The 60,948-nt window shown below is 40.8% G+C and overlaps 2 protein-coding genes across 4 annotated transcripts; both read right to left on the reverse strand.

The window, feature by feature from the left end:
- Positions 1-36,005: 36,005 nt before the first annotated feature.
- LOC139986531 (uncharacterized) lies at positions 36,006-51,468 on the reverse strand. 2 transcript variants are annotated; one of them, XM_072001945.1, is made up of 4 exons: positions 50,863-51,468; positions 44,794-45,290; positions 39,485-39,562; positions 36,006-38,323 (listed from the first exon to the last, which is right to left on the reverse strand). In XM_072001945.1, exons 2-4 carry the CDS (start codon positions 44,950-44,952, stop codon positions 37,289-37,291), a joined length of 1,272 nt encoding a protein of 423 aa, XP_071858046.1. In that variant the 5' UTR covers positions 44,953-45,290; positions 50,863-51,468; the 3' UTR covers positions 36,006-37,288. The 2 variants fall into 2 exon arrangements, with proteins under 2 accessions (XP_071858046.1, XP_071858047.1); XM_072001946.1 differs by having other exon boundaries at positions 50,786-50,866.
- Positions 51,469-56,129: 4,661 nt separating this feature from the next.
- On the reverse strand, positions 56,130-58,791 carry LOC139986533 (uncharacterized). Of its 2 annotated transcripts, none has more exons than XM_072001949.1 (4): positions 58,526-58,791; positions 57,622-57,844; positions 56,809-57,152; positions 56,130-56,412 (listed from the first exon to the last, which is right to left on the reverse strand). In XM_072001949.1, exons 1-4 carry the CDS (start codon positions 58,584-58,586, stop codon positions 56,228-56,230), a joined length of 813 nt encoding a protein of 270 aa, XP_071858050.1. In that variant the 5' UTR covers positions 58,587-58,791; the 3' UTR covers positions 56,130-56,227. The 2 variants fall into 2 exon arrangements, with proteins under 2 accessions (XP_071858050.1, XP_071858049.1); XM_072001948.1 differs by having other exon boundaries at positions 57,622-57,865; positions 58,526-58,785.
- Positions 58,792-60,948: the final 2,157 nt, after the last annotated feature.

The following is a 60,948-nucleotide window of genomic DNA, read 5'->3' on the forward strand; positions in this document are numbered from 1 at the left end:
ATCCATCGTCTAATCTTAAGAACCAGAACTGGGAAAAACGGCTCGATCGTAAGTACCTTCGTACTATTTATTTTTGCAAGTGCCAAAACACGCGGAAGCTCTTGGCAAAATGAATGTAAATTTCACGAAGGTGGAAGCATAGTTGTAGCAAAGAGCTACTACCAAAGAAGCTTCGTCCCGGAAGCATCGATGTCTCCGGATGCACCGTTGTCTCCATGGATCTTTTGTAACTTCCTGAATCTCGATTCTCGACGACACAGGTGGCGATTGTGGGGTGGTCAAGGGTTAGCGGGAGGGACGCATTGCTTGGCGACACACGGTGCGCAGAGATTCTGGAAAGGAATGGAAAGGCAAGGAAAGGAATGGAAAGGTAAGGAAAGGTAAGAATAAACTAGGCGCGGTGGGAGTGGGTCGAGGATGGCCTCCATTCTCGTCACTGGCTGCGAAGAGGACGGCGCCGACCAATCGGCAAACGCCGCCTCCGGCCTCACCTCCCCTTGTCCTCCAGCGGTTCCACGGATATCTCTGGAGGAGCGCGTGTGTATACACGGGAACGGGGAGAAACGATCGTTTGAAAAATCGCGGCTCACCTGTGTCCCGCGGGTCGGAGGTCAGCCTCTGGGTGCCCGTTCAAGGCGATACATACCTGACGGTCAGGCCCATACGAGCGCATACTGTTCGCCGGTGTGACCAACGACGGCCAACTACGGCCAAAACGACGATCGAAGACGAGGAAGCCAGCGTATAACTCACCTGCCTTGAGCATCCGCTCGATGGAAACAGGTACACGCCTCGACGAGACCGCGTGTGAATAGTTTGCCTGCTGTCGCCTTGACGAGACACCTTAGGGGAAAAATATACGAGTGACGAGCTTTCGATCTGTTCCGTCGTGCAGTTTTATGGAGAGGGACGGTAAGCCTGACTGAGAAGCTGCCGGCTTCCTGGAATATACAATAAGATATTTTTTGAGGTTCAGAGAGCAATGATATACATTTTTAAGATTATTTTTTCCATACTTTTAACGACGGCTGAATTACCCAACTTTGGAATCTTTTTGTCACGTTCGAGCAAATTCCTTCAACGACTAGAAACGAAGACCCGTTGTTCTAGCCTAATTACCGAAGTACTTTGGGAGAATTTCTTAATACGTTTCTAATTTTTAAATAACGATATATTTTCAAATGTTAAAGCAAAGGCTTAACCAACTCGATCTGAAATTTAAAACACAGTTGCTTTGGTAAATACACGGTTTATATGTACGTACAGTGATTTACGAAAGTATTCGAACAGTTATCATAACGCACGTGATATGTTCGTAAAAGGAATATTTTCGCGAGCAACTAAGTCGAGTCGCTACTGGAAATACGTGATTCGGTTAAATTCGAAGATTTATGGATATAGAGAAATTGGAAGATGAGAAGAATTTGCTTGGTAGATGGAATTATGTATAATGGATATAATGTTTCTTCTAAAATAATCCTACTTCGGTGTAATAATACGTATTTGAAATAATAGTAGTTTTGAAATTGAAAGATTGTTTGAATTAAACGTGAAAGCTTAATCGCTGAAACCGGTACGATTATCCAGGGACCAATGAAGTTGGAGACTGGTACCATAAACTAGCGGTACGTGATAGGTTGACAATCATTTAAATGTTATTATAGAAACGTATAAAGACTTAATATTAACTTGAAAACATATAAAAGACTTAATGAAATATATATTGCGAGTATTTCTACGCTTGGCAGTCGTTTAAATGTTACAGAAACTTACATTTAAATGTTGCAGAAATTACATATTTGAAGCAAAGAATTTTATAATAGAAGCGTCTAGCTAGAGATTGGTCAAAGCTTAAGGAAACTTTTGTCAAGAGATCGATACGGTTGTTAGATTTAATTTTGTGAAATTCGAGTGGAAATTTGCATTTCGATTCCCAAGAGATCGGCCGGCAGACGGAGGGCGAACATTCTTGCGGGGTTATGACGAAGCACCCGTAAAATTCCTGGATAAAGCCACGTTTTACTCATTACGTTATCCTGTAACATCATCTATAATATATTTCTACTTGGACTATCATTAGTCGTCCGTCTCACTCGCACAAATTGCGATGGAACTCTTGAGATGTTGTCGTTGGAGAGAGATGGAAACAGAGGAATCTCTTCGATCGTAATGATATTCCATCGGCAACATTGATGCGCCTCGGTGATCTCAGATTAAGGACGCCACGATTATTTCGTAACCTGCCGGATCACGACCGCATAAAACAAGATGCCGGACGTTAACGAGGTTGCCTTTGATCTCTCTCCATTTTAACTTTTCGTTTCTTCGATTGTTCTTTCATTGGAACCGTAGGAATATTTACTACGTATAGTATTTCTGGAAAATTGAAAAAATAAGGAAAAATAACAGCAAGACAATTCGATCATGCGATAGATCCACCTTAATACTCGACTTTCGTTTATTTTCAGGATTTTTCCATTTTTTATTTCAATCATAGACAGTCGATTCTTTCGCGCTTTTATCGCTTGAAACTCAGTCGCTAGGATCACTATTACAGAATCTATATAAACATACACGTGGTCTTGCACGTATAACGATTACGACAAGTTGTTGAGTAATTAGGAAGTTAGGAAAACAACGCGGATTCTAAGAATCTGAAACACGATACCAAGAATCTCTTCCATACCTCTCCTCTGAACTTCACCTTCGTCCAAATGATACACGTACTTCACACCTCTGGAACACGTTCCCTCGTCGTTCATCGCCTCGATTTCGCGATCGATGCCCGTCGAATACTGTCGATTGCATCCCGACAGGAGGAAAAGCGGAGTTGCCCAGCCGCGAAGCCTGCAATTTGCGAAACGTACGGAAGGGTTGAAGCACGATAATATCACGTAGTCACGATGATACCTTCACCAATCTCCGCACACGTATCTCACGTTGACCGCTATACACCTTTGATGCCTCTTTGTCCCTGTTATACGAAGCTAATTAATTTTCGTTCGATAAATCAAGTTTATCAACGGCCATGAATATTCCGATCGAAGTTAAACTCGTGTTTTAAGTAATTAGGGGAAACTTTCTCCGAAGAAAACGTTTTATACTTAGAGCAGAGATTATGCCCTTTTTTTTATCTCGGGATTATTTTAAGATCTTTCTTCGAACGATCCGAGGAGCAGATCGCGATGAAAACGTTGCAACGTAAGAAAAGCGGAAAATGGTAACTTCGAACTGCGCAGCATCGAGTCGATTACAACAGAGTTGGCTACAGTGTCGTGGCTTAAATGTCAGCTCCGCGACGTCTATTACCCCATCCACAATGCGAGCATCGCTAATTTATCTGTCGTTGCCGTGCCGAGTAAGTGTCCCGCAGGTTAGGTGTTGGTTAATCCCTGTGCCACCATTACCCTGTCAGATACGTGACGAAGGAAATGTGATGGCGGCCGCCTCCGATAGATTCTGACTTTCTATCGGGCCGCTAAAAAATCAGCCAGCCGGCTGATGAATCATTTCGCGGTGAATTATTTGCGCGACTTTCGCGAGCTCGCAATTAAGTCCGCCGGTAACAATGAGCCGTGGATAAATAGACAGCTGATCGCTAATTGAATCCTTTCTTTTTCGTCTCATAGAAATTTTCATCGCGGTTCGTTCCTTGGGTTTGAAGCATCGTTGTTCGGTGAGAATCAATTTGTAACGCGTTATGCTTATTAATAACAATAATAATGCTCATTATATGGATGATTTGAAGCTTTAGAAAATTTATTGCATTACGGTTTTCCGTTATTTTTATAACTCGATAGCATTTGTTTCTATAAACGAAAAGATTCTTCTTCCATGCAAATTCATTAAATCGAAACGATAAAATCCCCAGAAGCAAAACCAAAGTGATTGTATTCTTACTTATACTCGCGGCAGTGATCGTTCACTCTAATTACCACTTCATCCTAAGCAATCCTACAGTGCCCATTAAGAGCTCCCCTCGTCTTAGAGAGTCGATAATTAAACGCTAAAACCCAGACCACTACCGACCCACGATTTAACATGGAAGAAGGAGGTTCACGACATCGCGTCGTATCGAAAGGAATCTTAGCAGAGAATCGCAGCGAAAATCTTGATTATTCAGGCATGGTCCCCCTCTGACGCGATCCCTCGGTGACAGAAGCTTCTTGTTTTTCCCTTTTCCTCTTAGAACTGCTGTGATCTCTAGGAAAGGGTCGCGGAAACCCCCGTGGCGATCATTTTCGTTTCTTCTCACTCTTCTCTTTCCTCATCCACGTCCTTTTCTCTGCCCGTCTGTTTCCCTATGCAGATTAATGGAGGGTATAAGACTTTAATTGCCGACATCATCGAGGGAAGCCGGCTGCGAGGAATCATCGTAACGAGCCGGTCGAGTATCGGAATTTCACCCACCATTCGTATCCTCTCGTAACCGTGTACAAGACTGGAGGACAAGGTATAAAACGTTTTTCCCGGCTAATTAATTACCACACACCGGCCATCTTAGACAAGACTCTTAGAGAAAAGTCGCGTCAAACGTGAACGATCAACGTGACTAAGCGAAACTCTGCTCCTCCAACCAACTATCGAACTATAATACATTATTGTGTTGCGTCCGATCGAGTACTACGTTGAATACTTTTCTCGTGTATACGTATACATTACGAGTCTGCATTCGCGATACGCGTGAAGTAACATCAGAGAAATGTTATGGTTTAAAACGAGTCGATAATCGGGAACGACAAAATTGCGTTGGAGGATTCATCTTTCAGAAAGTCGAGTATAAAAATTTATCGACTGTATGCACGTGAATAGGGGCGAACAACTAGCGCGACTGTAAGCGAAAAAAAAAATCCAAAATATAGAAAATACAATTTTTTTCGCCTAAAATCTCGTTTTCGAAAGGATCTACTTGGGAAAATTATTAAATACGTGCGTAGCAGGCTAATTCTTGACCAATCGTGTCCAAATTCCGTTTTTCCCAAAACATTGCTTTCGTAAAATTTGTCTAAAAGTTGACGCGTATTGCGTCTAATATTCTAAATAATATTCAAATATTGTAGAATTCTTGTAATAATCAGTAAATAGTTTCAGAACGTTTAAGAATCCTCGTTCCGTTCTCTTTATCCGCCAAGACGCCACGCGTTCTTTTATACCTTCAACAGCACACGTATCAAAGATCAGATCGTAGGATCGCCCTGACACTAGGTCCAAGGTTACGCTGGAGATATCCAGACGCGATATCTAAATTGGTCATCGATACGGACCGATCCACCGGGTCACCACCGTTCTTTTCACAGCTCTACCTTTTCATCGCGCTGCTTTTATTAAATTAGCGATGGCTATCGTCTACTCGTCACGGTCCAATGAATCGTCCTTTCGACCCGTTATCCCTCCTGAACATCTCGCGTGTGCAGCCACGTTTAATTGTTTTTAACGAAAGATCCGAAGCGATCGGCTCAAGATCCTCGAGGTTTCCTCCACCGATCGCCGGCTTCTCTTGTATTTGATCCGCGCGTCGCGTCGTGTCGCGGAATCTGAAAGAGAAGGCTCGATGGCATCCCTGGCATCTCAGACACGCGTGGCATGCCGATAATTACCGATCGTAACCGCGGACACTGTTGTCAACGCGATCGAAGAACCGACACTATATCGTTTTTACAAGAACCGCGTGTTCGTGAAGTTTGTATGATAAAAGGGAAAAATAGTCGTTAGCGAAGAAATATCAGAGATACGAGAATGAACTGGGAACAAAAACTTGAAATCATTTTCTAACTGGTACTTATATATAAGTGGTATATAGAAATTCTTAATTCCAATTTCGTGAATTTATGTCATTTATGTCAAGTAACAAAAGTTATCAACAGGTTCGATATCCCAGGCTAAAGAAACGTATCACGTAGAAAAGATTCTCGGTATTCCTGCGGCTGATACGGGCGGGAGAATGCACGCAACTTCCCTTTCTAATTACGACATTATCGTCTTTAAATGCGCTGGCCTTAGAAAAAAAAGATCAATTTAACTCGAATCCAAGACTATTATTATACAACGGAATATTAATACAATAGCCAACAGCACGGGATTTCTTTAGCAACCATGCATCGATATCTAATTTATTCTATCCATCCACCCTCGACTAGAACGTTGAGCTTGTTGATTCGGAAAAATCAATCGTGAGTGAAATAAAATTAATAATGATAATAGGTATCGATTATCCTGTAATATAATGAATGTATTCTTAGAAAACAGGTCGATATAACTTCGGTATACGATAGAATATTAATACAATAGTCAATAGGAATTTCTTCTCCTATTCAGCATCTAGAAATTGACTCTAAATACGCTACTCATAGAAAAAAGATCGACATAATTTCGATTCAAAATTATCAATGTATAGAATAACGTACAATGAAACATCCATATAACACAAAATCTCTTTTTTTATCAAATATCCATCGATCGATTTTTCGAACGTATCGATCGTGAATGGGACGAACTTCGTAGCCTGCGGATTAATGCCAAATTACTGCTCCTCGAGAAAAGATCGATTTAAGAGTATTTTCGTTCTACTGTATACGATACAATAATAGCCAACAGCGTGGAATCTTTCGCCTATCCGATAGTCATCCATCGATTTTCAATTTATACTATCCATCCACCCTCGTCGAGAAACGCGCGAACAAATCGACCGTGAATGGGACAAAATTCACGGCGTCGATTAACGCGTAAATTAATGAATAGCCGGTTGCCGTAGACACGAGAATGGCGGGTACGGATATTTCTTTTCAATAGCTGAGAATTCCATGACGTATCTGGCGAAGCACATCCGCCGTCGAAAGGGATAGAAAAAGATGAAGAAGGTGGAGGCTCGATTCTACTTCAAATACGAACCACGCCCATCCACCTCTACCCCTTTTTCTTTCTCTTACACAGGGTACCCGACCTCTGACCTCCAAGGGTAACTCGTGCTGTACGCGCTCACGCGTTCAAGATGCACGCAAGCGGTGGTACCACGCCGTTTCTCGGCGTGCAAAGAAGGAGAAAGAAGAAGATAGAATAAAGGAAGTAGGAAGAGAACGAAGGACAGAGAAGGAGAACGAATGCACGACGAGGAGAACCGTGGAAGAAAAGAGTTATAGGAGAGGAAGAAGAGCGAAGAAGGGATGTAAGAGGAAAACGAAGAGAACGAGAAAGGGACGGAACGATAAAACCGCGGGAACATAGAGTATACAGAAAGGAGAAGAGAGGTAATTGAAGAATAGCGGATTTGAGCGTATATTATAGGCGGACGGGGGAGCCTCGATTTTTTTTGTCATCGTAAATAAGTTACGCAGGAATCCCATAAGCCGTTAATGCGAGTGAACGTCCTCCCGGTGAAACTCATACGCCGTTCCAGGATGAACGTACGATGGCCGTTGTTGATGCGTGCGGAATAGGATGGTGTTGGACGTGGTGCAAATTCATTAGCGTTCATCCTGATCGAATTAATATCCTAGCAACGAGATTTAATATCTTATCGATAGACACAGAATCGCGAAAGCTCTTGAACGTTCAAGCGTAGAAATCATTTATGGTTGTGATACGTCTGTTGGATGAAAGATTTTGAAATTCCACCATTAGCATTAGCATTATGATATCATCATGATCATATTGGTAAAGTTTAAAACAAATTTCATAATGTATATAGAAATTATAAGATATGTAAAAAATTAATATGAATAGCCATCTGAAGCCTGTTAAGGATGGAACATGAATTAACTCGTCGCTCGATTGTCAGTTTGTTAAACACATCAATCGTTTCATGTTGCAACTCAAATCTACGATATCTATATACGTAAGAATTAAATTCATCCTAACTGAAATTGATTTATCTTTCTCAATTTCTAATTTCATGATTAGATAGAAGCTTTCGGTCTAGGAAACAGCTCGGTTAACGAGTTAACGCAAATGAAATTCCATCGTAAATGAAATCTTATCTCCAAACGGGGATAGGACTTCAAGAATTTGATCTTTAAGAGATTTCTCCGCATCCGTACGAAACATAGAAGAGGAGAGGTGGTCTGGGTGAGAGATCCCGTTTGCTATATGAGCTGTGACATTATTTAACCTTCTCTGATCGTATTTGACAATAGAAGCTAGCCGTGTCAGAGATAATAAGAGACTGAAAAGCATATAAAGCTGCGGGTCGAAGTCCTTTCACATTTCGCAATGATTGAAAACTGGCGTAGGATAGGTCGCGCAAGGCGGCATTATTATGAATTTCCTTCGTGTCCGATAAAGCCAGGAAACCCTATCGATCTTTCTAGCTCGACTGGGACGGCGAGTTTTGTAACGAGATAAATGTCCTGGCCGCTACGATTGGGTGAGGATCGAACGGATCTCCCTACGGGAAATCAGCGTGACCCCGCGGGGTCAATCTGTGCGTTCAGAGATGAGACGCCGTGAAAGAAACGTACACGTGCTTACATCGTAACAGGAAATGCGAGAAATTTCGTACCGAAACACTTCTTCCATTTGATAGACATCTTCGATTCCAAGTACTAAAGTTACAAATAGAAATTTCAATAACCCGTCATTGATACTTTCACCCCTCCTATTTTTCGATGAAAAATCTCGATGAGCTCGTTTAAGAACCTTTCACATTCCTTCGACTCTGCAAAATTAGGAAATCAATGGTTAGGTGTAACACGAAGGATTCAGTATGGAGATAAGTACGCGCGATAGAATCTTGGTTATTAGAAATCATGGCGCAAACTGTTTAGGTAATTCGATCAAATTTTCATGCGAAAGAAGGTCATTTACAAAAGCTTTCGAATAAAAATGTATTTATTTTTCGATCTTCCTTACAAGGGATCATCCTTGAATATTCCACCGATCGATGTTCCGAACAATTAATAAGTAACAAATCTTTAAAATTTTGACTGCTTCTGATTCAACTTCAATGGCTACTTTCTTATCAGTTTTTACATTTCATTTTCATAGTCGTATTAAAGTAGATACTACTAAACGACACAAAGTTTCATATACCTGAACCTAATTAATTAGTATGAAAATTCTATGATAAATACAGTGAAGCGCGCGATACGTATCTACGTATCAAAAACGCCTGTACTAGAACGATATATAGAAAGTATTGATAACGAAAAAATCCAATATCGAGACTTTGATCTACGCAAATCAAATCGAAGAAAAGGACCTAAGGGATCACGAAAGAATAAACGCGTCGGTGAAGAGTGACAGAGTTTCGCAGAAAAAGATACGAGGGGAGTACGAATCTCGGTGTAAGAAGCGTGGCTACGTTTATTACGGGTAAATCGTCGAGACCCTCGGAAGTACAGCCGTTAATCTCGGCACGTCCGACGTGGCCGTCGATGGGCCATAGTCCGTGCACCATCTTGTCCCTTTCTTTCTCTCTCTGCCCGCGTCCAACGCCTTCCACTTCGCTGTGGACGCTCTTTCCCTCCTCGCGCGGTTTGCGTGGCGCTCGAGCACAGCGAAAATTAGCTTATTAAAATAACAATTATGGAGTCCCGTCCAGCCATTGTAGCCTGTGTCAGGGGTTAAGCGCCAGTCGTTGTAACTTAACGGGGAGGCGCGAGATGCAGATACCTGGACGGATAGGCTGTTCTACTCGATGGTTTCGTTACGAGTGCTCTTCGTGGATATCTCGAACGTTTGGCGAATCTCGTTAGAACCTAGAAAATTCGTTCGTAGAAATTTTAATTTTAAGAAATTTAGTCTTCTTCTTAATCTTATTTTAGCGTATAATCGTTTAGACTTTTTAATTTGTTGCGAATGTAATTCTAGCTATAATAACAATATTGGAAACGGCAATGTATTGGAGCAAACATGGAAATTAATCCCTTTCAAAAAAGAAAAGAACGATCTTAGTCTTTGTCGACTAGGAATATCGATTTCATCGGTAGTTAATCATCCGTGAAATGGTACGACCAACAAACGTATGTTAGATAATTATAGAATCTGTAAAGTATCAATCATTGTTATGTTTATTTGCAATCATAGCGGTAACACGTCGTCGATTAGTTAAATATCTTTATGAATGTTAAAAGATTTTCTAGGGACATCCACGCGAATATAATACATTCTGTGCTTCGAGATAAATAAATGTATTAATAGAACGTTAAATATGTACAGATATGTTGATGAATATTCTCAAGCCGCTAATGAAAATTTTCTGTTGACTATTGTAAGCTAACAGACGCCCACGAGGCACGATGTGTTAACAATTCGTTACAATAGCTTTCATTGAACGATATACCGAACACTAGTGATTACTAATTGAAGAGGATATATCTGAGATAGTTCTTGGCTCGTGAAAGACAGGGTTGAGAAATCGGAGAAGAATTCTATTAGAAGTGGTTAGATGTGAAACGATGAAATATGCAGGCAACACGGTGGTTCTACAAAGGCTCGATCAATCACTGGTTGTCAATCGGAGAAATGAATGTTTGCTCGTACCCTCTGGTAATCATTCGGAGAGACACTGTTTCTTCGATTATTAATTGTCACATCGGACGAAGAAAGAATCGCTGGGTATTAGGAAAGAGACCTCTTGTAAAGAAGTTATTAAGTTAATCTCCTGGTACAAGCTTTTAGCGATCGCGGTTCATCGAAAGGTCAGAGAACGCTATTTAACTCTGTCAGCGGTAATGTTGAGCCTAGGATATACCCCCTCGAAATGTGTCGACCACGAACCTAACCACGTCGACCACGTTTACTTAATGAGTACAAAAACGTAACTGGGATATCGTTAGACATCGCGTTGCGTTAATGGACTTTCTCGAGAACCGACCTAAGGTATTTAGAACAATAATGTCAAAATCAATTATTAGAATTGATAATTAACCTATTGACCGAGTCTGCTTCGTGTCTACTATGAAAGAAATTTTTCGCATCTTCGGGGAAATACGGTTTATGATTGCAAAGACGTCTGTGAATGTGCATCCCCGTTCGTAAGTATTGGAGTACCTGTTAGTCCCATGCAAAACGTAAGAGAAGCGATTAATCGGTCCAACTTTGTATTCGTACAAGATAGCGATTTAAAAATTGCCAAAAATTTCATCAATGATGGAATGGGAAAAATACACTGGATTAGGTAAACTGTAACTGTCTTCTAATTAATAAGACTCTTAAATATTTGAAATTATTAAATTTTTAAACTTGAAACGAAATAATGATCTCAAGGGTTGTCACATGTTCCTAATGTTTCTTTAGATTTATCCGATTTTGCATAAATTTTCTAACAGGTACTTAGGTACCTGTGAACGATAATACAAATGACAAATTTGTAGATGTAAAAAAAAAAACATGCCATATTTTTAAAATTATGCTTCTATTATGCTACAAAGCAATCAGACCAGCGTTTCTTCCGCTGGTCTTCCTTTTAGTTACGAACAGTAAGGTCTAGGTAAAACCTATAACGCCAACGCAGCGTTCGACATCCCAGAGACATGAATGCCCGCACAGAAACGACACGAGCGTTCCCATCTTTAGCACGTCGACCAAGCAAACGTGTTTCCGTGGTTAAAGAGGAATTTTCGCGCGGTGTATTATTCAAAGATGGTTTCGCGAGGAGGCACTCTTTAAAGGAGGTCGAAAGGTGTTAAAGGACGCTAAGGAGGGCGTGTCACCGTCCATTAAAAAAACTTGGAGAATGCATCGGCTGGTGTTAAGCGGCAACGTAGCCATTCAACGGCGTAACCCTTGCTAATTTTCCAGCATAAAGCTACCGGCGCGAAGGTTTAACATTGGAATAAATAAGTATATCCTGACAGTGGTGACCGTTTACGCGGAGGTGCGAAGTGGGGCTGGAATAACGTACGCCGCGCGACGACGCAAACTAACACGCGACCGACAACGCGCGCATATATAAATGATAATTCATTTTACGCCCGTTAGCGCCTGGATGTATGAGCACCCTGTTCTCATCACGCGAAACCAACCCCTGAATCGCTACCGATCGTTCTTCCTGCATCGGTCAAATAGAAGACGTTAAGCGCGATTCTCGAAGCGATTATATCTTGTTCGTTGAGTTAAAAAGGATTTGTTTGAAGAAGTAGTTTTCAGATTGTACACAGAGTGAAGTAATTCGTTACTATGCGTAGCTTCTAATACCCAAAATATATATATCAAAAAATGTAGTTTTTAACCCTTAATTATTGAACTGTGAAATATATAGCATCAAATCAATTAATTTTTCTAAGAAGTACTTGTCGTATAAATTTCGCTGAAAATCTACGTTTTCATTTATATACTTTGAACAAGAATCCTGAAAGAGTTTCTCTCCTCCGTGTTCCTTAAGTCTTATTTTTGACACGAGCACACCGTACCTCGGGGTTTGCTGTTCGATTTCATGCACAAGAGCCCGAGAAGGCCCACCGTATAAATTTCATTCATTTTTTCGTACGTCGCGAGCGATTCGGGCTCATTAAGTCGCGCACGCGACCGAGAATAAACGTCCGAGCGGGCGTGAAGCGAATGAATATAAATACGCGAGCGTAATTGGACCATCACATCCGGGCTATTTATCGGTGGACCGGCCTGTAATTTAAAAAGTCCCTTTTTACCGGCGATTACGCGGTTCGCTCGCGTTTGCTCGATTTCCAACCGATCGAAAAAACATCCCTCCAGCAATTTCATTAAACACGACATTCATCGATACTTAAAAGGGAAAGTAAAACGGAGAATTATGTAAAATATTTTTTATTACGTCCGAGAAAGGGAATTCGTTATAAAAAAAAAAATGCGAAAATCAAGGATTATCGAAGATTGCATAATTTTTAACCGATCAAGAATTAAAATAACCACCTCTAAAGAATTTTATTAATTTCTGGATTCGCTAACATTTAAAAGGGACGCTATTATTCTGTGGAAGATTAAACTGGAAAATTATGTATAATAATTTTGCGCTAGATTCGCGAAAGCGAATTGATCGTGAAAAAGTTAAGGACGCGAATAATAATCGAAGATTTTTTTCCTTAATGCAGTAATTTCTTGTTTTCGTGTTAATCTCGTTAATAAGTGGTATGAAAGAATTTACCTACGTGACATTTTCGAGGCTCTGTAGACCAGGGACGTTTAAACGTCATAAAGAAATTCACAAATAAGAATCGCGAAACGTCGTTGCAGCTCTTACCACGACAGTTTTCTCGTCGATGATGTTCCATAAACAATGTCGCGACGGAGGATGATACACCCTGATTTACTCCGCTGTTGCTTCTGTTATTACGTACATATAAGAGATAACTGTCCGCGAGCACGTGCATATTTCACGCAAAAAATCTATTAAATTGCATCCTGGAGTACCGACTGGTGATATAAAAACTTGCTTCGTGAGACATCATTAAGAGAAAGATCAGCTATAAAGATAATAAATATTTCTACCCTTAACGAAATTCATCCGATATTTAACACGTTTGTCACTTTCTTACGATCTTAAATGCATTCTCATTATAATATTACGGGCTACAATATTACGAGAGTAAGAGCTCTCATCGAAAATTATAAATAAACCAAAATATAAGCGTAATTTCGAAAATGAAAGCAAAAATCGTGTAGTTTCGCGATATAAACTGTACGACTCTAAAAGATCAAAATTAATTAACGAACGTGCAAAGGATCGAATTTCAATTACCTCTGGATATAAAATAGACGATGGGAAAAACCAAACATTGGACATGTTCTGATATTTTCCCTTTTTTAAAAGATTGTATCTCTGACTTGGAATTTTCACGAATAACTTGCAGCATATAGCAATGAAACGCAACATGTAATCTGAAACACTTCGAGTCGCTCCGAATATGTACTTACTTGTGATTGAACAGATACTCAACTTGCACCTTTAAAAGACATTCAAAACCTATCAAATCTCTCCGAAGGTCTAAATTTTCAAGATTTATCGTAACTTTAAAGATTGAAAATTCATCGAGAATCAAGATTTAAGAGCCGCCAAAAATTTTTAAGAATTTTAAGTGTGAAGTCGTGTTCGAAGTATATAATTCGAATTTTTACGATATTGGAAATTTCGAATCGCTTCGTAATTGAACTTGGAATGCCCACGTCTATTGACAACATGCGTAAACCAACGTACTGCATCTTCACAAAGAAAAGCCGTTATTAAACGGATATTAAAATTTCCTGTATCTAAGTCGTTCTTCCCTCGACGTGCCGGTTTAAGCAATGCTCTGGAAAGGAGTGTGAACTCGTGGTACACACGAAGAGAGTCAGAGAGTTGTGTATGGTGGACCGGGCGGCACTCTGCCAGCCACTTCCAGATATGATCGTCGTAAAATAAATTGCCGGCGTGTAAGGGCCGCGTGGGAGTAAATTACGAGAATAAATAAGGCGTAAACGACCACGGAGGGAACTTTGAACCTCTTTAAGCCTAGGAACCCGAGTGTGGGCGCCGAGGACTTTTAGATCCGAACGGACGGGGCATAGGTGTCACGGAGACAGGGCCGTAGCGAACACAACGTCGTCGACAGGTGAACTGGCTTTTCTCTTGCACCATTGAAAGCTTACACGTGTTCGTACATGACGGCGTTCGAAAGAAACTTGATAGATATTGATGAATAGACTAACACCATTTGGAGTATCTTTCGAATAGGCTGTTAATTTTATACTTTCACGAGCGTAAGTAAAATTGTTTCAACTTCTGGATAGTATAGCGAGTAGTTTATTTTGAATATTCTACAACACATAAACGGCCGCAGACTATTCCTGAATTTCTAGGTTTACAGATAGGTTAAGGGAAGGTAGTTTTCGCTTATCCTTACTCCCTGATATCGCTCTACCATTTAAAGACCAAGATTATACAGTAACATATCTGGACTTGTTTAAAAATTGCTTTTTCTTCGATCTTCTAAATGACGTACACTAAAAAAAATTGCAATTCCATGCAAAAAGACTGCCAAAAGATCTAGCAACGTACTGACTTCTCCTGGGCAAGGCATAATGAACGCGATGCGCCGTAAAAGTTTATGTAATTGGGCAAGCTGCGATACCATAGATAGAATTAATCGTTCTAGCAACGCGATTCTTGAACCGTTATCATTCGTGTGTAATAACAATGTGAAATAAATAAAACACATTGCACCATGTATGTACCATTAAACTCGAACTATGAAAAATAAGAAAAATCGAAAGCAGAAAAGTGTATCTGTGAGTAACATAAGAATAAAATTCGTGGAAGGGTCTAAGCCGCTAATCTACGGTCCACGTCTAATCTACACCCCGTATAAACGATCGAGGCCGCTCCAAAAATTTCCTTTCATTTTGCCGCCACGAGAAAACAACGATCTAAAACTCCAGAGCAATCGTAACCGCTGATATTCTCCCTACTCTCTCGTCGAAACAGTTACTATCCGAACAGGTTTCTAACGATTCCATATTTCCATGTGATACAACAAATCTGGTTCCGAAACGATCTTCCCTCCCCTTTCTTCGATCTGAATCCAAAAAAAAAAAGAACCACCGAAATTCCCTCTCTGAAACGAAATTCGATTCGATCGTCAGAAAGCGATCTTTACAATAAGAGAAAAGAGAGAACTGTTTCGAAATGAACGAAAATATCTATCGAACGCGAGTGAATAGGCTGTTGGTCGAGAAAGGGGTTCGTCGGGGTCGAGCAGCCCGGCCCTGTCCCACCGATAAAACCTCGCTGATCCGCCGTTGATACTCGTTGCCCGTAATCTGAAGATCCTTCGCCGGGTACGCGAGAGGGAACGTCTGGAATCGGAATCGTGGCTCCATGAAAGCGGCATGGAGAGTAAGAGAGCGAGAGAGAGCGCGCGCGCGAATGAGAGAGAGAGAGAGAGAGAGAAAGAGGGAAAGAGAAAAGGAGGGCGGCGATAAGAGGACGAAGCGAGAAAGGGAGTAGTAGGGGATCCTCCTTGGAGAGTCGTCCTCCGAGGTGTCGGCAAACAGGGCCGTTCGACGAGTGGTTCGACGCCGGTGGTCCAGCACGGTAATGCCTTAGTTTCCATGCAAACTGGCCGTACGCCTCCATACCTTACGCATAACCGGATATTAACATGGGAAGTGGCCGATGAGACTCTCCCTTGGCTCGTCGTTGTCCTCCTCTCTTGCCAGTCGCCACTTGCTCCTTCTCCCTCTCTCTTCCTCTTGCTTTCTTCGTTTCACCTTCGCGGATCTCACCACGGATCCTTTCTCTGCTCGTTCTCGAGCGAGTGAGTAGGGTAGGAAGGTGGGAAAAATATATGGGAGATCGTGATCTCGATCGAGCCTATAAAACGTGTCCCCGCCGATCGCAAAACTATCCACAGGATCGAGCAGCGGCCCTGGCGATCGCAGCAGCCTCAGATCTATTCTAAAGATAACGGCGATTATTCGTTCGATCGCGATTTAATCGATGGTTAGCCCGCGATCACTGCGGCGATCGATTAAAGCGGTCGGCTGACGCGCGAACGATCCTGCAAAACGGTTCAAAGACGTTCCTAGTTGCGTGAACAGGGCGTTTTTCTCGTAGCGTTCACGAAGTTCATGGCGTTCTCACGTGCCACAAATTCGAGTTACACTCGCGTTCCCTCGACGCGATAATCCGACGAAGGGGAATCTGGATTGCCACGTTGGTAGCCTCGAGTGGTGAACTCTGATATAAAAGCACCTACATCGCGGTGTGTGTAACGAGCGCGTGACTCGCCACGGATGCATCGTCGTTGCCTCGATTTCTTTCGCAAATTGCAGGCATATTGGATCGATACGTCGATCGAATCATCATTGAACTCAATTTGTTGGCAAGTTACGGCCTGCCCATCGGCTCGATCTCGATCCAGATACACGTTAGCGTTGCATCTCCTCGTCTTTACTTTGTTGTTGCATGCATTTCGACGCGTACGTGCAGGGAACACGGCTCGTTCTCAGTCGAGTATCAGAGACAAACGACGATCACGTAACAGCATCGCGTCATGGTTTTCGAGGGAACGCGGTAGTTAGCGTTGATTACACCTCCGAACGATCCTGCCGCCCCGATGATGCACGAGCCCGGTGCTCGTCGCGGATGAACGCGAAGGGCGAGAAACGTTGTCGATATACTAAAACGATCCTGCGGTAACGGATAAGTGTATTAGCTTTTTACGCCAGTCAGACTGATTTACGTTGTTGCTCGTAGTAACTGTCCGTTCCATTTTTTAAATAGCAGATGATAGATATATATTTGTCATAACTCGAATACACGATTTTTAAATTGTTAAAATGTAGGAGATCACGAATGAACGTTACACAGAAATAATTATGATATATATAGTTCTTAATTTGTTAAAATAACTATAATATACAATTCTGAAATTGTTTCCAGCGCAGAATATCGAGAATCGATATTAATTGGAAGAAACAAGGTCAAAATACTTTCCAATCTAATATTATCAATTTTCGTTAGATCAATTTCTTTTATCTGTAATTTGAAGTAAGTAAATTGATTAGATTTTCGTATCGTATCGTTTACCATTTCGAGAAAATGACCATCCTCTTACAAACGTGTCGAACAATGTAAAGAATATTGTCAGAAATCTTACGATCATCCTGAAAGAGTAACGACCACGTCTGGATTAACATTCTACTAATAACTTGCTCGCAACCAAGAAATCACGATAAGCAAAAAATGCAGTCGACTGTAAAACGCTTGTTCGTAGAAGGGCATTTCCAACGAGCCATGCGAGGGATAAAGAAGCGAGTAACGATGATTGTCGAAGCTGTGTAGGTTTGCTTAGAGTATCTCGCGGTATTTTGCCCGCGAAATCCCGCGGCGATCGCGTGCATCGCGATGGAGTATATAACGCCGTGCAATAAAAACTTCAAGCGCTCCGGGTAATTAAACGTGCACACAAACCTTTCGGTCACGCCAGTTCTTACGCTCGGACCTTTATCCACCGATAATTCATCGATAAGTTCACCACTAAACAAAATGTTGTTTACGAGCATGCAAGTGGATCTATTGCGCATCCCATCCCTGTTCGTACTGGTCGTTCCTCGAACGATTTCTAATCCGTAGGTGGAAGGATGCCTAATGAAAACGTTGCCGGAGAAGCTTGTTTTCTAACGATCCGCTCAAACCGGTAGCGATACGCCACTCACGGAATTACCAGGGAGACGACATTTTACACGGCGATAGTCCTACTCTTCCACAGATCAACCCACGTCATGGAAGGACAGATTCTCATGGACTAGGGCTATTCGCCTTTCGAGAATCAACCATCTGGGATTCCATGATCTGTAACTAATGGCCACAGTAAACAGCTCTAGTTGCTTTACATAAACCTTTATGAAAGTCGCGTTGCTTACTAATTAAACACACGTAATTGAAAGATGAAAAGGGTATTAGTATCTCGAGCGTCGTTTATGCATTTAAATATGTACACTACGGACCAAAAATTTAGACTCACTTTCGTGATTATATCTATATTACATTTTCTATGAATTTCATTATTTACTGGAAATTAATATTATAACCGTCAATAGCGATTTCGTTTGTTTCGATGGATTTTTGCCTAAGAAGTTTTATACAGTACCAGAATTCTAATTCTTTTGTTAATCGAGTATCGGAACTACGAATATCAACATTTCGGTGTTTCTATAGATTCTTGCCTATCAAGAATAAGTTCGCCAAGATACCAAGATTCTAATTCTATTAATTTAATTGTATTGATTTAAGAATCGGTGTTACAAATGTGATCAACGACATTTTTTATTTCGACAAATTTTTATCGAAACAAATTTCTTAAGATTTCAAAATTGTAACCTTGGCCTTTGCCCAACGCATTGACTATGGATTCCAAACTTTTGGCCGATAGTGTATTAGTGTACACCTCAAGAATTATAAAACCATCTACGTCACAAACAAGTTTTTCCCATCGCAAAAATAAAAATCTGCCGGTCGAATAAATTGTTCGAACCGGAAATAACCGCGAACGAAATTCAAGTTCCAGCGTAATCTCGTGAAAGATTCCCACGTTACCAATTCCGTAACAGCGTCACACGATTATCGTAATGGCCGGTTGATCGTCAGGGCGCGCGAGAAACCGATCCATCGATCGATCGACTTGAAGAGCGAGCGAGAGCACAACAAGGTAGACGCATTCCCGATGAACTTCTAAACAGAAAAGGCGATTGGTTCGTCCTGGTAATCTCTGATCTATAGACGTATCTATGGCCGTGAGACGGGAGCAGGATCCGTGCCATAAACATAACCTATACACGGAGAAACGATTGTGACTCGAACACGAGGACACGACGGTCTCGTGGCTCTCCTCCTGGGTACCGGGAGTTCAACAGGTTCCCTATCACTTTTCCCTATTGCTCGCACGGTGTGCGACAGTTATTAGTCAAGATTAGCCGCGGTGTACGTGGGAGCATCGGCCCTAACGGCGTGCCTGTATTTTGACAGGGCTCATCTCGAAATTAATCGGCACTCGTTCCGTGCCTGTGGGATTACGATTTGTCTGTATTATCCTCGTATAACCAACGGGCGTTGCGAGTATCCCTCTTGTATGAATTCTCGCCGAGGTCCCCTTCTCAACGTCGTTGCGCCTTTCTATCGGCTGCGACCGGGTCGTTTTACTCTTCCGAGAATTAAGATTTCTGCCAGAGAGCCGCCGCGCGTGAAATCCTTCTCCAACGTTTTCACCGTTAGAGCGCATGGTGTATCGAGTGTACACTGCTCGAGCCACATGAAACCACGAGTACACGCATCGGGAACGACCGTCTGCGACTTGGCTTGTATGATTAGGCGCGTTCGTGCTCGAACGCTCGATGGAACGTTCTCCATTATTCCAGCGTCAGAGGACGTTCCTCGTGGAAATTGACGAACGTGCGCCGAGAAGGCTCTCGGTACTAAGTAAGAGTTCGAGCTGGATGGGTCAAGCTTCGTTCGATGGAACTTGGACAGCTGGTTCGATCGTAGCATGCCCGTTTTTCGTGTTCCGCGCGAGTGAAGACGGTGAAGAGGCTGGTTCTATGTGTCGCGCTTCTTCGAACGCTAATTGCATTCGAAACGCCAGTTTCAGCTATCAACGGGATTTCATTGAAGTCACCTAGTCGAATGGGAGGGTAGTGAAAGGTTTCGGTTAGTCGTTGACGCGACCTGTCAGCGTCAGATCGGGCGTGATTGGAAACAAACGTTTCTGTGGTATCACGAAGGATCTCATACACCGTTATCTTTGTCGTCGTCGAACCATGAGTTTCAGATTGAGACAATATAATTCGTTCTATTCAAACGTTGGTTATACATGATTTTATTAAGTTGTGCCTGTGAGAATGTGGTTTCATGGTCTCGTATAAATGACTGTCAAATGACGCGCACGGATGAATAGGAAATAGGAGATAGTTACAAAGTATAGCAACGCGTATGCCTTTTATTTTAGTTCCACAGCTGCAGTGTTATCCATATGTTGCATCCTGCCCGAGATGATTGCTTGTTCCAATTGAACACCTGGTATCTGCGTTTTAAGTGGCGCGCGTGCATGACCTCGCGTGTAAACCTTATCCTAAATCTAACGAGTTTACTAAACCTACTCGATAAAATTTATATTATGTATTTCGAATAATTATCGTTTAAATGATGCTATAATTCGTGGTATCTTTCACAATTTTTCTTCAAAATTCCTCTTAAATAGTTGGTACTAGAATCTTGGTAATACGTATCGTCGTAGAGTGATTTGACGCACGGCGGATTTTAGCAACTATCATTGTCAAATACTCTTTCATCGAAACACTTTCGATCAAATTTATCATCAATTTTCAAGGAGGACTGTTATATTTATTTTCATCCGCTGCAATAATTACTTAATCATTTTTTTTTATTTCATTAATCATAAATATCTTTAAAAATCATTATTTAGTATCTAACCCTATAATGAATTATTTTTACAAAAGAAAATGACCAAACACGACCAACCTGTATTGGATCGTTTCTTTCACCTACAAATATTCATCTTAGCTCGATTAACTCTCGCGAGTCCAAGTATCCGACAAACATTCCTCGACGACTCCAAGAAGCCGTTTAGTTGGACGTTCGTCGAAATTCGATAACGACGTGGCGCTGGCTGACAACCGCAGTCGGGTAGCCACGCGTAGAACCTAACAGCCTAGCGCATGCCTTTACCCGTGTATTGATGTATAACGAAAGAGGACGCGAATAACGCCGCCGGCATCGTGTACAACGTAGGAACCTGATTAACAGCTGGTTTTTCATCGCCACGAGTGTAGACCACCCCCGTGGACGTCGCATACGCGTATCGACGCGCTTATACATCCGGTACGTATCGTCACGTTCGCGCAAGGATTCATAACGTGAGGTAGATTATGACCGTGTCGCGCCGTGCTACCCGCATCGTATCTCATTCGTGTGTCATCGTTGTCGACGTCGCGGTAGCCGGTTGACGGTAGGCCCACGCGAAAATTAGAGGCTACTTCTGGCGTTGATGACTAATTTTTTATGCAAACTTCTCCGAAGTTAAATCGATCAAGATCACGTTTCCTAAATTTGCTAATTTTATTACTCGGCTGTGTAATTATTGTTTAACTTCTCATGAATGGATAATTTATGTGAAGGAAATAGCATAAATAATTATGAAATTTGAGGTGAATTTAAACTTCAACTTAATCAAGAAGGTTAATTAATGAATTCTTTTAATAAAACCTTCGGTTAGAAAATTGAAGAGTCGTACGAGGAAGGAAGAATATTGATAGAGCGTTACCAGGGAGATTGATTAATGGAACCGTGATTATCGAGCTTCCTTGAGAAAAGTCATGGAAATATATATATATATGCAATTAATAGATTAAGATAGTAGAAACATAGACCGGCAATTTAGAAATCAGTCGATGTTTCTGTTTAATCCATCAAACTCTACGATCTATCTTCGACTTAACCCGATATGTACATACAATCTTCTCGCGCTCGTTTAAAGTCATCAAACGCATTAGTTATCTGTCGTACAACGAAAATAAATTGCTCGTAGCCTCTATCGAGAGCACGCTGTATCCCTAACGTTCGCAAACAATTCCATAATCGTAGATTTTTCCATTTCACAAGCGTAAATTTCAAAAAACGATCTCTTGTTGAATTTCTTTAGCGCAAATATAACTTACATCAAGCCGCTGTACGATAAAAATAAATAATAACGAATAATTGACACAACTGAAAAAATGAAACCTGAGCAGAGACTTGTTTCATCTGGCAAAGTATTAACGTCTTGTACATTTTATATTTTGTGCTATTATTTTATACACTTTTGCATCATTCAATTTCCCATATACGCATAAAAATTCATAGTCTGACAATCAACTACAACTTTGACATTATAAATGAATAACGTTGCGAATAAAATATTTATTTGCTCAAGGAAATGATTATTTCTTCTGAAATCTTGACGCGCTCAGAACTATTGATCGGTAGTGTACATCGACGATCATTTGTACGCATGATCCAAATGTATTGTAACGTCGAGGCTTTCCTATGAATAATGATAGCCCTCGCGGATCGATCCGTCATCGAGCGTAACGGGAAAATATTAAAACGTCCAAGTGAAAATGACAGATTCAGATCTGACAGCGCTAATTGCGTTCGAAGGGGTCTCTCGGGGTTCTGCGGCGGAACGCGAGCGGAAAGTGAGAGCTCAAACGAGCGAGGCGAGCAGCGATTTGCACGCACGACACGCCTATCGCAAATACGGATTAATGAACTGCATACGCCACGGCGGAGCATTGCGAGTGATCTAAGCCCGATAAAGGCGAGACTATATCTTGTGGGTAACGGCAATCCATAATGCACCAGGTGAGTAACCGCCGTGCCTGAACCTTAATTTATATCGTTCGCTTAGAGTATCCGACGTGCTTTCATCCGCCGATACTTCAGATCCTGCGAGTCGCCGCGTAAATTATTCTCTCGTCTTTGTTGCCACGCAACAATTCCTGCATATCCGAGATAAGGAAAATGAAATGTCGATCGACAATTTTAAAATGCAGCTTCATTGGATGCAGGGTGTTTATACGAGACGCGTGGAGAAATTATTACGATGGTTGGAGTTCAAAGATAGTTATATGTACATTGTAGTTAAGTAGTGATTGATTTATTTGATTGGAGATAATCTTGAAATTAATCTTTGGTGAAGGGAGATAAATTTTCTGAATTTAGTGGTTGCTGGTTTTAGCAATTGTTAGTTGATATGGAAAATTCGAGACTTTATTTCAATCACATTTATCGCCGTGATACGACACGTTTAATTTAATCGAATGAAAAAATTTCATGTAGACGAACAGACAGTCTCTGACGAATATTAGAGTAGCCTGATCCTATATATAAGAGTGTAACTTACCACCCTTGTATCTCATTTGTTTCCTGGTCTTTTACGCCCCCATCTAAAGCCGCTTCGCTGCCTGAGTCATGTACCGGGTGAAAATTTGTAGCAAGCCTCTTTTTTCAAGACTATAATCGATCATTTCGAAACGATATTATTTACCATCAGTCTTGGAAAGATCACGTGAGTAATACTGATACGCGATACTCCTACCGATTCTACTTAAACGAGAAGATGCATTACGCGTTTTATAATAGACGTTAGGATCTCTAATAACACTTCGTATTCATAATGCATTCCTCGATGCAATTTCTTCCTCTGGAATTATAAATTTTCTATTTTGCTTGTTTTGCCTTCGAAATTAAGGTTCTTTGAACTCGGTATAATCGTTCGATAAAGGTTTCTGGTGTATTGTGAATAAATAATTATTCGTGCATAAAAATATTTATAATTTCGATCAGGAAATACACATTTACTAATCTTATGAAAATTTGTAATAAATAATAATAACAACAATAATAATTATACATGTTTATATTCTCTTCAGTCAATTTCCAACTTAAAAATTTTCAAGGATTACACTCGCACGGCAGTACCATGAACAATAAAAAATCATGTCTCGAGTGCTTTCGATCCTTAAATCTCAATTAAAGCGCGTTAAAATTCCCACAGAAATCTACCAAAAAATTTATTACAGAAACTCTATCGAACACAGTGAGAGAAGGAATCAATTGGAAGAGATTTATTCACAATTATATGGAGCATCATCGACTAAATCCGTGATGATGATTTTTCTCGTGCCAACTATCACTGGACGGGTAGTTGGCGGTAAGGAACGATGCCGTAAAACGCGTGACACCAAGAAGCGTGAAGGTACTGCACACGGTGACCGGATCGATCTGCGTTCCACCATCTTGCTATCGAAGACCTTGGCGAATTAACGGAGTAACCAGTGGGACACCGGGTAGCGTTCGGACAGAGTAGGGTTACAACACGTACCCGTGGCCCGAGACCACCCACAGGTTGAATCGATCAGCAACTGATACCCTTGAAGAGCGAGCAAGAGGCCAGGGAAGAGATAAAGAAGAGGAGTTACAGGTGTACCAGGGCTGCTTATACGGCCGCGGAACGCGCTCAATTCACGATAACAGCCGTTCGCGCCCGCGCTTCTTCGCCTTTCAGGACGAAACAGGGCGCGGAGGCATCTCGACGTCGATTTTATCGCGTCAGGATTGACCTACGGTCTTCGAACGCGAAATCTCGGTGAATTTCGCGTGAACTGTCGGTGGATGGTTCTCATTAGATGAAACGGTTGGTGTAGATTAAGGGAACAGAGTATAGGGGAGATTATGGGACAGTGAAAGTAGAAATTAAAGGAATCATTTAATCATTTTATTATCATAGGGAAGCATCCAAATGCGTTTCAAATAGGATTTTTATTGAGTCGAAATTATGTAAAATACAGGTAATAATTGTGGTAACATCTACGTGTTTGTTAATTTATAAGGATATAGCAATTTTAGTAGAGAGTTAAAGGATAATTACTCTGATATGGTAACTCTCGAAGAAATTCAGGTTTCATCTGCTTGTCACGAGTCTACTTTACTCTAAAAGTCATTAACTACGTTCAATTATACGTAACAATATCCTAATCTCTGCACTTCCAAAAGATATGAAAAGACCATTCAAAAGACCAAATTGAAGAACCAGTTCCAAGTACGAGGTAAGGAACTTATCGATAAAAATAACCAATCGGCACGCACGTAGAAACTTACCAAAAAGCGAGTCGGCGAAGCAGTATGCGAATGTCCGCGAAAGCCGAACGATATCGTAAATTCCGGCAATTATCCTTAATTAATAAGTATCCAGTTTAGTCGAGCGGTGGTGGACATATACGAAGGGGCAGACGCGCGCCCCAGCACGAATTTAATGCCGACTGTGGGAAATTTAGATGAGAAGCCCGAGTCCCTGAGTCCACGGACCGTAAAGCAAGCGGTTTATTGGTGAAGCGGCGAAACGCGCTATTCGACTGACACTTTCATTACCGTCTTTCTAATTGCCCGCCATTTAGGTAAACGTATACAAGCACCGTAATCCGGGATTCGTCGTTTGCACGGCCGCGTCACCGGATTTGGATCCTTCGAATGTCTGGCCTCGAGCAGCAGCGACAACTTGAAGGCAAGCGAAACGAGCTTATCCTTACTTCTGCCGATCTTTAATCTTCCGTGTGAACACATGGTTTTTACGTTTGATGATAAGAAAATGATACGGGAATAGTCGGGTAGGTTGAGAGTTTGGTAATCTAAAAAGAGAAAATGAGGAGAGAATAGGTGGTTGCGGAAATATTTGGAGGATTAAGACGGTGTTGACGAATTATCTTTATTTTCTTCGGTTTGGTAATTGAATTATTTTTCGTCAGAAACCAGATTAATCGATCTTATCGAAGTTGATTGTTTGATTCGCCAGAAGTAATACATTAATCGTACGTTTTGGTGCTGAAAGTAGGAAACTTTTGGAAAAGGGAATTGGTCAACTTTGTCTTTGAATGGCTCAACTGCCTCGACTCAATTGCTCGATTAGTTCGTAAATCATTACGTTATTTGCCATTTCTTCCCCTTTGGTTTGTCTTAAAATTAAAATTCTTAAAATAACCTATTTATAGTAGCTATTTTAACATCGACACACAGTAAGAACCGACCTGGAAAGCTTCCAAAAAATTACCGGAGGGACCTGCTGAACTCGAGAAGTGAATCAGAGAAAAAACTAGAATTTGGTCACCGAAAAAGGAGGAAAAGAAATAATAAAAGGGACGCAGCTGCGGCGGTCGATCCGTTTAGCACGATTAACACCGTCGTTCCAGGATAGCACCGCCCCACCTGTCCGATCTGCTAGCCGAACGACAAATATCCGTTTCCACGGAATCGGGTTCTGTGTTAGCAGCAGTTTTCGTTTCATCTAAAATTCACGAGAGACAGACGCGACTAATGGCCGCTGCCCGTGCCCGTATCCGTGGACGCTTCAGCTCGGTCGTTTCGAAAGTGGAGAACTCCCGGTGAAGACCGTGCGGCTCATTGAAATTCAAATGTCAATCTCGAGTGTACGAGCATATATACTAACGAGACTGGCGAGGAGAAGAGACGGGACGAGGGGAGGAACGTGAATGCGGAGTGCTTTTCGTGTCGTGATGTCGAAAACGGTCGCCGGATCGCGCCCATGTTTGCTCTCGAATTCTGCCGGCCGAAGGATCTCAAGTTCCAAGGCTGCCTTCGGTCTTGTCAATGTTGTTTTATAACCACGCTCTCGGAAACCCGGTATGGTGCTCCTCTTTAAAATTCGAACAGGTTCACTTCCTTGAAATCCTTTACCGCTGACGTCGAACTAGAACGGTGCTTTCAAGCAAATGCTTCAACATTTTGTGAAAATTTATTTCCGCTGACAATATATTTAGAATCTTGTTAGTTATTATCGGTGACGAACTTGGTTATCACTAATTATTCCTTTTATTAATCTACTCTTAAATTATATCGCAGTAGAATTTCTTCTATATGATTAATTAAACCAGCGTTGATTAAAGCCACTTATTCGAACGTTAGTTTCTATTACATACGTTCCAGTTGCATACATTTTTTGTTGCTCGTTAGATTCATATAAATCGAATACCTTTACTACGTCAATTTACTTTATGAGAACATGATTATAGTTCTAGATTAATATCTAAAAACGTTTAAGGAATAACGATCCATGAATAAAAAAATTACAAATAGAATATGGACATAAAAATGTTCTATGGAAGTTACAACACATTCAACGTGAACATTAAAATTCACCCTGTAAAGTTAGAGAAGTCTCATTCGACGTATATCTGGTTCAAACCATCGACTTTGATTCGACCATGTTTGAAGAAGCCTGAACCAGCTCGAAGTCACGTAAACGTTGCCGTGGTGTTCAGTATTTCACACAGACGGGTTGTCCAACGAATACAGATTTATGACACCGCGTTCATTGAAAAAAGATGCCGTCTTCCTGCTCCTGGAAAGTATCGCGATCGAAGCTGTACTCAAGGGAGAGGATTCACCATGTGAACACATAATGATCGGCAAGCGGCGGAACGGAACGGAGCGGTGTGAGGCGGGCAGAGTCGCGCATAAACGAATAATAAAGCGGCCGGCGTAATATTTCAAGATGGCGCGCTACGTGCTCGGTAGATGGCACAGCTCGATATTATTTAGCGTCCTGGGGTCGCACCCACTTAACCCTATCCGGCGCGCGGAGCGAGCGCGCAAAAAGGGCGCCCACAAAGACAGAGAATAAGTTACCTTAGTCCGCGCGAAAGGACGTGCCATGGCATTCCCGCCGCGAGGACTACGGATCCTTAACGGCTTGGTACTGCGGCACGCGGGAGGGTCCTTATCGTGGATAACCCAACCGCTTTTATTAATGGTCGCGTTCCCTGGACGACACGTTTCCATCCGCATTTACCGTTCGATTAATATTTGATCGGGTTCGAGTAGTCTCAAATAGTCTCGGAGCATTCTACATGGAACGATCCATTAGCTTCAATTTGAAGTAGATTGATCGAGACATGGATGTATAATTGCAAGGTTTATGACGCGTAAACCATGAACGAAGCGTTGGAACTTTGGAAGCCGAAGATACCTTCTTCCAACTGTCATATTAATCTGACCCGAATCCTGATCCATTTAATCGGCATAAAATTTCTCTTCGCTCGAGATCACCGTCGCGAAGCCATTTAAAACAGCTGTCCCGCTGCTGTCCGCGGAATAAAATTTTGATGTACGACGCGCAATTTCTCTCGTTTCGAGCACCGTTTATATCGACAGCTTAAATCGAAGCATCCTGCAATGCCTAATTCGACATATCGGCGAATTAATCACAGGGCATTCACTCCCTCTCCTTCGTATCCTCTTTCTTCTTTTTATATCCATTCGGTTGCCAGAAAATCGACGTCGAGATAGAAAAGCAACGCGATCGAAAAGATGACTCAAGCGGCGTAATTGGATAACGAATTTCCTTCTTCACTCTGCGAACGTTCTTCCCACGGAATTGGATTCCGCTTCGATCCTCCGTTCCTCTTCAGCCACGCCGCGCATAATGAAGCGTCGAGGCACCGAAAAATACGCATTCTCGCCGCGCATCGTTTACCGCAGAATTCCCTTATCGTGGTTAGCCTCTCCTCCATTATAAATGACCACGATTCAGGCTACAAGAATCCACAGATAGCGTAGAGAATCTATTCGAACAATCCCTTCGAGTCTCGCCTGGACTCGTATACGTTCGAACACGATCGATAAGGAGCGAATCTTTTAATTAATCGACGAGGCCACGACCGAATTGACGTCCGTACGATTTCTTCACGGTAATTGACCGTGATACCCTCGAGGAAGAAAAAAAAAACGATGATATTTGTCAAGTGTCACGACAACGGCTAGCCTAGCGATGATGCGGCTTTTATTAATGATCGTACGTGCGATTTCTCGAAAGCGGGCTCGCGCCTACGCAGCAACTTTCGATCAGGAAAGTTTCGATGACACAGCTCGAACGGATCATCGAAACCTGGGATAATTATCACATTTTGTGATACTCGTTCGTGGATTAATCTATGATTTTCAGAAAAATTCGAATCGATTACCGCGTATTACATTTTAGTGAATTTTCTATATATAGATATTGTTATGTAATTTTGTGAATATTTTACTCACTTTGGGCTATTTATAACTATGACTGTAAGTAACTCTATCTTATTATATTAGATTGCCGTGTAATAAATATCTCTATTCGAAGAATCCTCGTGTCAGTGATTTTAAAATCATAAAATATGCAATAATTCTTTCGTTCGGATGACTTCAAGCCATTATTCTCTTCGCTGATTAATAATATTCTCAAAGCAAGTAGTTATTTCTCTCAGAAATGTATCGACTCACGTGGCTTTTTTTTCTGTTAAAAATTGTCGTTACAAGATGAATTATAAGCGCCATCTCGGATGCAACTGTAAGACGAGAATTAACAGCGGAATTATTAATAATTTATGTATTCATACGACAGTTTCAGTACAAACCAGTACAAACTGGTGCCGCGTTTGTCTGAATGAAAAGCAACGTTTGTAGACTAGATTATTTTGACGAAAAAACGTCCTGAATATTTTATTATTCCACTGCGCACGAATAAAAGCGATAAAACAAGAAGAATCGTGTGATCATCGATTATATGGCCGCCGTTAGTTCCACTGATTTTCATAGCGTGTGAGCATGAATAATGGGTTTACAAGGTATTTTGGTGAAACCAGTTCTTTTCATTAATTCTCGCGTATTATCGCGTTTTGACGTATTATTGCTATCCGACTCGCTCGTTTTTCGAAACCGAGGGTTCCGAAACTGAACGCGTGCAATCACTCAACAGCTGAATTCTTCTTCCAAAACAAAGCAATGGAGTGAACGTCAAATAAATAAAAGAAAAATGTAAGAACAATGTAAAAATAGTGTATTAATCGATAATGAATCGTTATCAACGATCTAGATCAGTTCTAGAGTTCCGTTCGAAGCTAATGGCATGCGTACATAGTTTCATTCGGAATAAATGGAGTACTTGCACAACAGGCTACGGATCATTGTTACAAACTCCCGTGCTCCGAGGACACGCTTTATCAAAGATATTGACAAGGCTAATGACTGGAGAGCCAGTTAGTACTTAGCCTCTATTCGTTATCCTGTCAAAACTAAATAACATCCTATCCGTTTTTCCTATCCAGTACGTATCAAACTACGTTAACAATTTCAACGATGCATTAAGCCCCAATTAAAATTCATAAAGTTGCAATTCACTTCGATTCAGTGAGAACGAATTTTCTATTTTTATGGAAAGGTACGATATTTTAGAAAATTTCGATCAGCTATCTATCGATTGGTAGCGTTTCACGCTTCTAAAATACTATATTGTCAGTTCTAAGAATACTTATTACAAGCTTTGATGAGCATGACAAAGAGAAACCAAAAATTTTCTATCGCCGTGAAAGAATATCGCTTATTATGAAATTTCGATCAAACGTCGACAAATCTTTATTGCTCTACATAGTAAAAGAAAAGCATGTACCGAACCATGTTTAAAATTCATTTTAATCTAGTAAAGAATAAAAAGCTATCTGTCCCCACGAAAAATATACGAAGTTTATATTGCTATAACTAACTTTAAACGAACATCCATTACTCTGTATCTTTATGCAGCAAATAGCGTTAACAATTGTAACAATACCACATATATCTGTAAACGTGAAACTACGCTCTCATAAACTTGAGAGTGTAATACTAAAAAATAATCATTCTGTCTCACAAACACAGCACAAACAACTGGAACTCGATAAAAATACAATTTTACACGAAATAAGCAACACGTACGGAACCGGACAGTTCCTTGTTACGAATCAACTATTCTATTCCACTTGACTTTGTTCTCGAACGGAGCATGAGGAAATATGGAATACGAGCGAGGGGCTCGGGATAGTAGCAAACCATAAAGTGATCGGCCGAGCAGCATGTAACATATTAGGAACGCCAATAGTAAAGTGAGAAAGCTTTACACGCAAAGCTTTACATATTCTACTCGTCTTCTACTAAACGACGTCACTGTTCATTTGACCATAAAAATGTATAGTTTCTCGCTACTTATTCTCCAATCTCTCATTCTGTCGGCGATTTCAAATAAAGAAAAGGAGATAGCTTACTCCGAGCCAGAGACCAGTTGCTTATTTTGAGATAAAACGGTACATGAAATCTTACCAAATTACAATAAAACGTGTATCGATCTCAATAACTTCACGCTCCAACATCTCCAAAACCACAAGTACACGATTACGTATATTATCGATATTGCTATCAATGACTAGTCAGAGTAAAGTATCCGTGACGAGCTTACCACCATCTTATTTGGCGCACACCCTTTTGTTATGTCGCGTCGGCGATATTGGGTTCACGTCCACTCGAGTATCCTCTTACGACGATGCGTGTGCAACGCAGCCAATTAGCGAGACCGCAAGAGAGCGACTTCTCCCTTTCTCCGTGTCTTCCGCCTCCCCTACTCTCAGCCATACACTTAGGGTCAAACGCTCGTAAACGTCCAGGCGAACCGCTTCAAGCCTCAACCGAACGGAGTTCGAAAGGAGCCTCCGTTCGTGTCTGTGTCCGTCGCGTCTGTGAAAAACATATTATGAATTTCCCGACGACCAATCGCACGACCAGCGTGCCATGACCCCGGATTGTCAACCTTATGTTCCCCTGCCTTCTTCAGATACCCGCTGTCCTTCTCCGTTCCAAAGCTTTCCACGCGAGATTTTCTATATCGCCCTCTTCGTTGCGCACGCTAACGACCTCACTGGCCAAGCCCACAGGCCACAGGTGTAGTAAACCTCTTTACCTCACGCATTCGCGTGTAATGGCCCCTCTTACACCCGTGCCGCGCATCTGCCGACCTCGCTGCGTGTGCTACCTCGCCAGCCGTGATCCGCTTCCTCCTCATCGTCGTCGTTTGCATCGAGAGTTTGTCCAGATCTTTGGAAACTGTTGTAATTTAGCCATGCAAGAGTCTGTGGTTTTGCAAAGCACGTAAGATGGAAATTTTGTAATTTGGCAACCGAACGCTACTCGTAAACGCGATTCTTCGACGCATTTTGAAAAACTTTTATTATGATTTACGATGATATTGTACATGATAGAAGAGGTGGAAGGGAACAGCGAAAGTATCAAATTCTCTGCAATTTTGAAAAGAACGTGAAATGTATAACGTTGAATAAATACATATATGAAGTACTTCGCAAGAATCTCAAGGAATGTTTTATCATTATCTTAAACGATAGAACGGATAAAAATGTAACTATGTTAAAACATTTTGATGAAGTAAGTTAAAGTACTTACGTGATATTTACCAAGTAACGTCGAAAGTTTAAATGACGAGTATTAAAGGAAGTACCGTCTTGACTGAACAGACAACGTTGTCTGTATCCTATGATACGGTATAAGCGATCTGAAAGGATCTCGAATAAAGAACAATAAGTAAGGGTTGCAGGCATACAGCTGCGAGTTCTTCGACACAATTACAGCTCGCCCATATGCCGCTCAAACTTCACGCATCTTGTCATGTATCGCTGCGGGTCCAATAAGAAAAAACGTAGTCAAGCCGTGAATCGGAATCGAGAATCATATATCTCGAGTGTTTCGACATAAAGCGATAAAAATTGTTCACGACGATTTATCAGAGCTGCTTTGTGTTATTTCCAAGAATACGCTGCCACTGTGACGCAACATTCTCTTTGATATTCCAACACGGATCGTGAAAAATTGCAGTTTATTTCTTTAACAGAAGCGCGATAATGACCAGTCGAAGGTGAGGAAGTTGTGAATAATTAGACGACACGTGAAATTGATAATACGCAGCTAAATACAAATTGAAATTGAATGGATTATTTGAATTTTCGATTCTTATTGTATACTTTCGTCTTTTCTACATTCAAACAAGAACTTTGTTATTTATGACGATTCTGTTTGTCGAAATTTACACATGTCGAAAAATACCTATCAATATGAGAGTGAGTGGGTAAGAATATATGTCTGAACATTTTGATCGATTTGTAGGAATATTCCGAGAATTTTGTCGAAGCAGACAAACGCTATTTACAATTTCCTATAAATTAAGCAATATTTGTCTAATATTTTAGAGTGGTAGGGTACGTAGCACAAGATTCTATAATGACTGTAAATGCGAAAGAGAGAAAGGGACAAAATGGTTGATAAACGATCGATATGGTACGGGTGTGTAGAGCAAGAGAGATTTTTGTTTTCGAGGATGATTTTATCGAGATCTAGCCAGGGCGATTTTTTCTTTTTTTCTAATTTCGATACTAATAACAGACGAATACTCGTTCGAGGATTTAGAGACACGGGAGTATATGCGCGGCTCGAGACGCGTCGTAAATCTTCCCGGGATAATTTACGTGGGCGCGATGTACGGCGTCACAGGTGTCGTATGGCCTCGTAGGATCTGCATCCAGCGCGCAAATTAACGTAATATAGAAGGAACATCGTGAACGAGACACGTTTGAGCCGGGTATAACAAATGAAAAACAGATTTCATAAAGGAGAGAGTAGAATTTCTATTCCCTGTAAATTATTTCACGATGGAAATCAAAGTTCGCTTAATCCATCGTCAGCGTCGATTACCTCTTGCATCTTTTTTAAATTACATCAGTAAAATCGAATAAAGATTACGACTACTTTTAACTATACTAACAAAGAGAGTGCTGCATTTCGAGTATTTAGTTGAAGTTTTTTACAAATTTTATTTGAAATGGAAATAAATTCATTTAAATATTACTTTATTATTTTTACCTTGTAAATAACATAGGAGGAATAACTTCATTTTAAGACCAAATCAGATAATTTTTCATTGTGGTTAGCTCTGTCAAATAAAATAAGAAATGATTTCATTTAATGGATAAATAGTGAAATAATTCATCGATAAAAATCATTTACTTATTCAAGTAAATTAATCTATAGTTATTTGAAAATAACGTCTAATCGAATGATTTCTCGGACTGTTATTGCATTTAGAAAATTAATCTATTATGACGTTATATAGTAAATGTCTTTCGAAATTTTTCCAACAAAACTTTCACTGCATAAAACTACGATATAAAGAACTAAGAAATTCAACAAGTGCCACCATGCCGCAAAGGTGGTGTAAAACCATAAAATCTTACCAAACAGCAATACCATCTCTTCGACGATTACACAATCCGTTCCGTCTAAAAGCATCTTGCAAAAAAAGAAGAGAAAAAGAAAGAAAGAGGGAACCTCCGCTTGACAAATTTACGTAATCCAAGAATAGTCGAAGCGTTCTCGCGCGTACCCACACGTCATCGTGCGTTGGTAGCGCTTTTTTCGCCGCACACGTGGGGGCCAGAAGCTCCGGGAACCTGAATCGTCGGGCCAGAAACCACTAGAGCTGGTTCGACAGACATCGAGTGGCCTCACCTCTCTCCGTCCCACCTAAGTCAACAACAGAAGATCCCAAGGCATTCGAATGTCCGGGGTTACGAGTACGAGTGCTCGTGAATACACGCAGGTGCACGCAGGTGAACACCGTCGTGGCCTGTCGATTATGTCGGCCCCCGTGAATTCTCGCCGTCGAACAAACCGAGGAAAGCTGTCACATGCGGAAACCGTCTCGCTTGTGCGCCTGTTGAAGTCTCCCGATCCACTCGTTCAAATCTCCAGCTATTCGTCGAATTGGATGGCTTAGTCGAAAGGAAAGCTTACTGTTCGTTTAAGATTGCTTTTCTCTTCACTGGGATTAATTATTATTGACGTTCGAGTTCAGGGTCAGAAGAAAAGAGATACGTATTAAGTTGTTGGGAAAGTTCGTAGGGTTTCTGACAACTACATAGTATTAAGTTTTGTGCGAGTCCATTATTCCGTGGATATTTATACAAATTTGCATTTAGCGAATGCAACTAACGAAATGGAACCTAAACAGAGATTTGTTTAATTTATTAAATATTAGGAAAAGTAACAAAGCGTTGAAAATTGCCAAACCTTTGCTGGAACATTCTACTTCATTGCATTCGATCAAAAGTATTTTAACGCCACAAAATTAAAAAGGAACTTACAGATATTTGGAAGAACTCGTAACTGAATAAAACGAAGGTTTCCTAAATAACAATCATGGAACTAAATATGTAAATGATAAAGCAGTGGATGATAACAATTCGCCGAAAAGTAGCCTTCGAATTTTTTCGACCAACCCAATAGCAGTAACGATAATTCTGTCGTCGATAGAACGTGCTTATATACGAGTCTTTAATCGATCCATTAAAGAAGTATCTACGAGAAAAAATAAATAAAAATGTATGTTAAACAGAATCGCCGAGGCATCCCATTAGAAACATGATACGAGATTTACGCAAATGGAAATCATACCTGTTCCAGTTCCCCGTTGCTTCATAAATTATCGCAGTTTATGATATATTATACCGTGAAATTTCTTCGATTCCAGACCAACGTAATTAGCGATAAACGATCCATGCAATGACATCATCTTAAGTCACCTATTCGTCACAGGATTCGCGAAACCGTGTCGAAGAAATCTTCTTAAATCCGTTTTATCCTTCCTTCACTTTTATTTTTTCTCTACGTGTTTTCATGTCACGGTTAAGTCAAACGTTAGATCGCACAGTCCGCCTTACGATCGATATATACCAAGTGTGTTTATTACCAAGCGTTTTTAATGTGCGTTTATCATCTTCCATCCGCGCGACGTCCTCAGACGAGGGGAATCGCGAGAGAAGCTGTCCTCGCGAGGCGTTTCGCGCGTTAGAACGGAATTATCCGAGAAAACATGTTTCTCGTAGTACATCAGCGCGCGTACAAATTTATTACTAAATAAATAACTCGGTGCGATAAAGTGCGCAGCGACTGGGCGCGCGTACGCTCCAAGCAAATCCGTCTGTGCGCGTTTTCGTGGCGACGCGACGGTTCGGAATGCAGGAGACGCGCGAGACGAAAGTAATCGAATACCATCTCGAGTTCGAGGTATATATAAGTACGCGATTACGAACGGTCGCGTAAGGGAAACGAGGAGATACTTAATGAACGACGATCAAGGCGCTACGTATTGGTTATACAATATTCTTTATTTTACTTCGTATTTTTTCGTCGAACACTACCGAGTGTTTGTACGCCTATCGTCTAATCCTCATCACCCATTCCTTTCTTTAGCTGCGTGACTTTTTATTTTTCATCGACATCTGCAATTCACATTGTAGTCTCCATAACGAGTTACGATCTTCTAACGTGAAAATTAAAACAAAGACCGTTGTGTTTGACATTCCAGGAGAAAAGACGTGCGCACCGACGTATTCGTGAGACTGACAGACTAACAAGTAATTAAAATCGCGTTAAATAAGGCTCGACATAAATAAAAGAAATCTCGATGCGGCTTAACGAAACACTGGCCATTCCTGAGCGTCGAGAGATAGAAACGGAGATTTCGTGCGTCTCTCGAACACTCTCGCTTACTTCGCGATTCTCCAAACGCGTTTACACGAAAGAACAAAAATACCACACGCACAGGCATAATATATAATACATACATGTGTCCGTACCTGCGTACGAACTCGTTACACGCGTACGTTAGCGCGGTTATTATTTAACGTTAAACTATCACGTGGTTTTTACTGGCACTCTCTCTCTCACACACACACACACACACATACACACACGCACATATATATATATATTCTCCCTCTCGTGCACTCGAACATGTATGAGAGCTGAAAGGCACCGGTTAAGGCACAATCGTCTGTCTCGTTGTAAGGATGTATCGAGCCGATCTTCGGCTACTTCGTCAACGAACACCTGGCGAAGCTGTAGCCGACCAAAGGGACCGTGTATGTCTGTCGGCTAATACCGAGGGCTTGAGCAATTTTACGTCGACCCGATCGCTGATCGTAAAGTCATTCGTGCAATGTAAGGCTGGTGACGTCCGCTCTTCCGTACTTTTCCTACTGTCGCTGACCATCCGTTATTTCACCCTTGCATCTTGTAGTTTCTCAGATACCAGATATCTTTCCTTTACATCCACGCCACTATTTTCGCATTATTTCACTCGATTCTCTAATTTTTTACCAGTCCTTCGACGCCTTCTCCATCTTCGTTTCGTCTCGTCCCTATTCGACGAAAAGCGTTTTCCTTCCACGTTCTTCACAAGATCTTTACTCTCCCCAAGATCTCCAACAAACGTGGTAAGTCATCTCCTCATCCCCGCGAAAGGACAACAATATGAGTCTCTGTGCGCGAAAGAGGCTGGCAGCTCTCCGAGCAACGCCTTCGAGCGACGATTCAACACCAACCAGTCCAGTTCCTATCGAAAGCTGTCCGCGAGCTGGCCGAGCAGGGTCACGTCTTTCTAGTGAGATCGAGGGGCGGCCCCGTGTCCTGTAGCAGCTCGTTGTCCTCGCTGTCCGTCGACCTTTCCTCTTCCGTGCTACCAGTCGCATCCACCTCTTGCCCGTCCATCTTGCCAGCCTTCATACTCAAGTCGATCGGTTCTTCCTGCTCTGGACCCAAAGAACGCAGAAACGCTAGACTCTTATCGTATGCTTCTATTTGACTCCTTTGACAACCTCCGTCCACTTCTCTGCACTCGTCACGGGCACTTCGATTGTCATCGTCCCTTTTAGGCGACGGTGTCGACCTAGGACTCACGCTATCGCTCGAAGAACTCGTTAGGCTAGCTACCATTTGTGGTGTGCCAACCTGGTTCACATAGGGGACTATGAATCGTTGTTGAAACGGGAAAAATGGCGTGTTTAATAGCTGCATGTGTGTCAGAGCTGGATGAAAGAACGGCGGTCCTCTCCACATGGGAAACCTGGACACTTCCGGCCTGAGTAATTCGTGAGGTGCCCTGACCAGGTCCATCGGCCTCAATAGAGGATCCTGGCTGGCTCTTGCTGGAATATCTGGTGCCCTTAATTGAGCAGGAATATCCTGTGGCCTCAGGTCGTCTCTTTTTGGAAACCTGTCCTGATGGTGCTGATGATGATGGTGATGGTAACTATTCGCGGTGGTGGTTGTCGTCGTGACGATACCCACGACACTAGTGGCACTCGTTGTACCAGGATTCTCGTTATTATTGTTGTTATTGTTCGCCACGTCCAACGAGCCGAACGCCTTCTCGTACGCGGACTTTGGGTCTTTGATGAGGCGCGTTTGAGCCTGGTGCGACTGTTCCTGGAGGAGGCAGTGGATTTTGAACCAGTTGGAGCGGCGTCCGTAGCGGGAGCCCGACTTCGACATACCCACCATCAGACACTTCCTCAACCGGCAAGCTTTGCACGCAGTGCGATTCTTCTTGTTGATCACGCACACGCCACCGTTCTTGCATTCGGAGATGCTGCCCAGGTTGTTGTAGGTGCGCCCGAAGAACGACTGTGGAGAAGAGAAACGTTCGACGCGGGCTTGTTAAATGAATGGAGTTAATAATTTCAATTAAAGTCGATGGAAGCCCTTGTAAAAATTAAAGAGAAGGAAAATTATCGATTATATTAAGACACGATACAGACGAGCGTGATCGCGTGCGTTTTAGCAATCTGCTGGTTTATATGGGGAAATAGACGAGCTTGCGATCCAGTGTATTTGTATAAAACCTCCGCTCGAAAGTTTTAAAACAGTTATTGTACTAGCTACAAAATTGAAAAATCACGTACATAATGAAGACACTAAGAATTTGATGGTTATCTCTACTAACGGAAGTACATGCTATTACTATATCAATGATTTTGTTGAGGCACGCGCGCAATTTAATGTTCATAATCTATAACAGATAGTAAAATTTTAGATTAAGTTAAAAGTAGAAGATGTCTAAGACTTTCGAGCCACTGTACATATATGCATACACGATTGTAACACGTCTGACGATTTTATACATTGCTTGCTGTTCAATGATAACGCACGAGGAAAAATCGCTCGTTTACATCGTATCTAAGAGTAATTTTCTATCCAAATAAACGTAATAAAATAAAACAATGCTGTTCGTAACTGAAAATATAACTAACGAGATTCGTAGGTAGAATTATTTTGATCGACAAGAGAAAAACGCGTGCCCTATTTTTAAGCTTATGTCGATAAAAGATGGCTCTATTACAACCCAAACAGATCTGCATTCTTTCCAGCAACGACCAGTACGTGTAAAGAAATCACCACAAAGAAATTACACGTTTTATACACAATCGATCAATTTGGTTACGAAAACACGAATTCGAACTTTCCACGAGAAACATGAAACCGGAGACCCGTGGGTCAACACGGTCGGTACAGTGCCCGGTAATTGTAACGTGAGGATGATGCACGCGTCTGCACGCTTAAGGCTACAATTTTATTTGCATTCGAATGTGTGTTCGAAATATGTACATATATATGTATATATATATATATACACACATATACCTTGAGGAAGAAAAGAGATAAAGAAAAAATGGGTAGGAGAAAGACGAAGAGTAGGAGCGAAAGATGCGAGAATATAAACGGCCATTGAAATTTTTCCGTCGGTCTGATGATCTAAAGAGAGCAAAGGGGTTCGTGGATACTGACCTTGCAACCTTCGCACGTGAAGGCCCCGAAGTGAAAACCCGCGGCCGGCTCTCCGCAGACCCTGCAGAGCTGATTCATCTGCAACAAAAAGATGCGACATGTGGTTACGCTTCGGCTAAGAAACCGAAGACGCTTAGAATGCAGCGGTGATCATGCTGCAAGCACGCGCAATATGTGCCAATCATGGAAGCGTTTCTTGCTCGTCTCACGACGATCTCCGCCACGATGTAGACGAAGAAGAGAAAGACGAAGAGAAAGAAACGAACGATGAAGATAAGAAAAAAAGCAAAGAAAAATGAACGATAAAAGAATAGTAATTTCTTGGACGCAGGCGAACGATACCAGATAAGAAAGCATCGGCGATATCCATCGACGGTGCTCCTGCTGCTAACGCTATTTATTTCAGTGACGATCGCGGGACACCGTTTAGCGACGTTGGGATTTATCATTTCGATGTTCGATCAGCTCCTAGTCTATAGGACATTCGAGTATCCCGTGACGTTTTCACGTCCAACTGTTTCAACTAAACCTTTGACTACACCGTACACCGATTTAAGATTGAAACGCGTGTACCGAATGCCGTGTATCTTTGAGAAAAGTCTTGGATGATTCGCGCGTGATTTATCGCACGACCGAGAAAAGGATACATGAATGATGGGATCGATTCGTGGCATGGCGATTCCGTTCGAATCGATCGTAACGTTATTTGATTGGCTGCCAATCACCAAGCAACTTGTTCATAAGAGTTGAGAATCGTTGAGATATGTACAGAGATGGAGAAAGACATGTGTGCGTGTGTGCGTGCGTGTTCGAAAAGAGACGTAGTCACGATAAAAAGGGGACCTTTTCTTGCCTTCTCCCCGGAGGTTGCAAGAAGAACCGGGGATTCGGTTGCGAGACCATGTTCCTATTAAAACCTAGTTAGCCAGTCATTACGGACTGCATCGTGTAGAACGCAGAGGTTCGGTCGCGACGATCCAACGAGAAAGGATGACCGACACGGGAAAGGTAAAATCGTACGTGGACGGGAGAACGTGCATACGATTCGTAAATAATCATGTTGTTTCGTACAATGCTTCAATGGGAGGGTGTATCGAATTTTTATTGAAAATATTTGAAATATCTGCGTACAGAATTTACTTCCACTTTGTAAATCTTTATACGAGATATACCAATTAATTTCATCGAGAGTTTTTTTATTTAAGTTGATATTACAATGTCGGTGTACGTAATGGATACGACGATCATCTGATGTAAACAAGCAGTAACAGAAATAAATTCGTACGTGAAAGAGAACGCGCGGAAGAATCGTGCTAGACTCGATTCCCGTATCGCAACGAAGGGTGTATCGATACCAGTTTGCGATTTCGTAACGAAAAGGTAATCGTCCATGTAAAGGGAGCGTACGTCGAAATAACATTACATCAGCTCGCATACGTACTTTCAAGAGAATCGAGAATCTCTCGGAATTGCGAGGATCAAAGGTCCACGATGGATGTTTCGAAATATTTTTAGAATTCGATTTTTCTTGGCGTTTTAATCGATACGCTGGTATACGTATCCGTTACACGGTGGTAACTCGCGTGAGATCGAGACGATTCGGAGGAGAAGCCTCGTTTGACGTTCTACTCGAAAGAATTTGATCCATCTTTTGCTTAGACACTGCGTGTCCGTGATAGTTCGAGCGTGGAATGTAATGTGGTAATCGGTTACGCGTGAAAAGGTGTCTTGACGAGTTGGACGAGATGATCGACAGCGAACAAGGATTAAAAAAAGTAATTAGAGGATTCGATGATGAGAGAAACTGACGTGTTGTTTACGATCCAATCGTTTTCTTCGTGAAAGAGCAAACCAAGAGTCGGAGAGCTTTAAAGGCTAAGATAATAGCGTCGATCGTCTTTGCATGGAAAATCACAAATGGTTGTCGAAGTGTCATATGGTAGGTTTGATGGGAAGATACTTGGACTGTAAAAACGATCAGTGTTTGGTTAATGAAGGGAAACACAAGTGACACGATAATGTTATGCCATCTTTTAAGAATTGTTGGATCTGTTTTCCCACTATCTTTCAGCAAACAATTTTTAATCGTGTCTTATTAATTCAACGATCTTTGACCAAGCATATAAGGTCACTCTCATCCTCTGATCGTAAGAATCAGACTTACTCTAGCAGTGTTACTTTATATCTCTTTTTTATTTGTCAAATTAAAAGTCTCATTAAATAGAGATCATCTTCGTCATGCTTAAGACAATTATATAACAATGCTAATATCATCCATTCAATTATCTTATACTCTGTTACTCATAATTATATCTTGATACGGGGAATACAACTAGTACAATACTGATATATATCGTGTACCCTATGCCATCTTATATACAGCCAATTATAAACCCGAAGAAAAAGAAACCTCGACGCCATTGATTCCCACCGAATCAACGAAATTCTCCTCTGACGATCTTCCGTCGCGCCAAAGGATGAACGTTCGTACCGTGGCGCGTATCAAAAATGATTTCCCGTTTCAGCGAGTCCGCGTATCTGGGTGAGTCGGCGGCTGATGGCTTCTTGTGGGAACGGCCGGCTAAAGCGCATAGCCCGAGCCCAGGTAAAAAAGGTTAAACATCCAACAGATGACGCGGCTGTGTCACCTTGCTTCTAATCCCTGCACTCGCGCGGTACACTCCAACGGAACTAAATAATGTTCTTCGTGTCCTCTCGATGGACTCTAGCGTTGCCACTAATCCCCCCCTTCTTCGCCATCCTTTCCGTTGTTCATGCCACGGCGCTTAACTATTTCAGTTACTACACGTAGTTTTTTCAAGTAGAATTACCCTGTTATGAGACGTCTTGCAGAGCCCTTGGTCCACAGATATGGTATATTCTAGTAACTGGAATAGTTAAATGAGGGGATGTTAATGTACGGTATGTTCTCGATGTTTTCGAACTTTAAAATGTAATTACAACTAAGTTACAGAAAGTAGCGCTTGAGTGTTACAAGAACCAAAAAATTGGATCCGAATTACAAGAGAGAGAATTGTAACTCTGAAACTAAGGTTATTTTGATCCATGTTTATTGAAACTTCCTTGGTTTGTCCTAATCAGTACCACTCGTTGCTCGAGTTTGGCACCAACTTTTTGACATACCCTACATGTGTCTTCCTAAAAGTCATTCATTCTGTCAAACGTTATACACGATCCTTTTTCAATTCTTTCGTTATTATATCAAGAATTAGTGATCAATAGATCAACAACAAATTTGTTTATTCTGTGTAAAATTCCAGATTAAATTACGGTGATGAATCTTAAGCGATTCAACGCGCACTGGTATTCGTCGAAACACGTATCCACCGTTGTAACCATAGGCTAACGCATTCTACCAGATGTCTCTCGACCGCCATGATATTTCGACCTCTCTTGGTTCGACCGCTTAATCGCACACCCGCATCCTGCACGGGGACGTCTCATTAAGTAACGGCGCGAAGGTAATGCCGATGACGAATGACACTCGAGGAAGAAATGAAAGTAGCGTGCTAACCGGGGATATTTTTCCCCGCGTTACACGGCTGATGATTCGCCTTTACGCCGTGGCGCGCACGCACGCTTCACGCCACTTTTTTCAAAAGGCCCACAGCAGCAAAAGGCGCTGCTGGGAAATGTAGGCCTGTCGGAACAACGGTGCCTTTATCCTCCTCAGCCTTTTTATCCTGGAGTCAAGCACTGGGATTGGGAGGCCATGAAGCGTAATTGCCCGGGATTTTTATTGGGTAATTGTTGCTGGAAGGGTTGAAGATGACGTGAATGACGGAGATGACGTAGATGATCTCTGAGACCAGAGAATCGTGCGAAAATTAAGATTATTTTACGTTGGAGAATTTTATTGCGAAGTAGGAATGTCGATGGAATGAGAAAATTGCGAGGGTGTTGTTTTAATCGTTGCAACCAAGCTGCGTTACTTTCTCATGCAGACATTAGCGACGACTCGAAAAGCGAATACAAATGCGATACAAGATATAAATTTTATTGCTTGGTCAAAGTTAATTAGATATATCCAAAAAAGTAAACTTCGTTTTTCTTTAGCTGTGAGAATAAAAATTATAATCGTCCGATAAACGACATTAATTTGCCCGAATATTCACAACTTTTCGAAAAAATGTAATCCCTCGTGATTTATAAAATACTATCGCGAATATTTATATGAGAGACTATTTATGTCCTCTATGCAGGAAAATTGTAAAATAAGAGTATAGCGGAATGAGAAAATTCTAAGGAAATTGAGATTGTTTTATGTAGCAGAATCGTAGAAAAGTTGTAAGGAGAACAAAGGCGCCGTTGTAAAAAAAATATGGAAGCAGCGAGGTTTTGAAATGTTGGATAGGTTTTCCCTTTATAATTGAATGACGTTATGTGACTGTAAATCAAACTATTAGAGATAAAATGGGCATGTCGAACTGTGGAAAGACAGTAATTGTAAAAAAGTGTAAGATGAGTTCCTTTGTGTCTTTGAATAGTTGCGAACATTTTACATCTTCATTCATTGCGAAAAGGCAGTAAAATATAATACTCTACTAAAAGAGTCAGTAATATACTTACTGCCTTTAGCAAAACGTAGTAAACGTAAGAAACTGAAATTGATCGTTTAATAGATATTGCTTGTCTTCATAGTTGAGCTCCGATCATCTTTTGTAACTCCATGTTTGTATCTTATTGAAGATTCACTATCTCCGATCATTTTCACTCGCGCACCACGATCGAGAAATTCGAAATATCTCCTATATTAAATCATTCGTGCAATTACGTAAGCTGACAAATTTTATGAATCGTTCCGATAATAGAAAATAACAATTTTAATTGATACAAATGAACCGCAATCTCCGATACGCTGTCTGTTCCGATCATTGCTTCTATTATAACTGGTTCTCATATCGGTTCTACAGAATCATTGTCCCGTTTGCTTCACATCGGCAGAACGAAACAGAAGCAGAATCAATTCCCGTACCAATTTACAATAAAGGTAATTTATTAGGTATCTTTCGTCATTTAATTTTAATGTCCAGTTCCTCCTTGATAATAAATTGCGATATATTTAATCTTTAAACTTGGAAGTTACATTTTATAAAAAATGATATACCTAGTGAATTACGAAAGCATTTAAAAACAAAACTGTTCTATACCGATACTCTTATCCATCGTATCATGCCATTTCATATCGTATCATTTTCCCGAGTAATTTGCATACAGAAAACGAGAGGAAGACGCGAGTCGAAGAAAGAAAGATTTGGAAAGGAATAAGTGAAAAAGATAAAACTCACCACGTCGGTGTTGGCCGCTGCCGTGGCGATCGTCGACGTAGGCGTCCACCACCCCGCGGTGGCGGATGTCGTACTTGTAATGACACCAACACCCGTTGCTACAGGGATGGATCCGCTCCCAGCCAATCCTGCCGAGCTCGACAAATCGCCCACGTCCATTCGATGTTCTTTAATCTCTCGATGCAAACCGTTCACGCCGGTCCCTCGAGCCGTCTGTTCCGTGTTCGATGTCGCGACCCAACATTTTCGTGCGTGTCTTACAAGTGCCGACGCCGTTGAAAATTTCCTGGGCCACCGCGGATTCTCACGATCTCTCCCGGCAAACCCGGGACCACCGGGACCTCTGCCACCTTCCCTCCGCTTTCCCGTTTATTATCGTTTGAGAGATTCTTTCAAATTCTTTCTTTCGTTCCAGGTTAATTTTGTAGAGTGATTTGGTGTTTGTGGCTGGTACGTGGAAAGAAACGTGATTTCTTGGGTCGATTCGATAGCCTCTACTGTAATTATAAATATGGAACGTGATATTTCGTGATTTAACTGAACACTTGGCTTGCACGCTGCTTAATTATATGTGTCGAATGGATTATGAATACTTTAGATATATGTATTTTCTATTTTTGTAAAACGATAGGTAATATTTGTCGATTCTGATGGTTTTAACTGACACGTTACACCGCTCCGTTTCCTTTCCGTACTTCCTCTTGAGTATAAAGCCTGTATCGAGAAGATCGTCAGAAACAGAAACTTTCTGGCAGAAATAATTAGAAGAGCAAAGAGCTTGGCGTAGAAAATGTACAATCGGAAACACGATAATTAACTTCACAACGGTTACTTAATACTCTTGACTCGAAGACTGACGTGCGTAAATTTTTACTGTTATCCAATTAACCGACGATATCATTCCATTTTTTTACGGATTTAAGCTTAAAAATTATCGAAGAAGAAGAAATATTTCAACTCGCACCAAAAAGTAGAAACTGTATGTATATATGAAAAATAAAACGAAATAAAACGAAATAAATAAAGGAACAGCGAAGTGAGAATCTCAATAATACTCTGCCTATTCTTAATTCTCACAGTAATCACGCAAAGTAAAAGACAAAGAGGAACTCAATGATGCAGAGAATGTTCATTAAATTCCCCAAAAGGCTGAGTAAAGCATTCTTCATTCCTTTGAAAATGAAAGCAGATAGAATTGCACGGAGGAGGCGTGCTTCCGGCGAAGCCAAAACCATTCGCGGTCGCCATTTCTTGCGCGAATCTCGTCGAGATAACATGTCGTGTTTACAGCGGTGTAACGCCATTACCATGTTAACGGAGCCCGCCTCGCAAGAGACGCATAAATACAAGCGCTAATTACGGCGCCGACCACGTATTAATTTCATCCGTGCGCGGGAACCGAACCCGTGTACGCCTGGTGAACCGCGACGCGTGTAAGCGTGCCCGTGCTTCCGATTAACGAGATTTCTTTTTTAATCCGTTCGAACAGAAACCAATACAGTCTTTGCAAACGTATTTTTGTCGAAAAAATATTCTACAGACAATGGTGATACTTTTTTAACATCGACGACAAATATTTTTATATTTCATTATAAAACACCGGGAAGGCTATTATTATGATCTATCCTATTCTAATCCTATTATCGGATACATAAATTTAAGTAGAAATCAACACGACATGTACAAGAATTTACACATGTATGTAATTTCGCGTTTTCGCGCCGTAAGATCGTGATTAGCTTCGAGCAGAGATGTTACGGTAAATGAGCCTTTTATGAGTCTTTTAGGTGTTTGAAATTAGTGTCTTATTATTGTCTTTGAATGTTTATGTTTCGATCTTGCTCTCGCAGTAACAAACAATAAGATTTTTAATATTTGAATTCAAATATTCCATTGTACTAAAATCCATAGCCGGAAACGGCTTGGATTCGACGATTCAACTATAAATGGGATCTTTATTTCCTTGTAGACGGCTTGTTTCTATATATACCAGAAATACATTACATCGCCAAAACATCGTAGAATTTAAATTAAATATCCAAGAAACCGCTAGAAGATTGATTTCTAGCTATCGACGATTGACGCGACTCGATCGAGGAAGCGCGAGGAAAATTCGAATGATGCATGGACCGGGAAGAAACGTTCCGTTTTCATTCTCTCTCTCTCTCACACACACACCTCTTTCTATCCACCTTCTAGCCGATTCGGAAAATAGTCTCTGCACGATATCGAACCGATCGAACGAAGTAACGGGTAACACGACGGGGACCGCGACGCGGCGATGCCGGTGCATTTTATCGCGAGACGTCTTCCTTAAATAATGACAAATTAATTAAGGTGGCCGTATCGCGGCGCGGAAGACCGGTTTACATCGAGCGTATCGTCGCCTCTGCTCAACTCCTATAAATCCAACGTTTCTACGGGCCTTAACCGTTCTCGTTTACTGCTGGGAAATATAACGCGATGAAATGAATTTCCACGATCGTGAAACGCGCTTCGCGGAAAGGAAATTGTAATATTATTTCAATTTAACGACGAGACTCCATCGTGCAACGTTCAACGGCTTTGGCAAATGGCTTGTAATCAGCCGATCCCTTCCGCACGATAATTGATCCGATCGTTAAATTGTTGCGCGAAATTGACGATCCTTCACGGACAAAGTTCATTACCAATGGTGCATTTGCTTGTTCGATCTTCAAAGATCGTTCGAACGCTCGTTTTTTAACGTTGCGTCGATCGATATTGAAACTCGAAGCGTAATTAAAGTTTTGACAGCGCGATATCGACTAAAGCGAGAAACTCGTACCAAAAGAAATTGAAACGAAGAACAATAGGTAAGGTAGATATGCGAAAGAGAAAGGAAAGCTTCGTCCATATACTTTGCTAAGAATCATTCAGTTTCTCAAAAATTCATCTTTATCGATCTATAAAAATGAGGCGGAGACAGAAGATGACAGAATGCGAAATTAACTTTAAAGCATTTAATTTCATTCATACTCGTCAGCGTGTCGTTTCAACAGTATTTAGAAACTTTTCGCACCGATCGCGATCTGTTAAAAATATAATATAAAGAACATAAACTGTAAAGGACCATAACGGCTTTTCTATAATGAACAAACTGAATTCCTTAGTTAATTAATGTCCGTGTGAGTTTAATACGTCGCTGAACAAACGTGAAAATTCGCGTGTAATCCGAGCAAGCGTGTAATTCAAATTAACGAAAGAGGCATCCACTGAGAACTCGTTGTCGCGGAATTGTACGTAGGCATTGAATCATAAAAGGATGGGACAAGAAGCAAGTGAGAAAATAGCGAACACAAGCCACGTTGCACGATTTGCCAACGAATATTTTTCAGAGAACGATTCCCCGCGGGATCGGGCAAGAACAGAGAGGCTCTCGCAACGTTACCACGAGCGCAACAAGTTTGCAGTCCTTGAAATAATCGCTCTTTTACCCGCACAAGCGTTACCGCGTGTATGCAAACGTAATACATCGCGTCACTCTTTAGAAGACCGCCTGGCAAGCTGGATTAGCAGCATCGCACAATCCGTGTCCGAGAGGGACTAAAAACGACCAGGTCTCCGTCGACAGCGAAGCTATTCCGATTACTCAAGCTCACCGACACTGAACGTTTGTCGTAAAGAACACGGATTTCAAGTTCTTTTGCAGAAATATAAAGTTGAGATTATTTTGATACCTTCTTAGCGACTATGACGAATGTTAAAGTTTGAATTTTTACATAGTACATCGCATATATTCGACTTAAAGAGAAATTAACGCTCGATACGTTCCTGAAACATATTCGCGAATTAATATCGATACTTTTCTAATGATAGATTCTCCAGTTTGGTATATTTTTATGTTTTAAGGAAGCTGGTAGAATTTATAGTAGGATTCATTCGCGATTTTGACAACGACCAGTCCTAGTTAGTTAAAGTTCAATAGATCTATATACTTGAAACAAATTATTAAAATCGTATTACGTAATACGTATTACGTATTACGTATTTAAGTCACAGACATTGAATGTTAATCCTGATGAATATGATTTAACTTTCTCTAAAAAACTATTCGCGACTTTGACGATAATCGATTCACATCGAATCGTAATCGTTTATTAAAATCTCAGTATCTCAACGACCACCAAGGAAATATTCTACAAACCTAATTCGAAAGATTTAAAAATTAAACGTCGATCCCACAAACGAAACGTACCTATATCTCACGAACGAAAAAGGAATGATCTTATCCAAAAACAGCTAGACGATGGACAGACAAATATACCTATATATATATATATATATAAGTATAATACGCGAAGACCACCTAACCAAGATTGAAAAAGCGTTCACCAAACGTAGAATACGTTTCTAACGCGAGTAGAATACTTTCGTCTGACACAAACGGCGTGCGTTCACTACAGATGAACGCCTCGCACAGTTTTTTTCGACTTTCCCAGGCTGTCACGCATCATTAATATCCTAATTGTGCGTCAATTTTTTTCACCCTGGCTGACCATCCTTCGAGGCATCGGTGTTCGTAATAATAATGATTGAAAGGTGAAACACTCGCGTCAAAAGTATCGCCCATACACGTCTCTGTCTCTTTCTCCTCTCGTCGTCCTTCTTTTTGCTACTCCTCCATCACGTTTCGTATCTTTTTCTAGCGCTTCTTTTTTTCGTTTCGTCCTCTTCGTTCGTCTTCATTTCTTCTTTCTTTCTTTTTTTTTTTTTTTTTTTTTTTTTTCTATCGCAAGCATCACGATCACTGCCAGCCCGTGGCAGCCAATGAGTGACGAGCGGCTGCAACTTTAATGAACCGGTTGTGAGCGGCACGTCACACGGATATCATGGTACCGACTGCAGACAGTTGAAATTGTTATGCCCGGACGTCGTGACAAATTAATCGTCGACGCCGCCAAATCGACCGAGCAAGAGAAACAGAAAAAAGAGAGAGAGAGAGGACCGAATTGATTTTTCGTACTAGCCAGAGGCTAGCTGGCTCGTTAAACTCGCGCGCCACGATTCCTCACCCACAGATCGATATTCGAGTCGATGCAATAAGTTAGGGTCATTTAAGTCACCGTTAGTCTTTGATATTATAACGAGACGATGAGAAAATATCGTACACTTTAGGTTCAGCAAAAGGGAATATCAAAGACGAGAAAACGATTCGAGTCGGCATAAAGAACTGCTAGAAAAGTCATCGCAATAATCAAAATCAATATTCGTGGTAAAGATTTTCGTAGCGAAATTTTTCACGTTATGGCATCTGTACCTTTCTTCTCTTCTAACGAATACGATTTAACTATTGATACGATAGAATTATCTTATTGATAAATGGAAGATTTTGTCGAAAATAGGCGAAGACAAAGAATCGTGGAACTGATTCTTAAGGAAACAAACCTCGTTGGACGCGTAGAAAACCCTATTGTCCTGAAATTTTTTAATCGATCTCCTCTGTGTTCGAATTCTTCGAATTTGCAAAGCGAAATTCCAATACGATGAAACTTGCTCTTGTTCGTAGAACTTTTACTAGGAACAAGAATATACCGAGAACCGCTGCTAAAGGTACGTGAAAACGAAGAATTCCAAAATTGATCTTTCGAAGAAACAAACTCCGTGGAGCAACGCTTCGTCATCGTACCAACAATTTGATGTAAAGCAACTGTTTGACCGTTGATGCGTATAGACGGTACAAAGAAACACTATGTAATAGATGAAAACGAAGAATTTTAGGATTAATTTCGAAGAAACGAACTGTGCTGAACGTACAGAAGACATCACTACTCTTACAGTTCACTGATTCATACAGCTCAGGAGAAACTCTGATGTGTTTTTAAATTTACGCACGTCAAGATTCCATTCGCGTGTCAAGTAGAATCTTCCCTTCGTGGTCGGACGTTTCTGCCGGCGCACAGCGTGTCATAAAGCAATCACAATCACTACGGATCAGCCGATTTCGATCTGCTATGTATACTCGACGACGTACTTTTTTCGTTCTAATCGCTGGCAAATGCGTCGACAAGCTCTCGTTCACGGTATTTTCGACGAGCTCGTTACACGTACCATCGGCTAACGGGACAACGAGTGGAGGGAGTTTCACTGGTGCGGTATTCTCCTGTCACGAGGCTTTGTTCTTGATTGGTTAACCATGCCTATGGTTGCCATGAAACTCGGTATCCCGAATCGTATACACACTCGCGGTCACTAAATAAAATTCTCGTGGGCTCGATAAATCCTCCAAACGATAAATTCTCCGATCTGCCGAGCGAAGTAACGAAGACTAATGGACGAACGAAATTGTAACTCTGGAAGATGGTGGACGAGGCGCTCGTAGCTGGAGCGTTGCCGCGATTAGCCGGTGCCGCGAGGCGCACCTCGAGCGGCGTCTACTCGGAATTCGAAGCGAGACACTCGGAAGCGACGGAGGCAGCCGCCACAACGGAAACGTGGAAAAAGGTCGATCGAAAGGAGGCGATTGAAAAAAAAATAGGAAAAAGATATAGGAGAATAAGATGGAAACGACGTAGAAGAGTGAGAAACACACGGTGGTGATGTCGAGAGGTGCACGAAAAGAAGAATGGAAGGAGGGAAGAAGGAGGAAGCGTGGGACAAAACGGGACGAAGAAGAAGAGGACGGACGTCGTGGCTGGACCACCGGCCGGCTCGGGGCGTGCGCTCGTGTAGCACGTGGCCGCGAGACTGAATATCCCCTACCTTGGCCACCTTCGTCAGTCCGTTTGTCCGCCTCGTCCTTATCTTACCTAGTCGACCGAGAAAGACTACCGCGGCCTTCTCTCGTTCTCTCTCCTCCCACCTTACGGCTGCACCTTCTCCTTCTCCATCCTCTTGCTTCTCTTCTTCTTCTTCCTCTTCCTTTGCCTGCTTCCATATATCTTCGCAGTCTTTTCTTCCTCTTCTTTCCGTCCCTTTTTATCCTTCCTTTTGTTCTTTACCCTTTTTCATTTTTTCTTCCACCGCTTATTCAAATTCTGTGCAGTCGTTCTCTTCTCGTCTCATAGTCCTTTTCTGCTCTTTGTCGTGTTTTGCCCCGCTCTCCTAATTCTTCCTCTCCTCGTTTTTTCCTTCCACGCTTCTTCGCTAATCTTCGCAGTCTGTTTCTATCGTTTGCCGTTAATCTATCGTCGCTGCTTCTTCTCCCGGTTCTGATCTCGCGAACTCGTCGATCTCTTCCAACGCACAATCCATCTCCAACGCGCTAGAGAGGAGCCTCGCGTTAGATGCGTGCGCGCAGCGATCTGACGAGGGTACATGGTTTAATTGAAATATTGTTATATAGTGGAAAGGAAATGCAGATTATACGGAGATTTGGAAATTTTCGTGTTTTTGGTTTTAGAGACGTTTAGGTTCTGTCTTGGAGATGAGAAGAAATTAGGGAAATTACGGATCGATCGACAAACTTTCAACCGAAATATTAGAATAAATAGTATTGCTAATTGTACACGTTTTTTTTTAATTAATTCTTAATCTCATACAGAAAACTAGGTGTAAAAGTAAGCGTTCGTACCTTCCGAATCACTCATCGTCCACGCGAATTCTCTCTTATAGTATTTATGTAATTATTAATGGAAGCTTGTAAAACAAGAAAAGAAAGTGTATAGAAAATACGTATGAAACGTAACCGAAGCTAAAAATTATAAACTTTCCACGTGGTGAGAACGTTTGCTAATCTCGTTTGTATAGCAAAGTCGACGGTCTATAAACTAACCGGACTGCCTTTTCCCGGGGCTTCTCTAAGTATCCAGAGATAAGCATCTATATTTAATGAGCCGTTCGTTCGACGACGTGATTTCCCCGTGCTTCGAGCACGGAGCACGTGCGGAAAAGCGTGCTCGCCATAAAACGCGCGCCGTTCTGCGTAACTGTAACAGCCATTCCCCTCGTAAACGTAATCGAAGAAAGTACCGTCGTGCCACCTTTTACGCGATATTCTGTTGATTGAAACGATTTTTCTGATTCTACGTGTAAATCATTACTTACGAATATTTTCTCGAAGGAAGCTTAATTTATATAGCGTTCCGATCAAGTAGTTTTTTATTTTTAAATTTAGTCTAATAAGAAGAAATAAAAATCTATTTTCTATTCTTTCTTATTCTTTCGTATACGAGAAAAACATCTTTCTTCCTTTGCTTCTTCCTTTTCCTTTTTAGTAGGAATGTACTGTTTGAACGATTACGTGCTACACATTCTTCATAGTGTGGCTAAAATAATATCGTGTAATAAATATATATCCAACGAGTAATATTTTATATAACGCAGAAACAATTAGCCATATCGTTCGAGGATTACTTGTATGAAAGTTAGAAAAGGTTCAATGTGCACGACCCGAAATGGAGAAGGGAGACTTGCACGCTCGTACTAGAAAGATGCGTGGTGATTTTAATGCCAGGTTGGTAATGTTGCGCAACGATGCAATAGAATAAAAAGAATAATACCGCGCAATAGAAAAATAACAATCTCAGTTGTATCTCTAACGTAACTGTCTAACTGATGCGGTTCGCCAAAATTTTCGATATTACAAACGAATGCTAATAAGGAATTCCGTATACTTGGGCTGATCTTTCTATGCATTAACTTCTTACATTCTGTGAAACGTAGAACAATCTCAAACTTTCGATATAACGTTGTAGGTATTGATGGAAATTAATCTTCCTTATAACGAATTATACGATTCTAATCTCGATCCAATCCATTTGATACCTGCATCATGCAATCATTCTACAAACGATAGCGGTCGTTAAGATTTGTTTATCTCGTTTCTTCAGCACGAAATAATTGCATCCGTGGAAAAACAGATTGTCTCGCGATCGAATAATAGTAATTAAAGTTCGAGCGATTCGTCGAGTAATCGGCACGTCGTGCGGCGGCGAAGTAAAAATCGTATTGATCTTTCTCTCCTTACGTAATCGCGATAATTATCGTCGTCGAACGCGAACAATCGCGTGTAATGCGCAGTTACGTCGTGTCTTCTTTAAAAACGGTGATCCGTCCGATAAAAATCTCGCGTCGTTGGAGAGCTACGCCTTCGTCGAGAATCGATCGAGGAAGATCCGCGAATACGTATATTTCAATTACACGCATCCTTGATATTTCCCTGCCAGCTCATTTGAAACCAGACAAATGGTATATTATGGTATTACAGTTGAATGGAATAAACGAGGAGAAGGAAACGTCGTTCGAAGTGGGAGGCGCCCGATCAGCAACCAATAGAAAGAGCCGCCACCCACGAAGCTATAAAAATTAATTTATCACATGGATCGCCGCCTACGCCATTGCTCCGTTCCTGGCCACCTAGTTTCGCAGCATCCCCCCAGATAGCGCTACCTGTCGGGTCTTCCCCGGTTAGAAACTCGTTTCGATCGTTTTTTCCCCGTTCCAATCGTATTTGGATATATATTGAACAAATTATCCGAATTCTTCTTCCTTCACCTGTGACAACATTAACGTATAGAAAATAGGCGAAAAAGGTTCGTGATAACGATGAAAAAAATGAATATTTATAGGGATACGTGGATTTGTAATTGTTTTTTGTTCTAAAAATTGCATCGTAAATGCATATTTGTCACTTTATTTATAGCTTTTTATCTTTCGTTTCACCGACGTTATCGGCTGTTATTCCACGACGATACATATTTGGCTTTCAAATTTGACCGTAACGTTTAAGAAGTAATCGGAACTTCCTTATAGAGGGCACCACGATACGGAGATGCTAGATAGCTAATTACCGTATGAGATACGAGGATAGAGGACTAACTTACCAACCGTAGTAATATCATCGAAGAAGAACTTCCATATCGTTGCACGGATTACTCGATGCACAGACGAGGTACGAGAATAAACGTAACGTTCGATGCTTTTTTGAGCCGCGCGTATCGGAGGTCCGCCGACGCTTCCATTTACCATTTCGTCTAGCGCTCGACGTTATCGATTTAGTATTAGCGCAAACGACGTACGAAATAAATTTATCACCCAATGTACTTTTTTCATCCACGGTTCGAAGGTCTCTAGAACTTCTTTATCTTTCTAATGTCATTTCCAATGTTACCGATTTAGCGATTTTAAGATTACGACGTTCGTAGTGATTGAAATTAAAACTAAATTATAACGCGAAATTACAAGCAGAGTAGAGGGCAGATCATAATTGTAAACGAAGTATACACACAGTGGCGGTCGAGAGTAACGAACTATAAAAATTTCAATATTATCGCGTTCTGAAAAACTTGTTAAATATGTAATTAACGTGGATTTAATTATTTAAACTACGGTATCAGGTGGACATATTAAAATATAAATTGTAAGCAAATTTTAAATCTTGCGAAAGAAGGATCGGTAATCTACTTACGCACTTTTAAACTTTTACTTAGTAACGAAAGTTATTTTATTTCGTAACGAAAGAATAGAGACGCCCAGTGATACATGTCCTTTTATACTCTGATCTTCGCTGTAGGGGAGAGGCTTGCTTACGTGGTGACCCCTACTGATATCAGAGGTGACAACATAAAGACTCGCATTCGCATATTTCGGGTGTCAAATACGGAGCAGCGATAGATACAAAATTTCTGAATAATTATATCGGTAAAACAGCAAGACGTCGGTAGACGAACGTCATAAATGTCACGTCTCTTCCATACCTCGTCGGTGATACAATCACCGACGTGTCGTCTGTAATAATTCCTATATTCGCCGCAAGAAATCGCAGAGGGCGTAAGAAACGCTCTGACTTTTTGGCAAGTCGGTATTTCATAACCTAAGACACGAAGTTCCATTTAATGTGCATTTAACATTGTATCTTGATCTTAGTCAATGGTCACACAGGAAACTCGCTTCTGGTTGCAGTTATCGTGTTTCGATAACATTGCCAAGTATCTTCGCTGTTAAAACAGTGATCTTGTTACCCTAAAGTTTAGCAACAATCATCGGTAATTCTAGAGATGACGCACGAAATTCAAGATCATAATTTAACCTTGGAAATCAGTCGTTCTCCTTCACCTACTTACCGTCAATGTGGAATTAAATTTATCGAATGTGACATGTAAACGAAATAGACACTTTTTTATCTTTGCCAATACTTGTGATCTTAAGAAAACTTTTTCGGAGAACTTCGATTTCATTGAAATGTACATATATTTTAACTTTTGTAAGTCTTCTATATTTCAAAAGTCTATTATAATCGTTAAAAAGAAATCGGATGATGAAATCGGAATTATACATATATATGTAGCCTATTTTTAAGCTTTAACCTTTTTACAATTATTTAAATATAGTTACATAGATATACACAGTTCCGAGTCGAAAAATTATTTTAAATTATTGGAGTAAAAACGCGGGTAAAACGGCGCAACAATTGACTAAAAAAACAATTAAAAGATAAATAAAATCGTTCGAGTCAAACCTAATTGTATATTTATGTTCATGTTTGTACATCATCGTCGTATGTTCTTGAACTCGGTTGCCACTTGTGTATGTGAATTTTTGGTTGATTATCGTCCCATTTCGTCTCGTGCGTTGAAACGTGTAACTTAATCGTACCACGATTATTCTCACGATGTGGTCTTACTTCGATGTCTAATTTCGGCATACGCGGAGGATGGTGACCTAAAAAGATAGATCACAGTTGACTGCTCGATGATCGTTATCTGCCTTCTTCGCTAATTTCTTTCTTGTTACTAACGAAATATGGCATTTAATAATTAATTAATTAATAACGCAACAATCGAAGCATCGAGTATGTACTCGCAAGCTTCGTAAGTGTTTGAAATAAAATCTTCGTGCGAGACACGCAAGACTATTAATTACGTTTCATTGCTACATAATTCGTATGATATGATATTATACTTTTAAATGTAATCATTACGCTGAAAGATGAATATTATCGTAGTTGTACATGACTAATAGTATCGATGCGATCTGCGGCACGATCATCAATTAACATCGTTAATATGTAACGTTTTTATATGAGATAACAGATATTAGAAAGGATACTGTTCGTACCATTGTTTTTATTATTGTTAGGGCGAATGTTACTCCACATTGGTCGATTTTGATTTTGTCCTGGAAAGCGAATAGTCGTTCCCTGGGAGGGACGAACGGTGCCTATGCTCGACGTGGCAGAAGAATGCACGAAACCAACGGAAGATGCGGCAGAAGAAGTTGCATGCCCGTTTTGGGTACTGCCCGACGAAGTAGCAGCTGCACTGTCGAAACCAAACACTTGACCGTTGACATTCCCTACATTACCATATATAGGATAATATTGACTGGCAGCTTCAGATACAGCACCAGCGATTCCCGTTGATCCTGCGGAGAACGACACCGACTGACTTTGTGAAACGCTCCTGGCAACAAATATATACATTGTTACAGTAAAATTGTCTTATGGATCGATAATTCGACCCATATTTAACACTAACAATTTTTCTCTATCTACATTCTGTACAATTTTGCTATATTGTATAAGATTTGAAGAAATTATTTATTTTTTTATTATAAAATTACTTATTCTATTATCTATAGTTTGTGCAATGTCTTCTATAGAGTAGGTATCTGTTATTATCCTAATAATATCCCGTAGAATGTCTTTGTAGCTTGATCGAACAACAGATGTACAATAATATATAAATTACTTTATTTAGGGTTTCCAATAATGTGCAATGTGTTGGATTTGTGGATAGTTAATCGATTCATCGTTATGTGTTACAGAACAGTTTGATAGTTGCTTAATATTTTAACACGAATCAATTGCCGCGAATCAATCGTTTAGTGTTAGAGACTATCCCTGGTATGTGACCGATCACGAGAACGTACCCACTCGCCTCCGACGATGGACGATTGAAGCTGTTGCTTTCGGAGTAGCTAACGCCTTCAGGGACTAGTTGAAAACCCAAAGAATGTGCATTGTTTCCCGCGTTTACGTTGATATTCGTGGTGATTGGAATGGACAACGATCGTCCGCTTTTTACATCGGACGTCTTGATGAGTTGCTCCGGTATGAGCTCCGGTGGTGTGTTCCATCGTCGTTCGTCTTCCTCTGTGAGAAGGGCACGATCATCTATGGAACGAGACACGCCCCTCCATGACACGTTTAGAAAAAATCTTCCATAGCTACGTTTTAATCGTAGGTGGCTCTCGTCTTATACGAAACGTCGCAAGCAGCAAATTGCAACCGAGAACCGCGTAATAATTTGAAGCATTAAGAGCAAAAGCGAGTACATCGTTTTAGCTGTCTCAAACTAATGCGAGTACAAAACATTTAATACAACAATTGATTTCATTCCATTAAAAAGAAAAAAAAAAAGAAATAAGAATCCTCTCACCTTTAAGCGATTGATATAGCTCATTGGAATAAGTTAATAAAGGTTGATAAAATAAGAGATCAACGCTAGGAATTAAAATTCAGAAAAATATGGCTTAGCTTCTTTTACTCTCGATATTTCATTTTCCAGTCAATTTTCAATACGAAAGAAATATATTATTTGTGTTAGTTTTATATTTTATAAGAATACTTTAAATTCAGTACGTATTACCAGCCTTCGGTTTCCTTGCAACATTAATCAAACTAATAATCCAAGTTTTTAGATAATCGCGAGATAATAGTTATTTGCGTAAAAACAGTGAATCGCGCACACACGAATGAAATGTAAATGAAAATGTTTAAAGATAAGAACGCACCACACGATACTATATTTTTAGGCTGAGAAAGTATTTTTACCTGCCCACGCCACTAACAACACAAAACACAACGGCACAACGTAAAAGATGCTCCTGGCCATCTCTGAAAACGTTCTGACTCGCGTGCGATCGTTCTCCGCCCTTTTTCAATAAGTATGAGCGACCTTAAAATCCTCGTTGGTATTCATCGTGTGTCCACCCACGTAATACTCTTCGACGAATAGAGTTACAATCGCGCAATGACTCGTACGCGCGTAAAGAAACGGGATTATCGAGAAATAATCGTTAATTTGGAACAACGTAATTTTCGAAATACTACGATTCACGAAATACATACATATTTGCTATGAAAACTTTATTTGCTTCCGAGTTTCATAGAAATTATTATCCTCCAACCAAATATATTTACAATGTTTCGCCGTATATTTGCAACGTCTTAAAAAACAGCGATCTAAAAATGTAAAACACTATCGAAAAAGTCTATGTACTCACTCGTTGTCTACATAAATATTCTATATATTTTTACTACTAAAATAATCTTACCGAGACCTCAAACGCTTAATAGAAAAAGAAAGTGGAATCCTCTTAACGTGTTCTTTCGCGTTTATTCAAATTTGTTTAGAATATAGTCGATGTAAAAATTAATCGTAAAAAATTCTTCTGCGTCTTAATTGCAAATTACCGTCTTCGTCGTTGTGCATTCGGAATGTTCCATTGTTATTGATCGAAAATTTCATTCGCGGATGACGTTCAGATAATTCAGAATTATCATGGATCTTAATATCACTGTTTCTCGTTAGCTTGCTCAATCGTTTGCACTATGTTTTCATTGGTGACGTTTTCGGATTTCCCGAGCTTCTGATTCTCCTCCATCGGTTGATCGATTTGGGGTTCATCGAATTCGTTCGCTACCGCGTTCCAATTTTCCAGTATTTCGGATTTTTCAACCGGTCCGACGATTTTATCGTTCTCGTTCGTGACTTTTGCTACTCCTTTTCGTTCGTCGATTTTCGACGACGTTAACGTTTCCTTTTCATTCGCCTTCGTCTCATCGTACGGTCTCTTCGTCGATGTTCGTCCGACTGTCGCCTTTTATCGTCGTCGACTCGTTTTCCGTCTGCTCTTTTTTGGTATTTTCTACAATGTCTCTTGCTTTCTCGTTCACGATATCACTGTCTATCGACTTTGCTTTCTCCAACTCCGCATTTTCGGAACCCTTCCGGGTTTGATTCTTGTTTGGATGTTGCGTCGAGTAAAATGGAGACGTGTTTACTGTGTTTGGAAAATTAATTATATTACAATGCGATTTAAATATCATTTTTCCATAGAGAGAAACACGATAAATCCATGTTTCTTGACATTTAGTTTTTTATCATTTGATAGCTAAAATTCAGTACAAATTCAGTGCAAATATATGTTAGCTTTTAAAAATAGGTCATCAGTCTGAGATAAAATTACATCTAATATAAAATAACTATTGATATAAATAACTACAAGTGTGACGTATCTACGGTGTTGAAAAATAGACAGAAAACAGGAGCATATTAAATCTAATTAATTAACCAATCACCGAATCCCTAAATCAAATAAAAAACGGTTTTGAGAATATGAGAGTAATTGACACACACGCGCGTACAGTACGTTGAATGTTAAAATTGCTTTCTTATAAAAAGTGTAAGCGATATGACTTGTCGCGTTCTTTTCCTATAATTTTTACTTTTACTCGTGTTCTTTGCCGGAAAATATTTGTTGCGTACTTACTCGTGGTTAATTGGTTCGGTAATCGAAGGAACTCGTTCTGAAATTTTTCCAGTGCGTCGATTCTCTTCTTTAAAACAGTAACACTGTCATCGTTATCTTTAAACCAACGATTTATCGAAATCGAATGAAAACGATGGTAGATTCCACGAGCAATGGAAACGTGGCGATTCGTTTGAAACCTGCTGAAACGCCTTGTGATTGGACGTGTTTCAGTGCCGGGTGCTTGTTCGTAGTAAAAAAGCGAATTCGCTGAAATGCAAATAGAAGAATTTGATATTTAAGAAAAATCTAAAATCTCTAATTTCTTAATCGTTGAAGTATTTGACACATACGAGATACTGAATTGTTCGCCATATTTTGTCACAAACTGGTTTATAATGTTACAATAAAATGATTTTTGTGATTGGCCTCGTTAAAACTCTCCTTAATTCCACCCAACACTAACACTAGTAGTACCAATAACCGTTCCCAATATCTCCGTAATTATAATTACGTCGAAATTTTGATTTGTCGCTCGAATAAGAATCTTTTAAATCAAATTTAAAATATGGTAAATAATATTCCTATGTTTTTTATCCTATCTCTCTTTACCTAACTCTAAGGTATCTCGATAATGATGCGCTGATTATTATTTGAATAACGTGTACGTCATGGTATATTCGCGAACCATTGAATGGTCGAACATATCGTAGAAATCGTAGA

Source organism: Bombus fervidus, chromosome 4 (assembly GCF_041682495.2).
Source record: "Bombus fervidus isolate BK054 chromosome 4, iyBomFerv1, whole genome shotgun sequence".
Lineage (NCBI taxonomy): Eukaryota > Metazoa > Arthropoda > Insecta > Hymenoptera > Apidae > Bombus > Bombus fervidus.

Excerpts from the sequence above, each read along its gene's own strand:
- LOC139986531 (XM_072001945.1), bottom strand. The coding sequence starts at position 44,952 with ATGGACGTGGGCGATTTGTCGAGCTCGGCAGGATTGGCTGGGAGCGGA. Across the intron at positions 39,563-44,793 it reads CAGCGGCCAACACCGACGTG|ATGAATCAGCTCTGCAGGGT; the intron begins GTGAGTTTTATC and ends TTTTTGTTGCAG. Across the intron at positions 38,324-39,484 it reads TCACGTGCGAAGGTTGCAAG|TCGTTCTTCGGGCGCACCTA; the intron begins GTCAGTATCCAC and ends TCTTCTCCACAG.
- LOC139986533 (XM_072001948.1), bottom strand. The coding sequence starts at position 58,586 with ATGGCCAGGAGCATCTTTTACGTTGTGCCGTTGTGTTTTGTGTTGTTA. Across the intron at positions 57,866-58,525 it reads GTTGTTAGTGGCGTGGGCAG|ATGATCGTGCCCTTCTCACA; the intron begins GTAAAAATACTT and ends CTCGTTCCATAG. Across the intron at positions 56,413-56,808 it reads TAACAATAATAAAAACAATG|GTCACCATCCTCCGCGTATG; the intron begins GTACGAACAGTA and ends CTATCTTTTTAG.